We start from the raw sequence: 72,089 nt of genomic DNA on the forward strand, positions 1-72,089 counted from the left end.
ATCACCAGATCACCTGCCTTTATTTCAGTATCTATTTCTAGATTGGTTTGAAAACCTTTGACAAAAGCATCTGATTCCGGAAAAGCTGTGGGACAGATGACAGAGGAAAGGCCTCATTAAGGGCTGCTGAGAAACACCAGGCTGAGAGCTGGTGTAACTGCGCCGAAGGAGCAGTGCAGAGAAGATGGCAACGTCTGCAGAAGCTGCCAGACCCCCACGTGTTGCTGAGATTGCCAGAAATGGGGTTCTGAAGGGGGCTGAGCTGGAGATAAGTCAAAGTGGAAAACAGTGGATGTCTGTATGAATAGCAACTTTAAAAAAAATCCTGTAATTAAACCACCACTAACCTCAAGCTAAATTTTATACATCCAAAATAACTTACACTTTCATTTTGTCTGCTCATGGCTGCATTCATTCTTGCTATATAGTAGAAGAATTTTATATCTATATAAAAAGGATTTAACCTGGTGGAAAAACAACACATAGAAGCTTTTTTAGAGGCAAGTGTCCTTCTTCATCAGACACGAACTGAACATGAAATGGCCAACTAAATGCATAAAGTTCCATATGCATTATCACGTTACCTGTGATTAACAAGGTTAAGGCAAAATCAAGATCCATAGACAAATCAGAAAAAAAAAACAGAGAAATTAATGTTTTGAGAATAATGTCACCTAAGCCAGTGTGTAGCGTAGGAGAGCAGTGAAAGCATAAACAGAATATTAGATGTGCATTAAGCCACAAACCGAAATAGCTGTGAACAATGGCAACGTCTGGTTGCTCTTGGAACCTTAATGTAAGGAAACATCCTTTTAAAAGATTAGACAATAGCAGGTCTATAAATGACAATCCCGTAGGCAGGGAAGGATTAAGAACTTCCTATAGTTCCTAAAGTATCAACCTATATTGTAACCCTTCCACAAAAGCTGCCATAAGTGCTTTCTCTGACTTAGCCCACACAGAACAGGGAAAAGCATCAGAATTAGTTTGACTTTTCCTCTGCACACCAGCCACGCACACACTCAAAGCAGAGAGGAGAAGTAAAAGGAGAAGGAAACACAACTTGTTGAGGACCTTCTGCCTGCACACCTTTTCGTCCCCCCCCTCGCTTGCACTCCTGCTCCCTCCAGAATGCACAGACCTTGGCCAGCCCCGGGCCGGGCTGTGGCCATGTGCCACTTTCTACAGCAGCTCTTCCCAGTCCCTGCTGAGCGCTGGGGATGTGGGTGTAAGATACAAGCAAACACAACCTAGGCTGAGGCTTCAGTGTTCATTTATTACTTTTTTTTTTTTTTTCATTTTATTTTGAAGTGGAGGGTTTTGTTGGTTTTCTTTTGTTTGCTTGCGTGAGTAAGACGGTGTGTTCATTTAACTGGGCATGTATTTAGTTTGAAAACATTCTCAAAATACCTTCTAATGGCTCATGGACCACAGGCTGAGACGCATTCCTGTAGAGCAGACATCCTCAGAGCTTTCAAGCTAGAAGATCACTCTCAGCCCTTAGATTTTCTTGCAGACTGCCACACACTCTTCTCATCAAAATTCTAATTGAAGACTATGAACATTATTATTTAATACAGTTCCACAGACCACCTGCAGCAAACCTGCCAAGGCCTCATAGATTATCAGTGATCCATATAGCAGAGGCTGGGAACCACCAGTCCAGAGCTTTGGTGATTCCAGCCATTCGTCTCTAATGCTGTTTTAAGCCCATTCGTATACATCACTCGGCGAAAAGAGCCTGCACTTCAGGAAATATTTCAAGGAATCAAATGAATTTGAGTGAGCTTCACTGAGCTGAAGGGGCTGAGGAAGATGGATAGTACCACTGTGGCTGCTGCTAACATGCACCTCTAGGCATTCCACATGCCAGTTGTACTGGGGATCAACTGAAAAATGTGAAGAGGGACTCAAAAGATTCAAGCCCAGAACCTGTTTCAAGTGACATTTGTAGATTTGCAGTTGATCATAAATTCAATGGGATCTAAAGAAATCAAGACTAAAGAATTTGCAGCAAGTCCAAGTTCTTGAGATCCCCCTGTTGTTCCTTCTGACAACAATTCCTCATTCCAAGCCTGAGGCTTTGGGGAAAGTTTGGGGCAATTTTGGTCAAAAAGTTCCAGTGGAATAATGATATCATCTGTTTTAAAAATGATCCTCTGTCAGTTAGAACTAGTGTACTCTATGCTCACATCACAAGAGAGATAAAAGTATTAAAAACAAAAAAAGCTGCTAAATATTCCTCATATGCTTTTTAAAATATTGAGGATTCACCTTCCAGCTGATCACTGTTCCTATTTTTAAATATTTTTTCTGAAAACCAAGCAAATGTGCTGGTCCCCCCTGAGATCTGTGAGTTGCGTCTTGCCAAGCTTAGTCACACAAGGCACTCCTCTGAATCAACACGCTTGTTAATGTGAATAAATTGTTTTCAGCATAGTCCTGATAAAAACTAATGACAACAACAAACTACAATTAGTATTCAGGGTGGAATTAAATAGAGTGCCACCATTGATATCTGCATGTGCAGGTCTGGGCCGTAAATTATTTTAGGGCACAGTTCTGCCACCCTTCTTTTTCCTAGTAATTAATCTCCTGCTCTTCAAATAATCCCACCAGAACAGATTACACCAACCCTGGCGGGGTAGGACCTTGGCCAAGAGGCATCCATGGATTTTGGGGGACCTTCTACACAGCAAGGTGTTACCACAACTAAAACATAGAGACTCTTGCTGTTGTAACCTATGGGACTTCTCTAGTAGTACAGTGATATTTAGCATGTAGAGAGGCTCAGACACTCCTGAACCATATTTAATAGCCCCGACTCTGCGCAGCCACTCTGACCTGAGCTGCTCAACAGGTAAGTGACTGGGAAGAAGGATGGTCAGAGCTGGGCCCTCTCCTGTGAGGGACAAGAAGCATTTGGGCAAGATTCCCACTGGGATAAGTTTGCATAATTTTTCTAAGACTGGGAGCAAACACTAATGCAATTTTCTTCCTTCAGAACAGTTTTAAAGTCAAAGTCTGAGAGCATTTTCCACCTGGGAGACTGGGCTTTGCTCTTTAGTGTAGTTCCACTTACTCATCTGATGATTACTGATTACTCATGTGAGCAATGCATGTGGAGCTGAGGTTTTGTAGATGCAGGAATAAAATACAAAAGCAAATCCACTTGCTCGGAAGGGCAAGTTTCTAGATTTGATGACAAAATCAAACCTCTGCAGCAGACTCTCCCTCCCCCAGACAGTTTGTTGCTTAAAATCTTAAGCTAAAATATGATCTTAGTATGACCACAATTTTATTCTACAAAAATACCTAATCAAATTTGTGGCTTGTCTATTTGTATTACAAATCAGTAAAGGAACTGGCCTGTGAAACTCTCACACTTTCATTCCACACTATTCTAACTGTTACTTAATTTCATAGTTTAAAAATAAAATTACATAGATTAAAACCCTTTTGAATCTAAAAAGAATGCACATATTAAAGAACTTACTTCCTAAAACAAACAACCCACTTTAATAAGCAGCCTTCTGTTTTTTTATGATATAAAGGAAAAAATATGCTTCACAGACATCTGGTTTAACACGTCAGTGAGCTTCATGTACAAGTTCAAAATCTGGAGATATATAAATTTTTGTGTGGTTTGGAATATACAAAGTGCCAGTTTTTCATACATTAATGCACTGAAATACTCGATACAATGTTGTTGGGGAAGAAAAAAATAGTTGCCAGAAGAGTTTATTTAGGGAATGGTTACTGCTAATAAAAACTTTCCGCTAACGAGGATTTTTAAAATTGTTTTTTAATTTGCTTTTAATGACCTCTACTCCTCATACCTACCTCCTTGCTTCCACAACTGTTTGTACTGTCCCCAATAACACTCAGTGGAAAGCTGTCGTTCCTGGCTAAATCCTTACTTAGGTTGGATGCTATGCCTCCGTTAGACAAGGTCACAAGGTCACAATCGATTTTGGAGGCCACCTGGAGAGTCCAGGCCGTGAACTGACTCAAAAAATTTATATCAGAGCTGGAATGGCCCACCTCCCAGGGCTCGGCCTGTGCTAACACCCCAACCGCAGGATGGAGCCTGCCAGGCCCAGCTCAGAGAGAGGCCGGAGTTGTTGACCCCATTAGCTGACCTCTTCAAACTTCAGGAGAATTTTTCTGGCAGTTACCACGGTGACTGGGCACTCCAAGCTTATCCTTCTTACTGAAAAAAAAAAAAAGAAAAAAAAAAAAAGTTAAAACCTACCTTGCAGAGATGTCTATCAAGAATCAAATACATAAATGTTTTAATTGTTTGCTTCTCTCCTTGGGCTCCTCTGGCTCTGTTGCATCTACAGCAACCATCGAGAAAGCAGTTTGGCCAAAAACATTTTGACTTCTGAAAAAGTAACTTTCGGGGGATTTAACGAGTAGCATTTCTAGTATCTGCCTGCAATCTCGAATGACACACTAAGAGGTTTATAATGAAATAATATTTATTTTTCTTTCTGTCTGTGTCTCAAAATTATTACTGTTTTTTATCAATTTCAGAACAAACTGAAAAAAAGCTCAGGAAAGGATTCCAGGCTGCCTTCAGCTTTTTTCCTTCTAAAAACTGGTTGCGGGATGAAAACATTACATATGTGGCAATACATTGCCCGGTCTCTTAAGAAGAGACTGTGTAACCTATTTAATGTACCATGAAATATTATTTAAGAAGAGGAAAAAGAAAAAAAATTGTCAGACATCGTTACTGTTGGTTTTTTCAGGCAATTTGAATACTAATCATTTCACACATAAAACCTACCAGGTAAGCAAGGTCTCATGATGCTGACAGAAAGCTCTTGAAACACATCAAGGGATCGGAGAGCTCACTAAGTAAACAAGAAAACAAAGTGCACTCTTCATTTCTGAAACAATAAGAGGAAAACTGGTGCTTCTTGATTTCAGAGCAATCACACATTATATATGAAGCTATTATGTAAATTTTCCTTGTGCCTCTATACTTGAAATAGCATCTTGGAAAGGGAGCACAGAAGAGTACACTGCGTTATAGCTGGAAAAATCCTACTTAAGGGCTCCTGATGGCAAACTGTCAATCAGAATTCCCTGTTTGTTATGAACAGCTCATTTCTGGAGTATGGCTAAACAGAGGCTTAATGATTGAAAGTTTAACGTCATTTTGTCTCACACATGGTTTTGAAGTATCTACCGTTGTTTGAAGAGTTAAATATGAATATTCAAATTGAAATTGCTGCTCAGCCACTGCTCCAGGCTCCTTCTGGGCTCCTCCGCTGGCGGTGCTGAGGTGGCAGAGGGGACCGAGCTGCTGAGTTGTCTCTCACAGGGGGGAGATCCCGCAGATCCTGGAGCTGTAAAAATAAAGCAGGAGATTTGGGTGTGAAAAGCAAAAAGCACGTAACTGATCTTTTGTCCCAGATCTATCTTTCATTTCTGCTGAAAGGATGAGAAAAAGGCAGGCCGGTGTATGTGTGTTAACCAACATTTTAAAAGTGAACACAGGCATGATAAAGGACTCTTTCTCCTTTCAAAACTGGTTCAATTGCTTTGAAATATCATACGCCTCGATGTTAAATTGATACACAGACACATGATAATGTTATTTAGCAATTTTGAATTAAGCATGAAAACAATTTAAATTAAAAACACTTAAAGATTGTTTTCCTATTATTAGGGATGTGTTAGAAAAAAGCTAAGCCTCTCATTAAGAGATGAATTTTTTCATTTGTGTTTTTATTATGGCTATACAAGATGGTTTTATGTTTTCCCTTTCTTTTCTGCGTGAAATACTGTAAATTGAAACAATCAGGTGACTGATTAATAGGCGAGTGGGAATAAAATAAGTGTTTGTTGCATTTTATTCTATCTTTTGCATCCTTTTTGAACAACACTCTCTATAGAAGCATGTGCTTTTCAATTAGATAGCATGATTTATGAAGTCATGCTCAGGGCTATCCAGGTTGTTGACTCAGATTAGAGCCATGGTGCCAGCTCATTCCCTGGTGACAAACACTGACTGTCCTTCCCGCAGCCAGGCACCCCTGGCAGCTTTATGAAAAGACCTTGTGGTTGGCAGAGCACTGAGCAGGAAATGAGGTCCTCTCCGGTTTAGGAGAGAGATGACTGGAGTTACAGAAAGCTGTAAAGCAAAATCAGCATCTCCTGAGTCACAGACTTTAAGCTCCAGGGGATCCCTCAGTTCCCAGGGTGACCTGGCCCACCCGCGCTACATCGCTGTGCACCCTCTGGCCTCCCACTGACTTCCTGGGGGAGCACCCTGAAAACCATGAGAGCAGCATGAGAAGAAGGGAGCAATTTCACATGGGAGAGGGGAAGCAAGGGTACTACTGTCCCCCCATCCTCCCCACACACCCGTCCCAGTGCTCAGCACCCTCCCAGAAGGAATGCCTTTCTCCCCCATCCCTACCAGGGCATTTTTGGCATATCGCATGGTCGTTTTCTAACAATATTACAAAAAGGCTTCTTTCTCGGCCTATGGCTTGGGGATCTTTAGTGTGGCCTCCCCGCTTCTAGGAACTTCACGAATAAATCACTGGAAAGCAGGAAATCTTTATAGACACAGTGGGAAGCTGTGCTACGTTTACCTTTGGCATAGACAGACACGGACTGCAGAACTTCTTGCCTTGTAGGTACTACAGCAACCCAGACACCTGGACCTGAAACAGGGGAATTTGGACCCCTGTTTAAAGACCTCTGAGCCAGCAAGCAAGCTTCTGGAGAGGTTAGAAACTCTTGGTGAATTCATGATAAGGACTCCCTGATGCTCTCTGTGTAACACTTTCGGTCTGAATTCCCTCAATGCAACTGAAACAATAATATTTAGACCATTTGGGGCTGAGATTATTGCTCTAATAAATTGTTTTTTTTATTGGTTCATTGTGGCAAATAAGCCCCCGATTGATTTTTTTTTTTCCCTAATCAGCATGGAGAATGCATTCCGCTGTAATTAAATCCCGTGTAACTGGGCACTCTGTGTTCACTTGTCTCTTTGCTTGCAGTGGTATGAGATACAGTACATCAAACGCTATACTGTACAAGATAGGCACCCTGCCAGCCCAGGGAACGATTATGCTAGCTTGCCTTTATTGTGCTTACAAACGAGTATAGCTGGAGCATGTAAGGAGCTGCGTGCATCGCTTGGGAGGCATAGGAAAGTTAGCAAAGGAGGAAGATGGCCGGAGATCAGGTCTTTTCTCTCAAGGAAGGTTTGACCCCCCCTCCCTGAAAAGGCTGCGAGACACGGGTCTCCCCCCGGCCCGCCAAGTCCCCGCCGCGGCTCTTGTCCACGCCGCCCGTGGGCTCAGCCCCGCGCACCCCCCGCCGCCGGGGCTCCGGACGGGGCGCGCGGGGCAGCTGGTCCCTCGGCCGGCGGGAGCGCGGCCGGGCTGCCAGGCGGGCAGTTTTGAAGAGTCGATCTTCATAATACAAATCCCCCGGCTTCGCCTCCCCGCCAGCGGCGCGAGCCAGCTTTTTAATTGAATCCCGGGGATTTGGCCGCTGCCGAAAGCCCCGGTTCGGGCCCCAGCGTCGTGGGACCCCCCCGCCTCCCCAGGGAGCGGGGCCATCTCTCGTCTCCACAACCGGGTTAGGGGGGGACTTTTGGAGCCTGGTGAGCCCCTCGCCCCAAGCACCAGGGAGTCAGAGAGCGGCCGCGGGCTCTTTGCACCCCGCGCAGAGCGAGCGGGCTGGGGGCGTCGGGGGGGTCTGGGGCAGCTGGCAGGGCCGCGGCGAGCTCCGGGCTGCTCCTGCCCCTCGCCCGGACAGAGCTTTAGGGGGGGCGCTCAGGCCGGATCCTGCCCATTCTATACGTTAATGCTCTTTTCTCTCCGGCTGCGCAGCGCGGCTGCAGGGAAGCAGGCCAGCGGATAATTACCCCTCACTGCAATCCGCAGAGCCGGCCTAATCCGAAAGCTCAAGTGCCCGTAAGTAAAACTTCAGGAAAAGTTATTGAAACTGACAAATACAGGGTGACAAATAATCAATAAAAGCCCAGTCCCACATCCTTTATTGTTTCCAGGCACTAACAGCAAGTAATGAAACCTCGGCGTGGACAGGGGGAGGGAGCAGCAGGGACCGGGAGCTGGGCTGGCTCCTGGAAAGCCCCCAGTTAAAGCAGCAAGGGGAAGGACCGGCAACGTAAGGGGGCCTGTCCCGTCCCCATGTGAGAGAGGAAAATGCCCCTCTTCCCCAACCCCACCCTGCCGCCGGGGTGAGCCCGCGAGGCGGCGGGAGCTGCTGCCCAGAACAGCCCGGGCCCAGCTGCGGCCCGGCAGCCGCACGCAGCCTCTGTCCACGAACATATTTCATGCACCCCCACAAAACCTCCAAGTGCTGTTATCTGCTTCCTAAAACACATAAATATCCGGACACCAAACGCGCTGCTTCTAATTAGCATTTCGGCTCTGGATTTTCCACGCCGCAGTTTCTAAAGTTTCAGCGAAGGACGCTAGGCAAAATAAATCCGTGCTGTCGTTTCTCTCCCTTTCTGTCTCTCCGAATTAAGTTCTGATCTATCAGTTTAAACACTGGCCAGAAAGTTGATTCACTTTCTGTTAGGATTTCGGGTTAAACCGGGGGCTCCTCCAGTGTCTTTAAGCTTTTGAGCTGTGTAAATGAACTGCAGTGTCACATAATCGATAGGGAAAACTCAGCTGTCACGGATCCGAAAGCAGCCTCCTGCCACAGCAATAACGTGATTTGGCATTTCAAAGTTTGGAAACGTGCTGTCTGCGCGTCCGTGGCTCGGAGAGGAATTGCTGAGCAGAGGGACGAAGGCGATGCGCTGGGGAGGGCGGGCGGGGGGGGGGGGGGTGGTCGTCAGGGCCCCCCAGCCCCGGCGCCCCGCACCGCTGTACCCGTTGCCGCTCCTCCGCCGCTCCCTCCCTCCCCGACGCACGCTGCGAAAGTTGTTTCCCAACTTTGGCGTTTGGGGAGGGTTGACCCAGAACAAATCTCAGTGTCTCGGTGGCCTTTCCAAAGCGACCGTGCCCCCCCGCCCCGAGCCTGCGGGACGTGCCCATCTGGAGCACGCACCGTGAGAGCAACTGTGCCGCGTACAGCCACAGCGGCCATCAGTCACTAAAAGGCACACGCTTCAGTGGGCCGGGAATAAAACGAAGTCCTGGTGACGCCTGGTTAAACCACTGACCCTCTTGCGAGGGCTGGAAAAAGGGGGAAGGCGACCCCCTCCCGGCAAACCCAACTTTGGGGAGGGGGGCTTCGCGCGGGGCTCTGCAGGGCGATCCCCGCAGCTGCCGTGCCCCAGTCACCAGAGCTGGCAGCGCCGTGGCGTGGGGGGGCTCAGTTCAGCCGTTTCGGGGTGCTCCGAGGGGGGGTCGGCCAGGGCCTCAGCAGAGCCCCCCCTCCCCGGTCGTCCCCCTGGGCCGGGCGGGTGGGGATGCGGTGGCAGCAGCGGCCGCCCGCGTGGGCACAGATTTCCCACCGAAACGTTTCTTTTTATAGCGGCTTGGGTGGAAAAGTCAACCCGTGGGCAGAGCGTGCTCCGAGTTGTGGAGTAATCGCTGCCCTCGGTCCCCTGTCCCTCTGCACACCCCGATCCATCCGGACACACAGGCACACGCACAAGAGAATAACTTACGCAGCATGTTCAGATGCTTTCTGGAAGGGAAGGGTTTCAGCTTCAAATTAGGAAGCTCTCTCAGATGAACAATAAATTTCTCTTTGGTCAGGCTATGGTGTTTGATCGTATCTTTGTGTTTTTGTCCCCACCACAAAAGGACCCGTAGGCTGAATCAAGAAATAGGATTTCAGATCGTTTGATTTGACATAAGGAAACTGTTGCATTTGTAATATTATAACACTCTAAAGGGGAAAAATAAAACCTCTGTAGCTGAGACAAGGAGTGTGCTTAAGTACCACTACGTTTCAATCCCCATTTGGATATAAGTCTCCTCTGGCTTAGAGTAATATACTCTCCAACCTTGAGGCTATCCAAAAGGGGGGATTTAATGAGGCCGAGTTTATACGTTTATATAATTTAGAGGTTTCGCTGTAGCTGTAAAATGACAATTGGTACATGTGTAGTGGAAAAGAGATGAAATCCCATCCAGGGACCAAGTTGCTCATTTCTGAAGGAGCTGTCATTTCCAGCAGGGGGGACACAATGGGAAGGCCAGGAGCGATGGAGCTCTGATCTCCACCAAGGAGAGATAACCAACTGATTAAAATAGGCCTCTTGTTCCCTCGTTACTCGATCGTCGTGTGAACTTACCTTATTTACAATTATAGGCAATGAGTGAGTTGCCCAGATTGCAATACACCTATAGCTTTGGGTTTATCCCTGCCTTTGTTATCAAGACCATCTCTTGGACAGCTTTCTGGACCACTCATAACATGGGAGCACAGAAATGCTCTAAAGGATGGAGGGATTTGTACATTCAGAGCCATTGATGCAAGCGCAGCATGTACATCCCCCCTCTGGGACCCAAGCAAGGGGCCAGGCCTCGCGGAACTAGTCTGTCAAAATCTGGGTATTTACGGTACTCAAACATATGTAAGCACCACCAGAAAGCAAAGGGGCACTGCATTGTATAAAATAGCATTTTGTACTCAACATCTGGTATTTGCTCATTCTCCAGATGAAGCCAGGTACAGCGGCTCTTGGAAGACACCCTGCTTCTGGGTCACTCTGGAGGCCAGGCATGGCATCAGACAAGGATATACACTTCCACTGAGATTTAATGCACTTCGTTCTCCATTTTAAATGGTGCAGTGTTTGCCAGATTATTATCCCACTATTGCTTGTGCATTTGTCTCTTATGTCTAGTGTCTGTCATTACACAAAGCATTTTGAAGAGCTAATTTCAAAAGACAGAAAGTCTACACTTACTATAAAAGTCATTAAATTAGCATGACAAGCATAAAGTTCCTAGCTTATAATTTGGTTATAGATCTGAAATCTTCCCTGCTTTCTCTCTTCACTTGAAGGATGAAGGCTGTAGCAAGACACTGACTCGAAGTTAGGACAATTTTGCTGCAGAGTGCACGGTGGAGGAACAGGGAAGAGGTCCGGGCTCCATCACCACCTTTTTGGTAGTGCAGTGAGTGGCAAGAAAGATCCCTGATCTCCCCTCACGTCTCCCAGCAGCCAGAGAAAGGTGTGATCAGACGGCCTTCTACTACAACAGGTGGGAACAAAAAATAAATACATCTCGATGCATTTCTCATCGATTAGAATGTTGTTTGAATAGCACGAAGCACACTTGCCTTTTGTTTCCCACCAAATGCTAAGATGGGAAGTTGTGTTATAAAAGCAGCCATTGGCTGTTTGTACTAAAGCTGCAACGCGTCCCATTTATTTTAACCACTTCTTCATTTCGGGAGAAAGCTGGGGAAAGGAGAGGAAGGACTTCTCCCAGCCCCGTGTGTCTCTGCCCTGACCAGGGGGACCGCAGGAGCCCCGGGGGTGCCCCGGCAGTAAGGAGCGCTCGGCTCTGCCAGGCCGGGCATCCACTCCCTCACACTTTGTATTTCGACAACGAGAAATTTAGAGAAGAGACGGGGCATTCAAAACGCGGTGTTCACAGAAGAGGCTAAAAATCTGCCGTCAACTTTTTGTTTTGTTTTGTTTTGTTTTGTTTTGTTTTGTTTTGTTTTGTTTTGTTTTGTTTTGTTTTGTTTTGTTTTGTTTTGTTTTGTTTTGTTTTGTTTTTTGTTCCGCGAGGATCAGCAAGGTGCGTTTCTGTGGGATGATTTGTTTGCTTTTAACCAGGCACGCTGCGAATTGTGGCAGCTTTCCATTTACCTTTCCTTCTTGAAGCGTTTTAATTATAATCACTGACCTGTTGGTTATACCTACAGTATCAATGTCCTTTTTACATCGTTGCCTTCCCTTTCTCTGCATGTTTCTGCTATTTAACACTTGCTACCTTTGCCATTAGAGTCCTAGAGTGACCCCCATGGGTATCTTTGAAAGAAAGACCCTCTGCATTCCAGCACTGCCTCCTTACCCAAGTAATAGCAAAGGGACCATTCAGACACATGGACCACACTGAAGCATTAATTAGGCTGATGAAATCCATAGAAATGTATGGATTCAGCATAATCGAGTTTCTTCTGCTGACTATAGTTAAGGAATACGTGAGCAGCTGGGAGAATAGAAAGTACTGTTAGGGTGAAGTCATGCATGTAATTGAGTATATTTAACATAACCATTTTAATGATCGGTGATTAAAAGTGCATCTACTTAAATTGTATACCTCTGCAATTTGTCCATATCAACTTTAGAGCACATACAAAGAAAAGGTCGTCATATAAATTTATAAACAAGATCCCTTCCCGGCTACACATGACTCGAGCTGGAATGATAACACGGCAGCAGCGAGAGGGGAAAAGGCCTTTCGCGAGAAAACAGCTACGCCAGTGCGATATTAATTAATCACTGGTTTGGCCGCCTTTCTCTCCTGTGCAGTCACAGTATTAGAAGTGCATAATAAGTGAGTTTTCTTTTCATCCGTAATTATTTATAACAATTAGATCACTCGGGGAAAAAGAAAAAAAACCCTACGTTTCTTTCCCATATTAAAGGAGTACCTTTTTCTCTCGCTTGACAATATCGTGTGTGTGTACACATACATATGTTTAAACAAATTGTCTATTTTTTTTTTCCGCAGAAACATTGCCGGACACCCAACAAAGAAACGATGAATGTTTGAACTTCTCCCCGCGCTAAACTTCTGCATGGAGAGGTTAAGGACTGGAAACGCAGGTGGCGTTTGGGGGAGACGGAGGTGATGGGCCCGGCCGCGTCCCCTCGCCGGAGAGCCCCGCCGAATGGGAAATTAGCAGTCGAAATCTGCTAGTGGGGACTAGATCCCACAAAGCCCACGCGTTGGGAAGGCTGAGTGTCTCTCTCTCGCCTATTCAATCTGCCCAGGCTGGTTGCAGCGAATAAATAGAGTCATTGTAGAACCCATACACAAACCGACCCAACTCCCTCCCCCATCCCTTCTCGCCCTCCCCCCGTCCCTTTATGCTTAAGCGCACACAAATCTGCAACTGCTCTGCACTAAGAGGAGCCCAAACTTTTCTTCCCTTTACTGTACGACGCCTGTGGAAAACGTTTATTCACACATATGGAACATGTAATTATGGCAGAGAGACGGGGGTTCGCGCTGGGTAAGGGAAAACAGGACCCTGCCAGGGGCAGAACCCATCCTGCCCTCTCCCCGCCGAAGATAACGGTTCAAAGTAGCCAGATGCATTAAACAGCCACAAAAGGGGCGGGTGGCGGGGGGAGGCAGAAGGTTCACTTGAGTTTCTGATGGAAAACTTAAATCGTGCTGTCTTCCCCTCTCCCAGCATCGCTGCAAGGTGAAATCCATTTGGAGCGTCCCTGCCAAGCGGACCGCGGGCCGGCGGGGCGGGCGGCAGCTCCGCACCCAGGGAAGTTACTCGGTGCAAGAGAATTTGCAGCCTTGAAAGCATATTTTTCTTCCAGCTATGGTGGCACTTAAATGATAATGTAGGCAATGAAACTGGGGAGATTTATATCTTTTGGAAAGTAGGACGAGCCAGATGGTAATAGCGTCATTAACAAACAAACTTGGGATCTGCAAGTGAAGCTTGAAATTGGGAAAGAGATCTGGAGAACAAAAGGAGCTGCTGTTGAGGGGAAAAAAAAAGGAGTCCCTCTTCTGCCGGCCAAATCTAAGAGCACATTCTGGAGGGGCTGCTCCCGCCCAGCGCTAGATAATAAACGACGGCTTTTTCCTCCCCTGTTGTGACTGAGAAAGGACAGAGAAAACTTTTGCAATAGGCAAATGTGGCATTTATTTATGTGTAACCCTTTGTAGTCTCAAGTGTCCCGAATGGGCCTTTAATTCAAATCCCTAGTTTGATACGGAGGGATCTCTTCTCCCAAGTTTATTTTAGAGAAACAAAGCGCCGCTTGTGGAAGTTGAAGGGCCAAAAGTTCAGTAATTATTTTTTTTTAAATTCATAGTAACGAATGAATATTAAAGGTTAAACGTTGTTTGCGGAGAGAGTAGAGACATCTGCGGGATTTACTGCATACTTTCGTCTTGTCTCTCCCCCCTCCCCCCAAAAACCCCAAAATTCCCACTGTTTGCTACAAGGCACCGACACAGCAGCGGATGGAGGTCCCAGGGCAGAGTCGGGGTGCAGGAGGGCCGGCAGGGTGCAGGGAGAGGTCCCCCGCCGACTCTCCTGCCGTCCGACCCGGCTTCTCCCCTACCTCACCCCTTGGGTTTGCTCCCTAAACCCACCCCGGGGGTTTCCTGATGGCCGGAGGAAAGGTCTTCAGCACAAATTTACCCCTAAACACCAGAGACCCACCGGGTCCAGGGCCTCAGCAGGAGGGACGGGATGTTTGCATCCTAAATTTTAACGGTATCATCCAAAAGCAATAGAAATGTTTGGAGGTCTTTAGAAGATCCTCGTGTCTTCCTTCCAGAGTAAAGTTGATGGTTATTAGATGATTAATGATTTAAAATATGCCTGTTAACAGCCCCAAGTTGAGAGACGTGGACCCACGCTCTAAAGTAAAATTCTAACGTGATTTTTTTTAAATGTGCTGGAGATCTTTAAAAGCCCCGAGGACTTACCCTTAAGGCATTATTCAAAGAAAAAAAAACTGAGACTGGCGGTTCGTCACAGGCAATTGTAAAGGGTTTCAAAGGACCGATCAAACGAGTTGGAGAGTAATCTACATTAAAGTCCGGATGGCAGTGTTACAACATGCACCTGCAGGGTATTTGCTATCCGTGCCCCTTACAGAGCTACAAATCACCATTAAAGAAAGCTGCTTAAGCTTCCTCCTCGCTTCTAGAAAGACTTACTCGGGCTCCTTCACTTTGATATTTATACATCTTGTTATTGATAAGTGTGGGGCTGTTCAGAGCTCCCTTCCCCCTCCCGGACTGTCCCCGGGCAGTTTTGTACCTTCCCCCCCCGCAGCAGCCCACGGCTCCAGGGCGATGTTCAGGGAGCATGGCCCCACGAAAGACACGCGTGGCTACGGGTGTCCCCCTCCACTCCGCCGCGCACACCTGCGAGATGCCGGGAGCAGTTTAATTTTATATCTCTAGTTTTCCCCCCCTAACCCAGCCGGCGCGGCCCTCCCGGGCGGGCGCTGTCACCGGGGAGACCGGGGCAGCCTGGGCCGCATCGGCACGCTGGATGTCCCGGCGGATTTTCTCACAGTTGCGGGAGGCGCGGACATGGAAATGAGCTCGGGGTGGGGGGTGGGGGGGGGGGCTTGGGGAGAGGGGAGTGGCGGTCTCCAAGGCCGCCCCCGGCCCGGCCCGGCCCGCTGCATCCCAGGCATCCTGGAGATGTGTCTCCTGTTTTGGATTTTGGGGAAAGTCGCGGCAGTTTCATTCCTCGCTGCGCAGAGAGGCGGCGGGGGCGCGGTTAACCCTTGGCACTCCGCGGGGCCGCCGCTGCCAGCCGGGAGAGCCCCGGAGACCCCCGCTTCACTTGACGCTCCCACGGGCAGCACCCAGGGTGAGCGGTGCTCCCCCCGCCAGGTGATGGCAGCGGGGAAAAGTAGAGTTGTAAAACAAGCAAATAAGCCAGGAAAGGTATAACTAAAGAAAAAGAAAAAAAAAAAATCAAGCTTTTCCACCCACTCGAGGAGAAAAAGACTTAGAGGTCAACAGAGATTCATCAACCGTTTCCCACGGCCGTAGGCAGGGCTGGCAACCCCGAGGCACTGAACCTGGATTTCTGTTTCAGGGAATTTCAGTGCTCGGGTCTATGTTTTGAATACTTTCCTCGAGTGGGTTCTTTCAAACGAACAAAAAAACCCCTCCCAGTCGCAGGTGTGTGGCAAGTGCCCCCGGTTTTTGGGGCGGTGGTGCCCCGCCGATGGCAAAGCTGAGCGGCGTGGGGGGCGCCGGGCGCCCGAGGAGCCCCGAGATACAGCACCGGGAACCCACACATCTGCGATGTGGCAGCTCCTGCCCGGGGTAGCTGTGGGAGCACCCCGGGAGGGAGCAGAAAGAGGCTTCACCGCGCTTGCTGCAGCATATTATTTAGCTGGTTTATGTCTCTCTCTCTCTCCGTTTTTTTTTTTTTTTTTTTTAGGAGGGAATGAAAGAAAAAAAACACCACACAAAAAGAAGGGAAAATAGCCAGAATTTGATGTATCTGCCTCATTTCTTTACACCCCTGGTAGCGATCCTCTAAACCCCCGCTGGCGGGGCCCTCAGCGCCCACCAAAGCGGGCGTTGGTGGGGCTGAGGGCGAACGGCGGGACGAGGCAGGGGCTCGACAGCATTGCCAGCTCCCTTCGCTCCCTCCGCCGAAGTTTGCTAAATCAACTCCTCTCCGCGGAATTGCCCTCGGAGGGGCCGGCGATGCCGGAGGGCGGCCCCGACCGGCTGATCCCAGACAGGTCGCCTCAAGCGCAAGGGGAAAACCCGCGCAGAGCCAAAACCCCGGGGCGCTCGGTGAAGGAACGCGCAGCCCGGGGCCGGGGGATGAGGCCGGGAGAACGGATGCGCGCTGGAACGGGCGTCCCCCCCGCCAGAAGTAGCGGCAACTTCTCCCTCGAAGCCATCCCGGGCGGGGATCCCTGTCTCCGCAGCCGTGCACCCCCGGGACAGGCTCATTGCTGTTGCCACAGTGGAGCAGGGAGTGTTTGGGTCAGTTGGGCCGTACAATGGGAAGAGGACAAGCAGGATTCCTCCAGGGCAGCGGGTGGCACATGGGGGGCTCCTCCGGGGGCTCGTCCCGCCGCGCCCCCCAGCTCCGGAGCGGGCAGGCCCTGACAACTTCCCTGCCACATCACGGCGTGCGCAACTTGCAGTTGCCTCCAAACTGTTGCAAAACAAACCCCCGTCACGGTTACAGGGCTGGCAAAGGTGGCGAACCGCAGCGCCGAGGCCCCAAACCTCCCGCCCCCCCCGCGCTGGCTCTACCCTAACACCCCCCAGGCCGCAGCTGATGGGGGGGCCCGGGACGAGCAGTGAGTGAGCGCGCCTTGGGCCAAGCACTAATTTGGTGTGTAGGCTTAAGCCTGCCATCTGAAGGGCTGTATAGCAACGAGGCGAAAGGGGTGTATTTGCGACTGGAAGATTTAGGTTGTTGCTAGGATGTGAAGACAAAAAATCTTCAATAAGTCGGGGAGGGGGGAGGACGGGGCAGGGGGGAGGAAGGGGGGTTACAAGGTTTGTCACAGGGAAAAGTGCAGACATCTGCTGGAACTTCCATATCTAAGCTGTTCATTTACAGGAGCCAACTTCTGAAATCTCCACAATTAGATCTGCATTGTTCTTTCTCAACAACACTGCCTAGAAAGAAAAGGTCTTCTCTGTCGGGGCCAATCCAACGAAGCGTTTGACGTTATTAAATAATAAAGCGATTGTGATTTACATTGTTGTTCAGAAAAAGGGCCAATTATCCACTGTTATGTTGCCATAAAGATCATATTAACTCGAATTAGTAATCAAACAATATGCTAGCGTTAAAAGTATAGAGACGACAACGCGACTGGTCTTGTTGCATCCTCACTTTTCCTTGTAAAACCAGAAGCATAAATACACTTGAAAGAGGCGCAGAAACTTCATCCTTAACGGGGAAAAAAAAAAGTGAGAGAGGTACCGGCGTTTGTGATTAATGGTCCCCCGTGTTAATTGTTTTCAATTAACTCAAAGCCACCCAAATCTCATATTGATTTTTCTGTTTACAAATTAATTATTCTCCCGAATATCACGGGAAATGTTCCACAACGCTCTTCGAATCGAGGAGATTTTTTTGTTGATGTAAGGTTGGGTTTAGGATTGAGATTTTGGGGCGTGTTTTGTTTTGTTTTATTCAGAGCAATGTTTTTAAAAGGCGTTTGAGTTCAATCCAAAGTCGAGCCTCACCATCACCAAAATGCTAACGCAGCCGCATCCTTGCACTCCAGCAAATTTCCTCTGCCATAATCAAATAATTATTTTTATTAAAGCGGTTATTAGGTTTATAACTCATTTGCCACTTAAATTTGTGCAACCAACCAAGGCGATCTAAATAGGTTTGAGTTGCCCCTTGGGTCCAGGATGTAAGCGGTAAGAAGAAGGATTAATTATGGGTGTGTGCAGCAATAGGACACAAAGGCTATCAAATAGCGCGGGGGAAAGAAAGTGGGAAGCCCGGAGCGGGGAGCAGGGCGGTTCGCACCTCCTTGTCCCGGGCGGTGCCGGACACCCAGCCCGGGGGGAACCGGGCACCCCCCGGGACAGCCCTAACTTCCCTTCTTTTATTATTAAAACGCAACGGAGCGAAGGTTGGCGCTGGGAGATCTACAACTTGTTGGCAGTAAATAGGGCGCTGTCAGGTGATGATGCTCCGGCGTGTTTGAAACATCCCGAAAACAAAGTGCCAACGATCTATATTTTTCGTATAGGCGCATCCATACGATCTCGCCTCTACTGTGTATACAAGATCCGTTCTTTCGTACGCGGGATGACAAGTTCTGACCCCTGAAAATGTTCTCCAGACACCCACCACCATCTGACTGTTATTTCTAATGTCATTTATTGCCAACACGTTTTGTTATCAGCTGAGGGGGGGAAAGTTTACTCGGAGCTCAGGTAATAACTGGCTAGCTGTCAGCTTCTTCCGTTTAGCAGTATTCAGGCAGAGAACGGCTTTGCCAAAATGGTCCAGGAACTGATGCTATTTGTTACCACGATTAGGGAGAAAAAAAGAACTTTCACAGTAACATGGGTTTTTATAAGCAAACGCCGAGCAATTTTCCTCAGCGCAATGCATCAGCAAGTATATCCAAAAGAGCCTAATCTACTTCTTGCAGGATAGGTGCAAGAGGAATCAGCAAGGGCTGCTGTGGGATGCCATGAAAATCCCGGCTCATTGGCTTGGCCGCGATAGGACGAGGCACATTAAATGCGAGGCGGAGAGGGACAGAATCAATCAGCCCCCTTGGCTGAGGAGTGAACCCTCGCTCTGGAAATAAATTCGAATAAAACCTGAGTAACCAAGTGTAACCATGTAGCCTCCTCTGAGCAGTTCGCAGAGACGAAGAAAACTAAAAAAAAAAAAAAAAAAAAAACCCAACCAAACAAAAAACCCAACCAAACAAACAAAAAAAGCAAACAAACAAAAAGTGATGGAAATAAGGCAAGAAAGAAACCAATTTGGACCGAATTAATAAGAGAAAGAGTGCTAAGTTTTTGTCCATGTATAAGGATCATATATTAAGCCAAAAAGGAGACAGGTTATCTCTAAACAGGATTAATATGCGCTCATGTGTAGGATTAGACCATCTCATCCATTTAAAAACAGTGTCTCTCCTCCTCCCCACACCATTTGATTATGTATATGTATCTTTTAAAAAAAAAAAAAAGTTTCCCTGTTAGGAGCACTTGGAAAACGCGATTTATTAATCGAGAGCTTTTTTTTTTTTCCAATCAAATGCAACTGATGGCTCTGAACGAGCTGCCTTGTGAGGAAACGGGCCATTTTTTAAAACCTGTGATCAAAACAGACCTGTCTTCAGAGAGAGCACAGCAGATTTAAATGTTGGTCAAAAGGAGTCACAACTGTTCATTAAAAGCAAACCCTAACTAGTGCTAATGTATAGCCATTTTGTGAGCTCAGGACTGTGGAAAGAGGCGAAAAAAGTCTGAGAGTGTGAGCTGATGCCGTGCTGGCTGGCAGTGTGTGGTCTATTGTAGGGAATGTGCTTTTTCCACTGAACAGAGAGCCCCCCTCTTTTATTCCCCAGCTCTACTGCACCTGCACTGGATCAGGGAGCTACTGCCATTCACCACATCAACAGAGAAGACATCTCTGACAGCACTCAATTCATTACATTTCTTACTGCTTTTCAAACCAACACACACATAGGAAAAAAAAAAAAAAAAAGAAAAAAAAAAAAGAGTATTGCCAATCAGTGTCGGGGGGGCAGGGAGGAAATCTTACAATACTTTATATTCGCCGCTCATTTCGGATTTCATTAGTCAGAAAACTCACTCCTCAGCCAGTTATAACTTTTTCTTTCTTTCTTTGCTTAGGGGGCTGCTGGAAGTGGGAGCCGGGGCCAGTGCCATGTCCCTCCTGCGGCCGGGGGCGGCTTCGTGCCGGGGCCCCCGCAGCCCCCGGGAGCAGAGTGAGGGGCCGATGCCGGGTGTCCCCAGGAGAAAGAGCTACAAGTTTATTCATAATTCATGGCAGCAGAGCCGACTGCTCTCGGGAGACGGGGAAACGACTAAAGAGACCAAAGTGTCCTCAAGCATTTGAGGAGGGGCTGGCGGGGGGTGTCACCGGGGGTGCCCGGCCAGAGGCGGCGGGGGCGGCGGAGCAGCCCCGGGGCCGGCGGTCACCGCGGGGAGGGGACGCTCCGGTCACCCTAACCAGGGGAGAAAGTTGTTATCTGCAAAACTCCTCGCAAGAGACCCCAGGGGATTTAGGTTTAGTTTGGTTTCTTCATAAACCATTTTACAGAAGCACTTGCAAGCAAAAGAAATCGAGCCGAGGGCTTTAAATTCAGGTATTTGATCTCGCCGGATCCAGACAACTAATTAGAGTGGCCTCAGCGATTGAAACGGTGTTAATTCCCATTGTTCCAGCTCAGATCTCTTGGCCCTCCTCCGCTGGGCTGCTCTCCTTTTCAAAATCCAAAATCAAAATCTTACTATTTGAAACAAACAAACGAACAAAATCTGTATTCCCCCATCTTTCTGGCCCATTTTCCTCTATCGGGAGCAAAAGCAAACGCTCCTGGGGATTTTTTCTCAGACGCCGGCAAAGAATCACACCCGCTCAGTGGGATCTTAACAGAAATAAATCACAAGGAGCTCTTGCCTACCTGAAAAGTAGGAGGAAATCCGATTGTCTGTTTTCGGGTGTAATGTGTGTATCGATAAGAAAGACACTGCCGTCTCAGAAACGAACCCAATTAATCTGTGTGTTTCTTTACATCAACCCCAGTTCAGATGTGTGCTTTGGAAATATTGATTCATGTGACCGGCAAGTTGCAACTATCGTGTGTGCATAACACGGGGAAGACACGGAGCGAGCACCCACAGCAACGCAAACCCCACTCGCGGGAGAGCCAGATTGCTTTTTAAACTAAAACTAATAATTTCATAACTGATTCACATTCAATCTGGCGCCGGTGACGTCACGGGGCATTAGCATACGAGGAGGGATGAAGCCAGTGTGGCTGGAGTTGATAAGGTGCCTCCTGAGGAATTCGCTGCTTGTTTTAATACATTAATTATTTCTCTGTCTTCTGCAACTTTTGCAATTTGTAAGAGCTTAAAGGAACCATCATTCCAAGAAATACCAGAAGGACACGCTGGGGAGCTGCTCCCGTGGCACCCGCACCCCGGGCAGAAGCCGGGCAGCCGAGGACAGCGCAGGGACGAGCCCCGGCCCCGCTCCCGAGAGCCCCGGCCCCGCTAGCAGCCGGCCGACCCAGCCGCCCTGCCGAGTGTTGTGGGTTTTGCTTCTAATTCAGCTGGACCCAGCCCCGGGCGTCCTTACTCGCCCGAGTTAACTCCGCTCGCACGGCCGGGCCTCCCCGCCAGAGTGGAGGCATGTTGGCAGGATCAGGCCCGCAGGTGTCCCAAGGCACCCTCTGCAGAAGCCTTTTTCTCTGCAGCACCCAGTGGGATTCCCCCCATGCTCCCCACCCTCCCCCTCCGCCTCCGTTAATCACGACTTTCTGAAAAAAAAAAAAGCGCCCATATTACGTCATCAGCCCTAACTGCTGCGGAGACGATGGGGTCACCGAGGTCCCGGGGCGGGGGAGCCCGCAGGGGGCCGGGCCTTCCCTCCTGCTCCTCCGGGGCAGCGGCTCAGAGCGCAGCTCTCCGCCGCCTGCCCGGGAATGGGGGCACATCCCGGCCGGGGGGGCCGAGGCAGCCCTGTGCCTGGTGCTGGGCTCAGGAGAGAGAGACACGACTCGGGGAGCCGAGAGGGCAGAGACCAGCTCCGCGCCCCGGGGTTAGCAGGGCTCTCCCGCGGCTTGCCGGGGTCCCGCTGCTCCCAGAGCCTCTAGGAACCTGCGGCATCACCACTTTAGAGGCACCGAGCTCCGCCGGGCCCCGCAGGAACGGCCTGTCAGTCCCCCGCCCTGTGTGGTGCCCATCAGAGACTCCCCCCGCCCCGAGCTGCGGGCCCTCTCGGTCCCCTGAAGAAGTCGACGGCCTTGGGATAATCGCTGGGTGACTTGAGTCCGAAACGCACTTGGAAGGATGGAGAGGCTCTTTTATGGGCGAGGAAGTGGATGCAAACAAAACACACAGACACCCTAAAAGAATATTTTTAAAAATAATATTAAAAAGAAAAAAAAAAAGACATAAAAACACGCTGTAAAAGCTCTCGTCCACATGGCAGAGTTCTCGGGAGTCAGCAAGCCGCGCTGGTTCCCGCGGTCGGAGTCACCGGACAGAAACTCGGGGAGAAACTTTTCCGGCCCGGCCCAGCTCCCTGAGCGGCCGCCCCCGGCCGGGACCCCCGAGAACGGCCTCCCCCCGGGGCTGCTGCCGACAGGTCTTCAGCTGTGCAGGCGTCTCCTGCGGGAGAGCCGGGTCGGCGGGGACGGAGCTTCTCGGGCAGCAAGTGTCCGAGCCCGGCTCTCTACCAACCTTGCTAAATTATAATGAAAAATTACAGCTCTTTTCGGCGCGCCCCCTCCCCTGCACGCACAGGCGCACACGGACACAAACACGTACACACACACAGGGCTCAGCCATAGCAAATCCGCTGAGCGCTCCAGAAGCAAAGCTCAAAAGCCACTACGGCAAGGTTTGGGGCTTTCCTTTGTTCCCCCTCGCTCTGCCCGCCCGGCACCTGCCAGGGGAGGCAGCTCCGCCGAGCTCCGAAGCGCGGAGCGAAGCCGCCAGCCCGGCCGGGGTGCGGGCGCGTTGCCCGGGCAGTGCCGGATCGGGGTACGGAGCGATGCTGGCCCGGGGTACGGAGCGATGCTGGTCCCTGGTACGGAGAAATGCTCGCCCGTGGTACGGAGCTCTGTCTCCTGCTCCCTCACAGCGAAATGTGCAGCTCCGAGAATTTCCGTCCCTGTGTTCCTTTTCATCTCGCAAGTGAAAAAGCCCCCACACTCAGTCCAGCGCTGTACATCCTCGCCAAGCGAATTGATTCCTCAAGAGCAAAATAGTACCAAACCTTGCAATTCCCTGTGCCATCGTCATAAAAAAAAAAAAAACGGGTTTTAATTACCAAAACTAAAATAGCGGTGGTGCTAACTAGCAGGCGGTCAAACCGCAATCAAACTTCAATCTCTGAGCAGTTAGCTATAAACTGTCAGCAATTGAAAAGTAAACCTGGTGCACACAAAGGCTCTGTTTAATTTTCTTGTTGTAATGGCTCTAAATGAGGACCCCATCACTATGCAGTTAAGCGGTGTTGCTTGTCCCCCTGAGGCGCTGATCAGTTCTTTTTAATGTGAGAAAACTGGCAGCTCGAAGCCCGTCAATGGAGCTCCCACAACAAAAGTCCTGAAAAGCTGAATGAATTGGGTTTATAATTACTGCTTCCCTCTCCCCCCTTGCAGCTTATCTCTTATTCATTCAACATATATTATTGTCACCTAATCGCACACTCCCAACATTATTTTTTTTAGTATCTACTACTGCGGACATGTTTGTTGTAGAAATTAAACAAAATAATCCTCCCTTCTCTCGCCCCCCCAACACCAAAAATATTGAAACGACAGTGTCAACCGAAGCTGCCTGGCGTTAAAAACGCAAAGACACAGTTCTCCTGACATCTGAATGTTAACATATTGCATATATCCTCGGAAATCTCGAACGCACCGGAGCAGGCTTTAGATTTTAATATTTGAGTTAGATCAGGATTTAAATAACTGAAGTGTATCTAATCGCACCTATCAGTAATGAGCCTTTTTCTTTCAGTGGGATCTATATTATAGACTACTTAAATTGCCAAGCTATCTACCTCCTATTCGGAGACAGATATGCAGGTCTGCTGCCCGTTGGAGACGAGGAGGAATTATTCTGGAGAGAGAACACGCTGCTGCTGGCACCACCGCCACCCCAGCTGTCCCACATGGCACCAGTAGGCATCTCAAGGAATAAAAATATGTTTTCAGCAGAGAAATGTCCGACGGCAGCCGGCAGCCTGGGGCTGGAGCAGGGGCTGCGGGGCAGAGCGCCTCTCCCCAGGTCCCCCACTGCAAGAAGCTGTCGGTTGCGGAAATCAGTACAGCTATTACAACCAAATCTACTAACAGTCTAAATAATTAATTGAACCATTGCTCTTTGACCCTTGGAAAGTCCAGTAGGGACCCGTTTGTAGTAATAATACCCCCGAATGAGCCCTTGTCAAATATTCATTTAGTGGTTAATGTGAGCGATTTCCCCCTGGGACAGTCTGTAATACCAGCTTCCCAGCTTTGGCAAGAAACCCTGTTAATCTACCTCTCCAGTTCCGTAAAATATTTTAACACCCCAGTCCTTAAAAAGCCGTAAAAAAAAAAAAAATAAATCACAGGGGAAACTATAATCCTATCCTTGGGTTCATTCCGGCTTTGTGGAAGTTTAGCGAAACGTTACACTGAGCTCTTGGACGGAGCATCACCCTGGCTATAATGCACACAACAATTCACCAGCGGGAAAACACGGAGAACCCAGAAGGTCTTCAATAACCAAAATGAAAACACATCCGTGAGCACTGCTACACATTTCAGCCGCTATAAACGAAAGCCCAGGAAAATGGCTTAGGTGTTATTGAATGTGTTGAGTTTAAAAATAGCAGTGGACAAGTAACACTTTAAAAATAAAATCAGCTGTACGTGTAAAAGGCTTTGAGTTACCCTCGCTAAACGGATGGATGGATGGATGGACGGGTGGATGGGTGGATGGATGTAAGGAATCTGTCCAAGAGAGATCAGGTTTCAACTACATATATTCCACATCGTACTCCGAAATCCAAGCTCAAACAAATTCCCCATAAAAAAGTTGCTGAATTCACTAAGCCTGAATGTGTGGCTTAGTGCCTTTTGTTTAAAGGCATTAGCTCGCCTTCTCTATGCGAATTGTAAAAGGACCAACATTTCCAACTACCCCCCTCGAATATTTTAGTTAGCACTTCAAAAAGGGGCCAGGTTTTATTGCTGTTAATTGGTGAAGATTCGCTTTTAAAAAATGGAGTCGCGATATCGATTGGGCTTTTATTCCTGGTTCTCTTTTCCCAGCGAGGCGAGCGGGAGCGGGGATGTGGGCTCGTTACCACGTGAATAATCCCCTGATGCATTGCAAACGCTCACAGCTCTTAAAAAAATTAGAATATTTTACTCGTTGCATTAACGTAAAAGAAACAGAAAAGGCTGGGAATCTGCAAGAGTTGCTGTGTTGCCCAAGTACAACGACAGTGCAGAAATAAAAGGGACAAAGGGAGCTAAACTATAAAAACAGGCAGCGAGCAAAACTCTTCATCTCCTAGTCTGGCAATTTTAGTTTTCATCTGGACACCAGGCTTCAAGGATGGAGGCCAAAACTGAGCCTAGGAAATACCGCTACCAAATAAAAGCCGCAACCAGACAGGCGATTTTTTTCCTCTGCCTTCTTCCTCTCTTAGCTAACGTGAAATCCAGTGACCGACAAGTAATAATAGAGACAAAAGCTGAGCAACACTCCGTTCTGGGGTGCCCACTTTGTGCCTTGCCAACGCCAACCATCACATCCTTTCCTTACCATGCACAACACACCGCTAGCTGAAGGCATGACCAAGTTGCATTTACAGTGCCTCAAATTTCGTACCCGTTTTTTCTAATTACTATTATTGTTATTTGCATCTTCCTCACGCGTGTATCCCAAGGGAAACTGCAGCCGCGTTAACAGCACCAAATGAAGTTTGGGGCTTCAGGGGGAGGAACAGGGGCTGCGGCTGCAGTTGCCCAGCTCTGCTGCCCGCTGCTCCCGGCCCTGCCCGGGGCGACAGGCCCTATCGCGGCTGGAGCGCGGCCGCCGGCGCGCAGCAGCGCGGAGCCGCCTCCTCGGCAACTGCGGTCACAACTGTACAAAGTAGAACTCTACCTGGCACGGATGTCGGATCGCTCTCTCCTCCTATTTGACGGGCGCCACCGCTTCTCTTTGGGGCTTGTGACCGGCTGCAGCGAGTGTCCGAAACGGGGCTACACCGCGCTGGCAATTTAAGAAACAGGATTCAAGAAAGAGCAGTGATAAAGCGTGAAAGTCTCGGGCATTTGCTTGTTTGTTAGCGTTTTGTTGTTTCTTACCTTTGCCCAGCCAAACCTTCCCCGCCCCCAACTTTCACCTCCTCCTGCGCTGCCCAGAAGCCAGGAGAGGAAAGTTTGGAGGAAAGTCCCGAACAAAGGGAGCGGGGAGAGCTCAGCACCCGCCAGCGCCGCGGCTGCAGCCCCGGGCCGGCCGCGGTGCGGTTCCCAGCCAGGACCAGCCGGTCCCGCTCCTGCGTGCCCCAGAGGAAGACGGTACCGTTGGGAAAGAGAGAAATCAATTATCTGGATATGCAAACCAGGCGCCGCTCGCAGGGCCCTTGGCCGGGCTCCCGCTCCGCGCCCCGCCAGCCCCGGCTCGGCCCTGCCGGAGGCAACAAGTGGTCACAAGCAGCCGAGTCCGAACCCCCCATTGCCCCATCTCACCCGGCTTCCTTGGAAGGGAAGAGAATTGGGAAACGAGCGTCTCACTCCGCAGTCCCGTTCCCCCGAAGCTGGCATAGGCAGTTATTCCGTTAAAGCTATCGTACTTTTTCTATATATACATATATATACATACATATAAAAATATTCATGCCTTATATATGTTGCTGCATTATTTATCGTACTTAGTTTGCTACCATGATACCTTCTACTGCATGAATGATTAAAAAAACATTTTGCGTTATAAAAATAAATCCAAGAGTCAAGCGGAACTTCAGTGTCCATATGTCAAAAATTTATTTATCTCAAACTGTGCATAATGGAGTAAAAACTTAACTTGAATATGTACCTGTTATAAGGATGGTATTAGTTCAAATATATACATGGACTGTCGGCAGACTGATTTCAAATAATACAGAGCCGAATCTTTAAAATACAACTACGGAAAATGAGGAGGAAAAAAAAAAACAAACAAGATAAAAATAAAAACAAAACAAAAACTTAAAATATCATCACAATAAATTTACAGAAATATTACAAACCATAAGAAAATATTTCAAACACAGTAATTTATTTTTTTTCCTTTTCTTTTCTTTGAACAGGATGAATTCTGGAAACAAAAGTTATTATAAATTAACAAACGGCGTGTGAACCTGCATGGCAATTTTTGCTTTTTAACAACAAGTAAAAAAACAAACAAAAAAATTTAGTACAATCTAAACTTTTGCCCTTTTACAGCAAACCAAGTCCATGGTTCGCAAGTACTCACCCTACCATTTTTGTCTTTTGTACAATTCCTAAAACAATTTAAATGTCCAAATGCTGTAAAATAATTTCCTCTCCTCTCGCAGCTGCTATAAATTCAGCCTTCAAAGCCACAACGCTCCAAGTAGACTCTATTTTTAAAAAATAATTGGCAAATTCGCGAGTTAGGTTTTTTCCTCTCTCTATATTACCAATGGACATTCTGATTGCCATGTTTCTTTTGATAAATACTGTACAAAAGTTGCCTGCAAATATTAAAACATTTTCCTCTTTGCTCTTTGAGTCTAGCTCTAAATATTATTGGTAAAGACTTTTGCAAACTTTCTGCAAAGTTCCTACCGTTTTCACTAGAACTTTTTAAAAGTTTTGTGTAGTTGCTTCCCCTCCGAGATCTATACAAGTTCCTTGTCAGTTTAATTTCTGCCCCCTCACCCTATCCCTCCCCACCGCGAGTTTTCTCTGTACAAAAATAGTCCAAAAAAAAAAAAAGTCCAGAATTTCTAATAAAAGTGGTTTTTTTGTTGTTTGTTTTGTTTAGTTTTCCTTCCTCCCCTTCCCCCCCTCCCCCCCGGCCCCTTTGTCTTACATATGTGATAGAGGGAGTGTGCCATTAATGGCTGTGCCAGGAACAGGTGCACTCTGGTAGTGTTGGGACATATGAAGTCTGCTTGGGGCAGCTGGTTCTGGTACTTCAGCACCTGGTAGATACATGCTGATCATGTCCCGAAGGTCCCCAGCTTGGCAAGGAGCCCTTGAATGAGACGAGGAAGTGACTACGGGGGGACTGGAGCTGGATTCCGTCTTGACCACCGAGCCCATGGAGCCCAGGGCCATGCCCGGGGTCCCTTGCTGAGAGTAAGACATGCTGTAGGTAGGCGATCCGTTCATGTAAGTCTGCGAGCTGGTCATGGAGTTGTACTGCAGGGCGCTCACGTCGTAGCGGTGCATGGGCTGCATCTGCGCCGCGTTGTGCGCGTTCAAGCCCGGGTGCTGCGGGTAGCCGAGCTGCTCTTGCATCATCCCATAGCCGCCGTTGGTCCAGCCGTTCATGTGCGCGTAACTGTCCATCCTCTGGTTCACCCCAGCTCCCAAGGTGGCCCCAACCCCTACCCCAGTCGTCATGGTATTGGTGCCCGGTGCCAGTAAACCCCCTGGCAACGTGTACTTATCCTTCTTCATGAGGGTCTTGGTTTTCCTCCGGGGTCGGTATTTATAATCCGGGTGCTCCTTCATGTGCAGAGCTCTGAGCCGCTTAGCTTCGTCAATGAAGGGTCTCTTTTCCGCCTCGGATAAAAGTTTCCACTCCGCCCCGAGCCGTTTGCTGATCTCGGAATTGTGCATCTTCGGGTTCTCCTGGGCCATTTTCCGCCGCTGCCCGCGGGACCACACCATGAACGCGTTCATCGGGCGCTTGACCCGGTCCGGGCTGTTCTTCTGGTTGTTTGCGGCTGAGTTGGAATTGCCTGTGCCTCCCCCCGAAGTTTGCTGGGGGGCGGGAGGTTTCAGCTCGGTTTCCATCATGTTGTACATTCAAACTACTTTTGCCTGGAACCAGCCTTTAGCAGAGAAGCGAGGAGCAGCCGCAGCGAAGTCCCAAGCCGGACTTTTTTTTTTTTTTTTCCTAGGGAGGGGTAGGAAAGGGGGGAGGGGGACTCCCCAAAACCACACTTGGATCAAGATCAGGATCTTCCTCTTCGCTGATGGATTAATAATGCCAATAACTGCTATTATTACCGCCGGAGCCTTGATTTTAAAAAACTTCTTCCTCCTTTTTCCCTTTTCTCTGTCTGCCGCTCGCTCTCTCTCTCTCTCTCCACCTCAGTCTTAAAGAGCCAGCAAACTACTTTACCCCCTTTTGCAAACACACACACTCTCTCTCTCTGCCTTGACAACTCCTGATACTTTTTTGAACAAGTTAATAGACAACCATCCATGTGATGGGGGCTTGTCAGGGAATAAATGTGTTCGCCCCGGCCAATCAGCGCTCGGCGGCTCCGCCACTGAGGACAAGTCTCTACCCCTGGTTTTGCATGAAACGGGGCGGGGGCTCGGAGCCGCCGGGACGGCTCGGCGGGGGAGGCGGGCCCGGAGGCGGCACAGGCAGCCACTGGGAAGCCTTTGTATCTCCCCTTCCAGCAACAGGTCACACACGCCTTTTGGAGGAAGTGGGTAAACAGCATTGTTGCTACGTGTTGTTTTTTTTTTTTTTTAAAGTTGATGTTGGCTTGGGGCTGGGAGAAGCCGGGGGGGAGCGGAGCAAGAACGGCTTCCCCCCGATCCCCACCCCCTTTGCCAGTGTCCCTGGGGACGGAGGGGCCGCCCGCCTGCGCGGGGCCTCCGATGTGCAGACCGGCCACGTGCGTGGAGCCCCCAAGAACGGGGCGCCCCAGACGGGTCCTGCAGCCGCGCCTTTCCCGGGCCGCCCTTTGCCTGCCGCCGCCGGGAAGCTGAGCTCGCACCGCTCAGCCCAGGAAGAGGCTGTGCCCTTCTCCTGGCCATACACCGGGCCCTGCGCCCTTCCGGCCGCGCCATACAACGCCAAGCCCTTTCCTTCAGCCTTGGAGGAGGGGGGCTGTCCAGTGCAACAACGGGTCCCCCAAATGTCCTCCCAGCAGAACACAATGCGAGGCATGGACCCCCTCTGCAGGGCCCCGGGGAGCGCTCCGTCCCTCTGCTGCCCGCGGGCGCGATCAGGCCCAGCAGCGTAACGTTACTCCGTGCCCATTGTGCGGGCAGAGGCGGCGCTGGGTGGGCGCACAGCGCGGGGGGAGCGCGGCCCGGCGCTACAAATAGGTAGTTTTGTTTCTCTTGTTGTCACTACACGGGCCGCACAAAGCCCCGGCTAAGTTTACTTCCACTCTCTTATTGGGATCTTTGTTGCTAAAACGCACTTGACGACAAAGGAAGGAGGGGAGAGAGGACGCGGAGCGGGAGGTGGGGGGAGCCGCTCGCCGGCCCCGCTCCACGCGCGCCCCCCGCCCCGGGCGCCCCATCCGCGGTGCCCCGCGCCGCTCCGCGCCTCCCCTACCCCGACGGGGCTGCTCCGCCTTTCGGTCCGATCCTTCTCAGAGCGTTAAGCCGGAGGGGGTGAGGGGCAGCGGGGGACCCCAGTGCGGGGGCCAGGGCTCGGAGCGGGTGGGGGCCGCGGCAGCACCCGGGGCCCCTGCGGGCTCAGCCGCGGCGCTGCGGCGCCCCCTACCGGCTCGGCCGCGCCCCGGGCGGGGAGGAGCCGCCGGGAGAGGGACGGGGAGCCGGGGCGGGGGGGGTGGGAAGGGACCGGGCCATTACACACAATGTAAATAACAATAATAATACTAGAAAACCGCCAGGGAACAAGGATGCATCTTTTTTCGCGTGTGGATTATGCAAATAAGTCCTATCGGGTTTAATGTGTTTAATTCGAAAATGTATATATAACCCGTAGATAAGTGATAGGTTAAACTGTCGAAAAATAGGTGCAAATTACGAGATGTGGCATATAAACGTGTTCTGATCGTCCAGACACTCATGAGGGCACGGCGGCTGTTTACTTTCTTATTGTTCTCCCTTTAGGCTGCAGTTGATAACATTACTAAAAGAAAATCTTGCCATAATTAAGTTTGGAAAGAAAAAAAAGGGGGGGGGGGGCGTGGGTGGCGGTGGTGTTTGTTCATCGTAATAAACTGGTAGCTGAGGGCTGGTGGTGCACAGGTTATTTTAGTGTTATATTAGCTCTGGCTGTGGCTGCAGGAGCTGCGTGGGGTGTCGTGCCCGGGGGCTCCACGCAGGACAAGGGTGGCGTGGGCTACCCTGTGCATGCTGGAGGCCTTTCAGGTCCTGGCCCTACCCTAATTGCATTTATCATAGGAATAAAGCATAGGAAATGCCTAACAATTGTGTTATCCGGAGTATTTATAGCTCTATTTTAATTAACTGTTTTAATTATCGATACAATAAACTACCTGCCATATATACATAATAATGCACTACAGAAAATTAGGTGAGGGCGATGGCTCTTTTCACTCATTTTCTGCCTTTTCTCTGGTTATGGAGGTGTGCTTGGTTGGGAGTATGTACACACACAGACAGGAGCAGAGACAGACCGCGATACTGGCTATAAAAATAAAGATTAAACGGTCCTTGAGTTTTCTGTATTAATGACAGTAACACCAGCACTCTCTGGAAGAATATAGCCACGTTGGAAGGGAGGCCCGCGGAGGGATGGTTTAATCTGAGTGGATTTAAAAAATCGTTGCCTTTGGTATAATTTATGGAAATGAAAAGTGCTTACATTAAACAAATAGTCTGCAAATGTTCTCAGTGATGGGCTCTGCGGCACATGCACCCTTATTTCCAGGAAATAAGAGTGTCTTAAAAAGAAAATGAATGTTAACGACTTGGATTTCATGTATTTATTGTTCTAATACTCGCCGATTTCTCTAGAAGCCCTAAGGATACAACCTGTCGTGTTAACTGTATCGGAAAGAATATACACATTTTCATATTATTTTTTTTTCCCCTAAATCTACTAGTAACCAATCTAAAGTAAACTACTAAGCAGTCTTGTGGAGATGGGGGACTGCAGCTCAATTTTTTGTCCTTAGCTGCAAATAGAGGTTTAACTTGCAGTAATTAGGTGAGAACTAGCCAAGCATCTTACTATTATGATGCTTGTTAAAAACGCTTCTTTTCTGCATCTGCATTTGAGTGTGTTCCCCTCCACTCTTAATCTTCTTATGGAAATGAAGGCGAACGGCAGGGAACCTGCAGAGACTTAGAGAATGTCCTTGTTAACTGGAATTTCTCAGCATTGCTAATTAGCAGAGTTTGACGACCACCAGTATTGGGGAAAGCTCTGTTTAGCCACTCACAAACCCTTCCGAGGAAGAGCAGACTAATTTTATTTTGTAATTAAAATCTGAAAAGGGCCCTATTTGACAGTTAGGGCTATGAGAGTTTTATCTCCCTGTGAAATAATTACTGCCTTGATAACTCAATTTTCTGCAAAATGTCAACTGTGAGCTCCAAAAGTTTTAATTTCATTACGCTAAAAAAAAAAAATAAATAAAATAAAGAGAGAGAGAGAAGATGAAAATTTACAGAGAATTTTCTTCTTTCCCCTCTGATGCCGTAACAGCCCAGCGCTCAGAAGCCGAAGTTGACCAGGGAAGTTTCATCGTACTAACTATACCCCAGTCTCTAAGGAATTTCAGATATCACATGATGAGTTTGAGGTAATGTTCCGACGAAACGTTGGGGAGATATACCTTAGAATGCCCTAGAATAAAAAAAAAGACATTTCGAGGACCCAGAGGAGGAATCAGGGTCACGGAGGGTCCAATGGAGCAGGAGGAGCCCCCTGCCCGACCCACCTTTGCCAGCCTCCTGCGCGCTCTCCAAGTGGGTAAATTGCGAGGTTTCCTCTACGAAACAAATATCTCACACAGCGACGGACAGAGACCCAGCGACAACCTCCGGGCACGGGAAACAAACAAACAAAAAGCTCCAAATAAACTTGAAAAGTTTGGCGGGGCCAAGTGTGGGTGAGGGCGGCGGAGCAGCCGGGGCTCACGCCGCTGCCCCTGCCCGGGCCACCCTCTCTGCGAGGTCCGAGGGCGGCTGTTAGGGGAATCTAGGGGGAACTGAGGGGCTGGAGCAAGTGTAATCCACTCTGCTTACGTTTTGGATATTTTTTATTATTATTTAAAACGGTTTAATCTCCTTTTTGTCCCTGCCTGTCCAGCAAGTAGCCCGATTGTCGCTCTCAGAAGTGGCATTACACGTACAAACCAACGAGGGGAGCGAGTCACAACCGCTCCCGCCAAACCCCATTTCGCCCAATAATTTCACTCAAGGGCTCTAAGGACCCTTGAAAGCCGGGGAATGCAGCGGGAGAGCCGCGTCTCTCCCGGCCTCTCCTTTCATCCTCCTTCTCCCTAATGAAACCGCAGGGTGAGCACACGTGCGGCCGGGCAGGCAGCGCGGGGCCCGGGGACGCCGGGGACGCGGCCGCAGATTCCCCACACCGCCGGTCTCTGCCCTGGCCCGGTACCGCCGTGTCCCCCAAGCGACCCCGCTGCCGCCCTGCGACCCCCGCAAGCATGAGAGCGCTGGGGGGTTCGGGCGTTAAAAAACAAAAGGCGTGGAGGTTAAAAAACCCCAAAACAAAACCAAACAGCTCCACCTTTCTCCAGTGCTACGAGAGACAAAATTAAAAAAACCCCATATCTGAGATCATGGGACGAGTTTAACGTACACGATAAACAGCAGAATAGCCGACTCGCACACAGCACCTCTCAGAGTCGCTTTCAAAAGGCTTCTCGGTAAATGGAGAAGCCGATTGTCCAAACAGGGTTCCAGGACTCTTCATAAATAGCCAACAGCCTACTCAAACTCTCCGCGATTATTTCCCTGCATCTAAAATAACACTCCCAGAACCTCCTTCCCAGAGGATAGTATAATTGAAGACCGTACTTTTTCTTACGCGACCTCAGAAATAAATCAGAAAAGAAGCACCAGTGGCGAGGATAAACTCAGGAATTACTGCACAGCATAACGGGGTGAAATTACAGTTGAATGTAGGCCCTTTAGCGGGAAGGCAGCCCCCTTGAGCAGGATCCTTTTTGGCAGCCTATTTAAAGTTATCTTTCCTTCCTAGTTTTATAAGAACAAATGAGTTTTCTTTTCCCATTGTAGTTGAATGAACTCATGTATATTAAACACAAAACCCCTCCTGAAGAACGCTAACTGCTTTGCTTAAACCCACAAAGGCACAAAAATCCAGAATTGAAGGTTTCCAATTCCTGTATGAGTCCCCTTAACTCTCTCGGGTTCATAGGAGAGAGGGATTTGGGACATTTTCTGAAAGTCTTTATGCCTGGAAGGGGCTATCTCAAATAGAGATGTATTGTCTTTCGCTAAAGTTGAGGTTTCTATTTTATTTCCCTCTTTCGTCTTCACCATCTTTGTGTTGACTTAAGAAAATAATGGTGTAAAAAAGTGTCTGTTCATGGGATCACACGTGTCGCTCAAATCAAATGAAGTCCTCTTTGGCCCCAGCGCAGTTTTGATGGAATTATTCTGTCTTCTCCATTGAATTCACACCGTTTCCCAAAGAAGCTCCGGCAGTTTCAATGGGAACGCCTGAGGCACAGCTTGGGGTACTTCGAGGCTGCTGGTCTCCTCAGCGCACCTCAAACCCTCAAACCCGGGCATCCCGAGGCAGGGTTTGAAAAGTACATTAAAAAAAAAAAAAAAAAGGCGCCCTTTCCAGTGATTCTCAGATCACTGACACGATCGCCCATAATGGAGACAAGACGGTGACTTTTATCTCGCTATTCCTCATAGTCCTTAATTTGGAGCTCATTGACAGGACAGACGGTAATGACACTTTCAGAACTGTTATGGTCTGGAGTGACAATCTCTCCATCTCACCCATGGTTTATTGACACCATGGGCTCATTGTGTCAACTTAGGCTTATGATTTCAGAATTCACTCTCGACGGGCTCGTTGGGGGGATTTTAATTCAAATTATAGACTAGCCGTCCATATTGTGAATTTATATTTAGACGGCCCTTAATCGGAGCAGAGAGACGGCGCTATAAATAATAACAACAACAACAGCAACACTTTCCATGTGCCTATTCAGTGTCCTCCATCCAAAAACCTGAAAGAGTTTTTGCCGGAGGAAGGCCGGGCTCATTGCGGGGCTTAGGCCATGGGTGCGACCCGCGGGACTGGAGAAACATTTTAGGCACATCAAGACCTGGAGTTGGGTTGAGGGTGTGGGGGTGTATTGGGGAGGTGTCACAACCCTTTTCCTGTGGCAACCACGGGCGAATGAGGCTTTTCCAAACACCCCGCTTGTCCCCGCGGAAACCTGCCCGGCGCGGGGCGAAAGGCCGGCGGGGTGCCCACCCGGCTGAGCAGGGACATTGCTGGGGAGAGGAGGTGTCAGGGCAGCGTGTGCCAGGGAGAGGCTGAGGGAGAAGAAAGAAAAGGTGAAGTGGGAAAAGCTGACCCTGAATTTGGCATTTGAGGTTGCAAGTCTTCCCTTCCACCGCTCGAGAGAGAGCTGTAGGAGACGCCGGCATCCAAAAAACCTCCTTCCAAAGGATGCAAATTAACTAAAAATGCACTTTTCGTCCAAGTGGAGGTGAAAGAGAACGAGCACAGAGCTAACTCCCCCCTTGCTGTCAGCTGTATGCCAAGCCTGGGGCCCGATCCCTGATTTACAACACTTGCTCCCTTGAGTAACGTCCGCAGAACAGAATCCAGCAGCTGAGTTATGGACCGAGCCCAGGAAAACCGCATTTTGGTTAAAGCAATCACTAGGGACCCTTGAATTTATGTGCCAACTTCTGCCCTTAGGAGGGGAGAGTTTACGACCCCTTTACAGTCCCCCTCACAACCGCTGTTTCCAAAGGGACCACTAACAGTCCCTTCTCCTGGAACCGGGTTAATCATTCACCTTTCAGCAGGAGTCACTAATTTTTTTGTAAAGTGCCTCCTGACGTTAAATCGTGTGTACCAACCGCTCTGTATTTTTTCCGTTTCCTGTGGTAATTGACAGATCTATACAGATGTATATTTTCGCTTAATTTCAGAGTTATATATACCCAACATATGCTAACTAAAGAAACAGTAAAGGAAATCTGGGAATTCCGTTGTGCAGGAAATCTGTGCACGGCTCTTGCTATTATTTATAGAAAATGCTATGCCATTATTTTGGGCGCTCTGACTACAGAACTGCCTTTTTAGGAGTCTCAAGCGGAGATCAAACTGAGAAGATGGAGAAAATATACTCAGCCCGACAAACAATAATATTTTCTAAAAATCTATTTGCATATAATTTCTGAAGTGAAAAGTTTATTGTGAGACCAACAGCCATAGGATTCATTTAATAGAAAAACTGCGGCACTATGACTTTCATCCAGGCTGTCAACAGGAGATACAAAATAACCCCAATTTAGCAGAAATAATTTGGTTTCCATTAGTGTTTCTCTTCGCACGCAAAACGCATAAACCGTGCTGGGCATTACCGTACCTCGCAAATACCGCCGTTAAATGCCCTACACAGAGCTATGCAGATGGCTACAAAATAAGTAGCTAATTCATCTAAAAAGTTTGTGATAGTGCAGCACTTCACATATTTTGCCTAGTCGTTTTATATCGCCCAAGTTTCTTTTAAATCTGTCATCGCCACTGAGAGGAAGAAAAAAACCACTCCAGGCATTCACTTAAGATAACGTTTCTCCCTTTTCCAGGAATTAGGGGAGGGGTGTTTTTTTTTTTTTTTTTTTTCGGGGGGAGGTGAGACGACTTTATTGCTTCGGATTTAAACACATGCCATTTTATAAAATTTTTCATTAATGAAAAGCAAACGTTCCACGCTGCTCACAAGCAACACCTGTCAATGCTGACTTATTTAAGACAACTTGTAAGGAAAGAACAAGCTTCTGAAAGGCTGGCGTTTGCTGACAGTACAGGAACACAGAAGCTGGGAACGAGGAAAGATTAATCCTTATTTTTGTGTCTAATGCTGCCAATAAAGACTTTAGAGGATGCCCCGTTGCCCGGCGAGCAGAGCCCGAGCTGGCGGCGTGATCCCAGTTTAGATGTGGGAGAGCAACCTGCAGCGACATTTCTACAGGACCCAGACTTTCGGAAAGATCCCTTTAGAAACAAATCGGTGTATTTTTTTTTAAATGTTTCTATATCCACAGAGCAAACAACACAAGCTGGAGGCAGCTTCCCCTCCCGTCATTTCCAAGCTGGGCTATCGGCTCACCCTGCCTGTTTCTACTTCACCGTGCTCACTTTAAACACCCCCAGAGACTACAAACCAGTTCCAGGCGCCGGCTTCTCGCCTTCCCTTCAATCACTTCCACCCGCTCCCGTTCCCGCCACGGAGCGCGCTCTGCCGCGGAACTTTTCCGCGGGCAGCGGGGAGCCCCCGGCGCGGCCGACAGGGGGCGCCGTCTCCCGCCCGGCGCGGCCGCGGATGAGGGGGAGACCCGGAGCTGAGCGGGGTCGAGTACAGATCTTTAGTCTTCGTGGATAAAAAGAGATTAAAGGCTAATTTTTTTTTTTTTTTTTGGTATCAATTTTAACCAACTACGAAAATGTAGAGCTTTCATCCTTTGATGTTTCCCAGAAAGAAACTGTTATATCGGTTGTGAAATTACATCGTTTCAGAACCAGCGAACCAGCCGTGGAGTGGTAAAGTAATTTAATTAAAAATAATAATAATATGAGGACCCGAGCTTCCGCAGAGGCACTTAAAAGCTGATACATGGCCCTCTGTCTTCCCTCTCCCTACCGCTCCCTGTGTTTCCCGACTGCTGTTTGGTGGGAATAATTAAAAATAAAATAAACCCACGCTAGCTGGGGGCTCGCATCCCTCGTTGGCAGCGCGCTGTCCTCACCCTTCCTCTACACGACCGGCCCCTGCCGCACAGCCCTGCTCTGGAGAGTCAGAATGCCTCACAAAAGCAAATCGCTAAAATCATAAATCAAATGTTAGTCTTTTACCATATTAAGCATAAATAAAATTGTAACCGGCTACCCACTTTCCCCCTACTACAAAAAACTCTTCACCTGTATTTAAATAGCACGTCTTTAATTACAGCAGTTGGGGATGTATGAGGCTGAAATGAAATTAGCAGTCATTACCAGTCCTTTAACTCTGTGGTGCTTTTGATCAGCACTAAATTAGCTTTCCAGTCCTAACAAAGGCTCTATAGCAAGCAGTGGGCTGTAAATAAGACAGCTCGACCTGCCCTCAACACCTTTTCTCTTGTCAATCACAGCTCTATCATTCAGCCCAAGATTAACCTTTATCTACCAAATTCTTACCAAAAAAAAAGAGAGGGGAAAAAGAGGGGGAAAATCCAACCTTAACTTTGCTAGCTGTAACTAAAAAGAGCTTCCGTTTAAATGGTATTATAATGAGCCAAAACGTCAAAATCGATCTTTTCCCAACCCAAATTGCCATGCATCAGACAGCAACGTTAGACCAAGGCAGCTAAATGTATTGATTTATTCTCAACTTCCCCGGCCCCCCCGCCCAGCCAGAGCCCTGCCCGGGTACGCGCTGCGTCTCCCCTCCAGTGTAAAACCTCTTGCAGCGTGCGGGTCCCGGGGAGCCCCGCCGGGGCTGTACCCCGCCCCCGTTTTCCCGGGAGAGAGCTGCAGACCCGCGGCGCAGGCGGGGAGCGCCGCCGCCTCACCGGCAGTAGGGTGAGGGCTGCGCACCGCACCGCCGACAGGGGGCGGCAGAGAGCAGCTGCCGCAGGCGCCGCGCCAACGCCGCGCAGCCTGCGCGCCCAGGTAACCCCCGCCCGGGCCGCCGCACCGCGCCCCGCGCACGGCCCCGACCGCCCCTGCGGAGCAGCCCAGCCGGAGGCACCTCCCGGCAAAGGAAATCGGCAGCGCATCGCTATAAGAGCCGCGATGGCGCAATGCCGGCCGCCCAGCGGGTTGTGAACTACGCAGCCGGGAACGGCCCCCGGTCCGCGGCTCACTCCATGGGGGAGCGCCAAAATAGCGGTCCCGTCTGAAACACCCGGGGAGAGAAGGCGCGAGTGTTCCGGCTCCTCTCTAGCCCAGTGGGTCCCCTCGGGCCATGTGCTCCAGGGGAGAGGAGCAGGAAGGGCAGAGGCAGAGCGTCTGCACAGCGGTTCGGTCGCGATCAGCTACCGCGCAATTTCAGGCGATCCCAAACCCGCACCCGAGTCCCCGGGGTTAACGCTTTGGAGCTCGGAGCGGCGGGTCGTAGGTGGGAGCTACATTTCCAGATCATTTTAAAGGTCACGGGGGAGGAGGGAGGAAAAAACTGTGAATGTCAAAGTTGTGCTGCAGCTACTTACATGTCGGTGCCAGCGCAGGGTGGTGGCTGGTTAGCAGTTTGATTGGCAGCTTAAAGCAAAAGTCCGCGCGGACTCCTGAGCCCCGTTCGGTCCCGGGGTCTGAGCACTTTTCACCGGACAGAGGCAGTTGAAGGAAGCTCACACGTCCCCTTCTCTTCTCCTCTCCTCCTCCATCCAGGACAGAGAATGAATCCATTTCGGTTTTTCTTCCTCCGGCTCTCCTTCCGTTTGCCTACACATCCTCCAAGTCCTAGCCCTAGCTTTTAACTGCAGTCCCTGGAACAAGAGGGGAAAAAATCGTTTATGGCTTAAAAAATCCAAATGGCTGATTTTGTGTGTGTGTGTTATAAGAATGCACCCACAACAACAAAAAAGTCACTTCTCTGTCCCCCACCGTACAGCAGAAGAATAATAAAAAAGCTTTATATTTTTGCAGTGGGTATTCAAAGATAATTTGATGCCATTGTTTCTGCTACAGATGGTTCTTTTTAATACAATAACACTGCTCTTTGTGCATACTACACACAATAAAAATCGAAAGCGTTCTCCTGAATAACCATTTTGTTCTCGCTTGTATACAGGCCAACAAAAGCTGCCGTGAGGTAATGGGTTCTGTTTATTGAAGCCATAGAATAGAGGTTTGATAAAGATTTTTGTATATAGGGGAAAAAAAATTAAAATAAAGACCTCGCAAGGTCGAGCTGATCTCTGCGTATTTTTTACCACCGAAATATTTTACCAATATATTTCTTTGAGTTGCAGCTGCAGGGATCATTCCTCCCCTCCCCCCCCGCCCCGCGCCCCATCCTTAATCAGCCCAAACATCTGTTTCTTTGAATTTGGGGAGATCTGTAGTCGTAGACAGACCTAAAAAATCTAGACTTTAATAGCGAGCGGGACAAACCAGCTCAGAGGCGAAGGCAGCGGGCAGTGGAGAGGAGAGGCTGCGGAGCCCCGGCTGAGCGGTGTACGCGCGTATCTTTGTGTGTGGTGTGTGTGGTGTTTTGCAGCCTGCTGTCCACGCACACACAAAGGCGCAAAAACTGGTGCTAACGGCCGCTGGGATTAGCCCACGGGTTTTTTTTTTTGCTGGCGTGCGGACACGCGGTGTGTCCGTGCGCCCCAGCACCCTCTGCAGCGCGCAGCTCCCGCGCAGCGCGGCTGGGGCGCAGGGCCGCCGCCCGCAAAGTTCCTTAGTGACCCCCAGAGACAGCCTTGCGCATCAGGGTGCGGATCTGCCCCTCCGCAGCGCCGGAGCCGCAGCCTGCGGAGCGCACCGGGCAGCAGCGACGGGGAGTTAGCGGGTACCTCCGTGCGCCGGGCTCCAGCGGAGTTCCTTGCTAACTTTCTGCTAAGTAATGAATAAATTAGCACCACTGAAGGGGAAAATAAATATTCGAGGGAAACGTCAAGACCCACAGCTATTTTTATCCAGGAAATTGTTTCACAGGTCCAGAATTTTGCGCCAGAATGTCCCTCCATTACCTAGTTTTGGATCTGGTTACGACTGTAGCAACTCGAAGAGAGCCCCAAAGCAAAAGAAAGTGCTTAGACAATACGGCTCTGCGGGAAAGTTGTTAGTCAGTGACTGTGTTTGTCTACCTTTCTATAGGAATTAATGCCACAGTTCTCTGTGCCTCTGTAGCCTGGACTGACAGTAATCCACCTCTGTGACTTCTGCCCTTTGTGTTTTCACAAAACTCGGCTCACTTGTAGCACGACAACAGCACGGAATAATTACTTTAACCTTCAAACATTCTTTAATTAGCTTTTTCAGCAAACTAAAAGATGCTCAAATGAGCCCTTTGACAAAAACTGACCTGCGCTTTCAAATTCTACTTTCACTTTTGGGACTAAGACGTTATTGGTTCACAACTCGTCTGAAGTCATCTAATAAGGGATTATTTAGGAACTATTACCCACACGCCAATTAAAGCCTCTCCGATGAAATTCGGGAGACAAAGATAAGCATCAAAACGGAAAATTAAACTATTTGCACATGGCTTGTTTTTCAACAACCCATTTTCCGTCTCAGGATAAACATCTTCGCGCCAGCTCTCTCCGCCGGAGCGGGGAGGGTGCGGGAAGGGTGCGGGGAGCCTTTTTCGGGAGGCGGCTGTGTCCCCGCTGGCCGCGACGGTCCCGGCCAGCTCCTCCGCACAGGGCAGGGGGGCCGTGCTTCCAGGGGACGGGGGGAGCTCTTCTTTCCAGGCTTAACGCCAAGAAAAGGCTTGCAGGGCGGGTTGGCGGAGCTCACCTCCACGCATACAGTTCTCCAGCAACCTCCTGTCATTTTGCCTTTACATGAAAGAGGCGGGGGGGGGGGGGGGATATGGGAGAAAGGAAAGTGGCATGAAAGATTCAAAAGTGTCAAAGTTCAGGAAATCGTGCAAGAATTTTCCTAAACTGGTAGACATTAAAAAAAAAAAAAAAAAGAAAAAAGTATCTCTTCTCCTGAAGAGGTATTTCATTTCTCAAAGCAGTGACCGAAATGGATTAGTAGGAAATGCGCATATTGCTACCTACAGTGTTTTTTGGGGGTTAAATGGGAACTACACTCTGAACAGTTTAATACCGACTAATCATGAAAAGATAAAGATGATTTTTTCTTTTTTCCTCCAGATAAAGCATCCCGATGGCTCAGGAATTTTACGTCGTTCTTAACCGCTGCACACAAATCTTGGAGAGAGTTTCCAGGCAAAATACAGCAGCATCCTACGGCAGGCTGACAAAGAGATTCCAAGAATGCCACGCATCTAGGAGGGAAGTACGCATCCCTCTCTTTAGCCTGAAGCACGAAATTGGCTTAAAGCTCATTTTGCAGATAACCAGAAACGAAATCATCAGTGCGTGGACTGGGTGCCTGCAACTTTCTAACGGTCTGCAGCAATTCCTGAGACTTTCCGGAGGGGTGGGGGAGAGGGGGGGGAGAGGAAGAAAACAACAACCAAAAAAGAAAAAGAAAACAAACAAACAAGAAAGAGTGAACCACAAGTTACAAGGCTCTAAAAAACTCCTCGCATCTCAACAAGTATTTTTCGCCCTGGTGTGCGGAGGGCTTGGCTCCCACACGGGCATCGGTTCCCTCAAGTCTCTGTGCCGAGACCGATCCCACGAGGTCGGAAAATGAATGTCCTAGATTTTGTCTTCCACAATTATTTTTAGACTCATAAAAAACCCACCTGCACACAGGTGCATATATTAAATGACGGGTCGCTCACATTTCGTGAAATACACTTATAGCTCTGTGTTGCATATCCAAACAGAAAAGACCAGTAAGGTGTTTCCCGGACAAGCTGTCCCGTAGAGGGGCCGAATGTAGATGTCTGACCCACGGCTGTGACCAGAAAACTAATAATTTCTGAATTTCGGGGTTCCTACCCAGGACAAACCATTGACCCTACTTTAAAGGAAAGAGGAAGAGCCAGGTTGCTGCTGGCACTTCTCACCCCCAGCCAACGTTCCTGCACTTGCTGCACCGCACTGGCTCTGGCCACTGCTCAGCCACAGCCCCTGCCTGGCTCCGGCCGCACCGACCCGCTCTCCCCCGCCGCACCGAAGTTAATCTTCCCCGTCGGAATTAAGGTCAACACGAAACGGGACAAGCCCTTGTTTCGCATTCTGGCTCCATGACAAGAGGGTTAAAGTTTAATATCAGCGGGCTGCCCCGAGTCAACACCGGCCCACGGCTGCCGCCGGCTACGTGGGACAGAAGCCGGGCGGGGGCAGGCGGGGCAGCCGCGCCGCAGAGCCCCGGAGAGCCCGGTCGGATCAGCCCGGCTGGGGCGAGCGGTTCCCGCAGCTCCCCCCGGCCAGCACCGAGCCCTCTGCCCCAGGCAGCGGGGAGAAGCTGCGGCACCGTCCCTTGCGGGGGGCCGGGGACCCGCAGGGGAGATCTCCCACTGCCCCCCGCTTCCTCTGGGGCTTTTTCCCAGGGGTAAAGGGCTTCCTAAATGAACATTTCCAGAAGTTCTCATCCTCTCGTTTTCATTTAAATAATGTTCAGGCTTGTCTAACCAAAAAGCTACGCGTGAGAATTGTGGTGTGCACGCATGGAAATGCAGTCCTCGGAAAGGCTAGACAAGCTTCCCACCACCTCATAGCCTTAGAAGAACGTTTGTGAAACACCGATAGAAGGTTTTGTTGTTGTTGTTGTTGTCCCCCTCCTCCGGGATATGATGGTAAAAAAAACAGTTACTTAAAAGGAAACAACCTGTAGTTGACAAGAGTGGCTTTTGAGAAGCTGCAGGTTTGCATAGCGGGCAGGCCCCTCGTTGTATAGAAATGTATGTAAGAACTTCACATGTGCCTCCTGAAGTTGGAGATTTTTCAATTGTTTAGTTATTTTCACGATTGCTATGAGACACCGGAGACCTGTTTATTTATTATCTCAACATTTACTACAATGTTTTTGCTGTCAATTGCTAGCGGTAGCTGCAGTGTCAAATATGTCTTTACTGAAAGATAGCTACATGGTATAGGATTTATGTCTCCTGGGAGGAAGAGCAGAAACTATAGCACTAGTAATATTCTGTAAGAATTTTGTCGAACTATCTCTGGCACCTGACACCTTAATATATTCAGTTCTTTAGATGGCAACTTTCTTTGAAACTGGACTTTCTTTACATACTAAAGATGAATCTATGACAAAAGTGAAACTTGTTTGCAATAATAATAAATTCCTGCATGCTATGTCTGTGTTACAAATACATATTAATTTTGAAAATGTTTTGTCAAATAACAGCAGTAATTAAAACCAATAGACATTGTGCATACATGTGCACACAGTATATATATGTATATATATATTGTGTGTGTGTGTATACACACTTTACACTGTATGTCTCATACCCATGCATGTGATATACTCTGTACATAGTATACAAGGTAGTGCCTGGTACATACACAGCATATGATATTGCATATTTACAGGAGTCAGAGACTCCCTTCTTACACATTTCCTCGCAAGCACATGGATTTTGCATATGTGCTTACATCTTAAATGATGCAAGAAACATGATTTTGAATGCTAAATTCTGAACATATTGCCATGGAGTAAGGTGAAAATACACAACCTATGTGCAGGCCATTTCTTAAAACTTACATTTTCATTACATGCTTACCGTTGCTGTTAACAGACTGGAACTCAAAGGAAGAGCACCAGTCTCTGCAGAAAGCTCCCCATGAAGTCCAGAGAGTATTCTGCCTGGTACTTTCTTCATTATCATTGATTTAAGATATAGGCTGAATTTGGGGAGGTTAATTTTTTTTTCCTCTATGGTTTTCATATAGTTCGAATTATTCTACCATTACCACTTCATCGCAGTAACATCTGTTGATCCCTATAACCTGAAGTGACTTAATAAGTTCAGTTTGTTTGGAAACACCCAGATTTAGATGGATCCTCACAATATTTGCTTCCTAGTATTCTCATTTTTTTTTTCCAATGCCTGTTTCCACTCCAGCCATTATAGAACTCAAGATAACAATCAGGTCCATAGTGGGCCACAACACATTGCACTCAACACTTCTTCCTCCAAACAATATAGACCCTAAGCAGGAATCCCTCTGCATCATTTGAAACCCTTCACCAGTATTAGAGAGCAGCAATTCCAAGGTTCCTGATAGGTCAAGAAAACCAGGTTATTTGAAAGAACATTAATAAATGAGAATATGCAGATATGAGGGATAGCTATTTGCAGCAGGAAAAGGGTAAAACCCTCATACTGTAGCTGGCACTGAATTAAAAACTATACAACAGATTAGATATCAACCACTTCTATCAAATCCAAGGCCCAGGAACCTAGGGGGAGGGAAATATGCAAGAGCAGACGCTTAGAAGGTAAAACACCCCAATTAACCTCATTATCTGTTACAAAACTGTACTATTAATATTCTGGGTTTTTCAAATTACTGTTGTTGTTGTTGTTGAAGAGAATCTGTTGACTATAGCATGTGTTTTGCTGTAGTCTCCCAAATCAGCATTGCCCTTCTTAAGGTCAGGGGAATGTATCTTAAAACATGCATATATTTAAAAAATATGTATTGTTATTTTAATAGGCACTGTGGATAGTTTAATTTGTATCTGTATTAAATTAAACATATGGTGAACAGGGTATAATAGATTTTCTATAATTTAGCTGCCAATGTGGCAACAGAAGCCAGTTACTCTCACCAGTAGACTTGTCAGTGGTTTGTTTACTAGCTTATTTGAATTAAAATAAAGCTTCGCTTCTGCTGACTGCACATCATTATCTATGAGACCATAATCCTGCTAGCAAATCCTATATCTTCCAGAACTGGCTCTTTTGTTTGGGATTACTGAGAGCTTAGCCTATAACAAAGAGGAATAAGGCATCCCTCTCATCCTCGTAATTAAGTGTGGGGAGTAATTTAGAAACAAACCCAGAAAGATGTACAATTTGGAGTTCTGCTTCTATACAGGATTGGGGAACAGAAGAGGCCAAACACTGATTATGTTAGCACAATGTTTAAACTATTAAACTACTGTACAACAGGAATCTAGCTTTTAAAAAGAAACAACAACTATCAATAAAGTATTAAGTTGCTTTACACTAGCGACATTTTTTACTTATCTAAAGGTATGTTGGAAAATTTGGGTGGAGCTTAAAGACTGAAGACTATTTGAAATCTCAGTTTTTCTACATGCACACATTACATACATGGCACTCTTGTAACATATCTAGTTTGAAATTAAAGAGCATAATTTGATATATGTAACTTGATTTGTATTTTAAAGTATCCCTTAACCTATTTATTATATTTGAAGAAGAATATTCTCTAGGAATATGAATATCTCTGGCAGCTGAACATGCTTGTTTAAGTGCTCTATTTTAATACCACCAATATTTGTATTTTCCTTTGGGAAAAAAAGTAGTTTGAAGTTGTTACCGCTTAAAAACCACTTTAGAAATGACCATAGCATTTGGGGAGAGAATAAAAAATATTTTAACATAGATATTCTGTGGTCAGTCAAATACATCAGCAATCTTTTGACCATGTTGCTCTAGCTGTATTCATATAATGTAATTCTCTTTTTGCTTGAAACAAGAGTTATGTTATATACCAGTTGTAGAAATTTATAACTAGGTCACAAAAAATAGAAGTCTTGGGAGTATACAGATACTGAGTATCTATTTGCAGAGGGCTAATAAGGACAAGGGTTGATTTATAAAAGTCTTCGACATTAATTGTCACAGATGGGAATTCTGAGGACCTCTGTGAAACCAAACAAGGCCCTAGTGAATTATAAAGCAGGTCCTTAGACTTTAAAAACATTTAGGCAAAGTGACAGTTCAGAACATCTGTTAGCCTTCTGTCTGAGCATAAACTGGATGTCATGGAGTGCACAGCTGTAGGCATTTTCTGCCTCTTTTTGACAACATCTGTCACAGCATTACAGTAATATAGGTAATTATCAGCACCTCATATAAACTGTTTGCTATTTTAATTTCTGAATAAGTAAAATTAGAATTATATCCTTTTGCAAATTAAAAAAAAGTCCAGAAGGGAAGAATATACATTCCCTTTTAAAGATGAATGATCTGATCATCTTAGGAGAGCTGAAATTAAAAAAAAAAAATCTCCGCTACAAATAAGGTCCTTAGGATAACATAAAAGACTTAGGTGAGGACAAGTTTAAATATTCTCCCTTTCTCTCTCTGTGTCTCAAAAAATAAAAGACATCTGAGTCTCATCTGTCATAAGCAAAGAAGATCAGTAGCAAGAAAAGATAGGAAACCGTTAATCATCTATGGTTTTTTCCATGCACAAGCAGCTGTCAAATGATGTGTGCTTTACCACAGTAACAAAGCCAAGGGCTCATCAGTACCAAGCAATTTTACTGTCAGCTGGTCAGCCTTCTTCTCAACATCTGCAGTAAGAAAAAGAGATCACCTTGTAGTGATGCACAGAGGCTCAATCTCAGCAGCTGATGATGAAGTGAGCAGGGTAATAACCTGCAGGACTCTCAGAAATAAATGCATGTTTCAGGGGTGTCCCAACAAATGAACAGAAAGGGGTACATAGGAAGATATACCCCAAGAGATACCTTCAAGTCAACTTTTCAGGACCATATTTGGTCCTTTCACACATCAAGAGATAGAAACCATTGCCCAGTCCTGAAGATCATCAACCTGATTGTGGACAGCACAGAGATTTCAAAAAGTGCTCAGGTATTTTGGGTTCCCAAACTCTGGAGGGCTCAGGCAGCACACTTGAAAAGAGTGTGGTTTGTAGAAGGCAGTTGCTTATCATTTGTGGTAATCAGGCTTCTGTGAGATGTTGCTAGCTGAAAACCAAAATCATCAGCCACCTTTGGTAACAGTGGCCCACCTGGTGGCTGTCTTAATGAGAGTGATTTTATCAGTGCCCTACACCATCTTTTAAAGCACAGGATAAAGAACAGTAGAGCAACAAAGCAATGCTGTCAAACAGCAGCTCTGGAGACCATGACAGTCTGAACTTGCAACTATGAGCCCAGTGACTGAGAACAAAAATGTGCAATGAATTTTACAACATTACATGGAAGCGATCATATCCAGCTCGTACTTATTTTGCTTTCACCACAAAAAGAATAGCACCTCTGCTAGAAGTTAATGTTCCAACATGGAAAACCTGAAAAAAGTGCCGTTTGCTTTTTTTTATAAAGAGGAGGCATATGGAACAAAGTGGTCACTAACATGCTATTTTTAGTGCCTGAACTACAGTCCAGAAGATAATACCCAATTACTTGATATAGTGCTCTATACACTGTCTGAACAACAATAGTGGACTGAGAAGCAAGAGAAAGCACCAGAATATGGTTTTGAAGTCATTCAGATTTCATGTATTTTATTTTCTTCTAAAAATAAAGGCTTTGAAAAGAGATGCAGTGTTGTCCAGGTTGAAGGAGGGGGGCCAGAGAAGAGTTGAAAGGGAGATGAGAGCAGATGGTGGTTGAGAAAGAAGAGAGACCTTGACTACAGAAAAAGATAGGGCACAGATTGCCAGAAATCTAGAGAAAAGAAAGAGAAAATGCATCTGGGGTGCACAGTCAGAGAAAGGTACGCACATAGCTGTAAGCCTGCTGTATTTGTACCTGTAAGGAAGACCACATTCAGGACAATCTACACCAATACAGGGAGCCAATACAGGATTTTACTAATTCTGCTGTCTCCCCTAGTTTCCACTCTGCTGGACTGTGAATTGTGGTGGCTGAACTGTGGAAGTGTATTTTTTTTGATAGCCTCTACTAGCAACGCAGTCATTTTACTGAGGCCACAGAGGACAACTCTGCACCAGTACTGTTTGAGACTGAACCAGCAATTTTGGAAGGGGCTATGCAGAAACCTTACTGTCTTGCTTGCTTATTTTCCCCTTCTCTGTTTCTTAGTGCCTCTTCACCATTTATTACACGCTCCCTTCTCTTTTCTCCTCACACGTGGTCAAAATTAGCTGAAATTGTGGACCTGCTACAGGTAGTCTGAGGTCCAACACTCTAGCAAAGACAATTCAGTGACAAGGACTGTTTGTTCTGTGGCCCCAAGGCACTTGTGAGATGTTTGTAGGTTGGGACTATTTCTTTCAAGAGCTCCAGCCCTCCACCAAGCAATTACCGCTCTCGCTTTTCTTGTCTACTGCAACTCTGCATCCAGGTGGATGCTAAGCAGATTTTACCAAATTACGAGCTACAGGATAAATATTTTCCTCCTATTTTTGGTTTCAGTGCTAAGATTCTTAAGCATTTATTTTAACACTTGAAAACAAAACTATCTTGCATATTCCCATCATCCTACTACCTAAACTCATTGTTCAAATACCAAAGAGTATGTGAGCTATTGGAGATCACATAATAAATGCCTACACATTTCCCTGTACTAGTAATATTTGGTATTGAAACAGGCTGTTTTGTAAAGAGCTCTGAGATACCTAGGCCATAAAAAGTGTGATATAAACCGAAATGTTATTCAGTTCAATAGATGTCTGATAAGAAAAGAACCCTAAAATTTGAACAGTTCCTCCTCCCCTTAATCAGCCCAAACAATGGTACCCCAGTCTCGGTGCTCCTGCACGCAGCAATATCTGCCTTTTAAAGAGAGGAATAGGAACGTGCTGCTAAGAGAGAGCGCTCATTGGTAGAACATTGTTAGGTGTTTTATAATTGATAGTTTTCAGCATCAGCACAAAGGTAAGGGCTTTAGCCTTGAATACTACCCACTAACAATATACCCACATACAGAAAACTAGTGCTAAATGTATTTATTAAAATAAATGCTCTAAAATAGTCTGCTTTTCATACAAAGTAATTATCTTACACAATGTGCAAAAGGTACTTTTGTAATCAATGGTATACAACCAGCTTCAGATGCAACCACACACACACTCCATTACACACAGTGAAGCTCATCAGATTGCATGGGACTGAATCATTTTATTATGTTCTGTAGCTTAATTCTTCAATTCCTGTAGCTTCAACTGGAATTCATCCAGATCAGCCCTGTTTTCTAAGATGAAATCAAAATACTTCAAGGCCATATCCACCAAATAATACAATCTGTAAACATAGAAGAAGGTGTTTCATACTTTTTAGAGGCTTATAGTTCCTGTTCTAATAGAGCCAAGGCAAGAGGAATGATTTTTTTTTTTTTTTGGCACTTCTAGCCTATTAATTACCGAAGGACAAGAGAAATATGTTGTGGGCATGAGTGAACTTTGTAGCAGTCAAAATAGACAGTAGCGGCCAGCTGGAGAATTTTAAATGCTCTACATTTTCACAAGTCCTGCCTAAGAAGCTAATCACTAACAAGCTAATGCATTATTTTTTTTTATATGCTCTATAGACCAGTACAGTCAAGAAATAAAAGACAGAATGAAGAGCAGACAAAAAAAATCTACAGTAACAGGTCATGATTCTTCCACCGAACTAGACAAAAATAATGTACCTAGTAGAATTCCGTGAGTAATCATAAGGGTAAAATGTTTTAATTACTAAAAACGGTTAGTTTCGTTTGGTTATCTGCAGAATCCTATCATCTCTTTTAATTAATTCATTTGCAAGTATTTGGATGACCATCAATTTATTCATAAAAATGTTTGAGGGTTGCAGGCTATGCAAATTCTGTTGCTAATTAGTTAATGGCTACATTCACCCTGTCAGTGGCTGATGATCAAATACTTGTGCTTATAATTCTTACACCTACAAGTATTTTTTCATACAACACACCAGAATGTTTCTGTACTTGCATAGAGTGGACAGCACTGATCTTGAGTGGCTTTTTCCCCTCAGGATCAGTGCTTCCATAGTGAGTTCAGTGGGGATCTATCTTATCTTTTCTTCTCCACAGTAGACATTTAAGGATAATAAAATAGTTAGCAAAGAGGTATGTTTCATGCTATATTCAATAAACCGATGATAGTCAACAGTACAGTCCAGACCCACAAAGGCACTGGGAAACCAGAGAGCCACCAGCTCCTCAATACATTCATGCATGTGGGCCTACTTCACTCAAGTATCTGACTCATTTTTTATACGTTACACTTTGCTGGGACAGGACACAAAACAGAGTTAAATGACCAAAGATCTCTGGATAAGATTGAAATGATGCTGGTCGATCGTCAAATGACAACAATATGACTTCTCTACCTTTAATTTTATCCATCATTTGTGATGCATGTGCACCATGTGGGGCTCGTTGGGCCTCACTGCTGTTGGGTGTACAGGGACAGCATCCAGGACACATTTTACCGTCCAGAGAAGCAAAAAGGAACTGTGCTGTTAGTTTTATTTTTTAAGTAATTGAGATTCCCTTAAAAATCTATTGTAGCACTACTCATGTAGTGACCAAAGCTAAACTAGGAAACAAGAATTCTACAGAACACTAATTTAGCCTCAGTATTATAAGATCCTAGGCTCCTATCCAGCCTAATGTTTATAAATCACTTAGGTGAAAAAATCACTTAGGTGAACTCAAGCACAGTGGTAACTGCTGGACTGGAGCCTTGGTAAGCCAATTTGTATTGTTAGTACTGTTCCTCCAGTGCCAAATGATTAAAATTTGTCTTTTTATGTCCTTTTTCTCCATTTACTCATGCTAATAATCTAATCTCACATACTAAATATCATAATATCATTTAGGATGTTCCACTTACAGAAAATAAGTCATAATCCAAGTGAAAAGTCCTTTGCAACATACATTTCATCCGCATCCTACTGCCAGTAAAATGTTCCATTTCAGAGGTCCTAGCATGATTTTATTTCCCTTACACTCTTTCCCTCCCTCTCTGCCTTCATTATATTTCCATTACCACTCTGGAAAAAGATGTGCTTCGGTGGATGATAACTGAGACTATACTGTTTAACAGATGAAGTAGCTATTCTACATTTCAGAATGACTAAATTAAGTCCTACTAAAAAAAGTAACAGTTTTACATTTCTTTTAACCAGGACACTTGTTGCAAATTAACTCACACTATTTTTCTCTAAGGAAAGAACATTTGTTTGATTCTGGACATTCCATATCCTTAAAAAGCCAGATTGCAAACACAATGATACATGCACACACATAGCAGATTGGAAAAGGTCCACCACTTAGATGGTCAAAGCACACAAACCCTCATTTGAGGTAAATTACTCCTCCTTCCCACTATAAAATATCACAAAATGGGAGTGTTCTATTGGGGAAAGTGAGTAACAATTTATTTCCAATATATATAAACCAGGTTAGTGGATTCAGGAGTATAACCAGTTTTTTCGAGTATCTTCCACAGACTTCAGAAAAAGCTAAGAACTTCAGGGGTTTTAGCATAGGTGATTGCAGATTCACATAGGATGCTTACTAGGCCTGAATACTTGAAGTCGTTTGAATGGTTACACTACAGCTGTGTTGAGCTCTGTATTCTCCTCCAGCAGTAAAAGTCAGTGGAAGTCTAGAAAAGAGTGTCAGGACAGAGTGAGCATACAGTGCTGTTTCCCTGACATATTCAACCAGTGCCCAGCTACTTGAAGTTCAGGAACTATTCTGAGTCTAAGATAGTTCAGGGTTTTCAAGGAAAGGAAGGGACAAGTAACAGGGATGAGGAACAGCTGGTAACTTTTCACTCAGATTAGCAGCAAATTCCAAGCACGAGGAGCTGCACGCTCACATGCATGTTGTCATGACTGTAGGAGTCATATGGCCACTATGTCATTGTGTCTGTACGTCTGCCATACCAGCCAGTGGAAGTTTGCATGGAAACCTGGTGAGATGGAAAAAGCAGTCTATGAGTGCTTCTCTACAGCTCTCTGACCAGAAAAAGCAAGAAACACCTGGCCACAGCCTGGCAAGAAGGGTATGACATGACCATTCCTCCACAGATGGTCTTTAGTCCTTCCTTACAAGTAAATGGAAACAGCTCAGCTACCCTGCTCTCTGCTTTTGCTCCAAGAGAGTAGTTTCTGACCTACTGATTTTTTTTTTTTTTTCAATTATTATTATTTTTTTAGGAGGAATTTATTTGGAAGATTAGCTCCACAGGGTCCACTTACTCACTACACAAAAACGGCAAGAAAATTTAGTTCATTTGCCATTGGAAAGCAATGGTTTGTCTGCCTGTAATAAACAACAATATAGAAATATGCAAGGGAATATTCAGTGTTTGCCTGAAATTATGTTGCAGGTAACCATGCCATCGAGCTATCTCTTCCTTCCTGTTTTTTCTATCAAAAGTTTAAACAGAGGAACCATAAAATTTATTTCAGTTGTTAAAGAGAACGGTTTCCACTAGACTTGACAGAGAACCTAATGTTCCCATCAGTGGACTAAATAGCCTTAACTCCAAGAATATCACTGGAAGCTCTTTGCTTAGGGCACAGGGTACGGCAGGAACTGCTGTGCGAACCCTCAGATCCTTGTTCCAAATTACCCACAGCTTGCTGAGCCTTTGGGTGTATCATGTTATCCATCTTCCGTTCATCATCTGTTCAAACCTTTGGGAACAGAGGAAGAGAAAGGCTTTTGCTTCTGGGTAACTGAGTGTCTGGATTGTATTTCACTTTTATTTGTGGCTGGTCATTCATTTCTTCATTTGCATTTTGAGATGAGAAGATGTTGTGGGATTTATACTCTATCAGTAAATAAGTATTTTATAAAGCATAAATAGACATTCGACATTGAAAAAAAAACCCAAACCACTTGTATGTGATTGGAATAGCAAATGCACTTATTGATACAGCAACATTTTCTGAAGTCTTTCCCTAGCAAGAACTTTGTCTTTTTCCTCTTGCTATTATGTTCCAGGCTGTGCGCTAGTCTTCCTACTGCCAACATCTGCTGGAACATTCAAGATTCTGAAACAAGACAATCTGTCCATTGAAAACAACAGTAGGACAGGGTTGTGTTTGGTTTTGTTTTTTTTTTTTCTTGTTTTACATTTTTTGAATACAAAGTGAGCCATGTCTGCCTTGAGACATTTGGACAGTATAAGTCAAATGAAGCAAAGAGGTGAACTCAAATTCAGAGCATTAGTTAAAGTTAAATAAATCCCTGTGAGATTACTTTTATTCAGAATAAACTGGCTTTACTTTGTATCCCTGTCCCATTGAGTTAGTTGCTTTTTCTAATAAATCTCACTTTTGTTAAATTTATTGCTGTGCAGATCATGTCATGGAGATATTGCCCCCAAAGGAGAATTCTCTTCTCTCTGTGAATACCTCCTAGAGGATAAGAAGTGCACGGAGCACACCCTCCCCTTGCTGGTCTCGTTTGTTCTGACAGGTACGGAAAACTGTGTGTCTACTTTGGTCTTGCTCTGAACCAGTCAGATAAAACTATTTCTCACTCAGATACGTGCTTACATGGCATTTACCATCAAGCTATTAAGTCTACAGAGCAGTAGAGTGTATCACATGTGCAGACCAGCGCTGCAGTAACACATCCTATGGTTCAGAGCTTCCCTGACTGTACCTGACACAATGCCCTGATTTTTTTACTAGCAGAATATAAGGACCCTGTAAGGGAAAGGAATGAAGTTATAAAGGTGCTTTCTTGCACTATGCTGTTTACCAACAAATTTGTTTGCTTTTACTCGCTACTGTTGCTCACTTAATGAAAGTTTTGCCTAGAAGTATTTTGCAGTAATAATTTAGCAGATACTCCACTGGTGTAAACTACAGAAAGCCAGAGAAGTTGGCACTGTGAAGATTCATTCCCTTTCTGCACAAGGATTGGGGACAGTGCAAGGAACACACTGAAACCCCCGCTATCCCTCCTCCAGTACCAGCGGGAATTAAAATACATGAAAAGAGTTGAGTAAGTCACTATACTCCAGTAATAGCTCCTTGCCAAAGAAGTTTGGAGTCCTACAGCCTTGCAGAACTGAAGGGCAGCTTTACTGTTCCTGTCATCTTTTCTCAGTCCCATGTCAAGTCAGAAGCCAACCAACGGTCCATATAGCCAAGGGATCGGGTTTGGTGCTGCATTGTTTTTTCTAGTCTACCTTTTCCCAGAGTTCTATGTTCAAATCAGTAAAAATGATACTGTTAATGCCAGATTTCTTTTTGAGAGAGTCAGATGTTGCTAAGATTTCATTTTTTATGAAGTCTGTCTTTTCTGAGTTTATCAAAACCAACATGAAAAATTATTCATGCTTAATGTGTGAAATTTGAAACAGGCTTCTGTCTTTCTCATAAAGCTCTGGAGTAAGTTAGCATATTGTTTCATTAAACAGGTTTGTTTTCCTTAGCTCAGAAACACAAGCAGAAATTTAATGAGATAGGCTCCGTATTTATTTACGACCTTTGATGCAAACATAATGTATGTTAGAGCATAATTAGATAAAATATTTCTACACAGTGTGGCTCTCCAATAATTTTAAAGAAACTTTGCTACCTACAATATATTCCAAACTTCTGCCACTTCTATTTATTTATATTATCCTTGTTATTAAAATAAATTACCCTTTCATTTGAAATAGTGAGTGCTATTGACCGAGATCTTTAGAAATTTTCACGTAACGACAGGCTAATCCTTGGGAAGATTGCCTTCTCTATGGTCTCCCTTTTTTTCTTCTCATGGCAGTTTTCCATGAGGTGTGAGATTATTAATTCCCAACATTTTCCTAGCATTTCAAGGGATTTTCTTCTAAATTATCCTGTGCTCAGACAATTGAGCAACACAGACATGAAGACTAAGAACTTCCATCTGAATTTTTGGGATAGCCTATATTTGCTATAGCATTCAGAGGACAGATCTAAGGCTGTCAGTAACTGATACTGCTGAGGGAACATTTACACTAGTTTTCTCCACAGTCATGCTTAAACAGTGTTGCATTGCAGTGCAATGGGGAGGCAATTAAGGCATGCGTAACTAACAGTAGACCATTACTGTACTCAACTGAAGACGGTAGAAAGCATTATTCACAAACATATTTTCACTAAACAATCCTGAATTGGATTATTCACCTAGTGCAGTTGAAGATCAATGCTTCTCACTGCAGTCACATAGCCTTCTCTGTAAGAGAGATGGAGATGGTACCTCCATCGTAATTCCAGGCACAGTTCAGCACTGTAACAGGTTTCTCAGACTAAAAGCACTACAGAATGCTGAGCTCAAACCTGTGTTGAAAAATGCTCTGTATTAAACTAAGAACATTTTGCAGTCACTTCATAGCTGCAGAGCTACCTTAAATGTATTTCACAGTGTCTTTAAGCAGAAATAATGTGGTTTACTTTTTTAATATAACACTCCAAAGTATTTCCAAGAACAACTCATCTCTTGTAGACACATGCACAGTTTACTAAGGAAAGAAGTAAGCAACATGTATAAACTATAAATCATAAAACTCTAGGTGAAATTGTGTTTGTGTGTGGGGGGCTTACAACCAACTGGATTACATTATCTGTCCATGTTACAGAACCCCACCATTCATATTACAACTGCTGTTTATCACTGATGTACAAACCAGTTACTTTGCCCCCGACAGGAACTGGGCACCTCAATGAAATAACTAGTGAAGCTGTCCAATAGTGGAGGGCCATCAAACTGGATTTCCTCCTGAAAAGCACATTGCAGTGCAATGAGCCTTCTGCACGGAGCCTTGAGGGAGGTGGAGACGAGGGCTGCTCCCTGAGCACACTGCAAGGCTCTTCTTGGGAGCGAGCGAGCCTCAGAAGCAGGAGACTGGTTTTCAACTCACACAAATGAAACTAGGAAGGCATTGGACTCACCCAGGGAAAGAGGTCACGTCTGGAGAGGTCTGCCTTTATTCATTTTCAAACTAGTGCTCTGTGAAAAGGAGGACAGCTAAAACATTTATTTGCTAATACAGTGGCTCTTACTTCACTTTCACATCACCCTCAAGGCATACAAATAGAAGACAGGGTCCCTGATGAAGTATCTTCATTAGCTTGGTGCATTTGCTGTGTGAATGCAAACTGCTGTCAGGATCAACTTGCACCTGGATCCTCATAGAACTACTGTACCTTGCTGCATCTACTGCAAACCAAGGAGCCTGAGGTCCATAGAGAGATGAGCAATTTGCAACAAGTTTTGCAAATCTCACCAGACAGCACATATTTAGCTAACTAGTTAATTGCTTCCACCTGTAATTCCTTTCTGTTTCAGTCAGCAACACGTACTGCTTTTGAGTTTGCTGGGAAATAAAACGCTATTCCTTTCTTCATCAGCTCTATGCTGCTTCTAACTCACTAACTTTTCAGTCTATACAGCCAATTCACATGACCACAAGCACTCCTGTGAGTGAGAATTAAGTTCCATATATAGGGACTACTCCAATTCATGTACGTCTCTAAGTACGAGCTAAGAGCCTGTCAGAGGGAGATGAGCATATACAAAAGTGCCTCAGTAGTTTCTTGCTGTGTTCAGATTCCCCAGCTTTGAGTTACAGTCATATCTTTCAGAATACTTTAATTTGGCTATATTTGGTTTAATTATAGTAAAATAATAAAGTGAGCAGTTACTAAACCACATCACATTCACTGCAATGCGATATGTTGGTCTGGTGAATTACAGGAATGTGTGGTGAGTATCAGCTAAATCTTGGAAAAATCATAAGCTTTTTACCACATATTGTGCCTTTTACACAAGAGTCTCGATTTATTTAAAAAAAACAATGTCTGCTTCTTAAAATCATGACAAACTTCAGTACCAAGAGGTGCCACGTGTTCACAATGACATGGTAAATCATGCTGAAAGTAGGGATCTCTCAGCCATCCTGAATTTCTAACTGGTAATTTGTATCGAGACTTGACCTACACACATCCCAGTGTGAGCATACAACACACTTGCCACCTGAGTCGAGGAAGAGCAAGGGAAAGCATTGGCCCTGATGGGAAATAAATTGGCCCCTGCAGGCTGCAGGCACAAGAAACCTGGCAGATCCGGAGTCTCACTTTTCCCATAGCCCGTTCTTTCCGCACAGGAAAGAAAAGGGACCGGCAGTGACAGGGGAATAACAGCCTCTCTGCTAGAATACATTCAGCCACCGCTGCCAGCAGAGGAAAACGTTCCTAGTTTTCTGTTTGTGATTACACTGTTTTGTCATCGCTGTCAGGATGTGCCTATGCAATATGCGCCTCTCTGATGTCTCGTGCCTGTGTGTTTCATTTTTAGCTGAGTGGGATGTACAGTAATTAGCCACTCATTCTCCTTGTCTATTCTCTGCATTTTGTTTCGTTTCCTTCACTTAGAGGATTTTGGCAAGCCTTCCGCCTTACTGGCAGCCCTCTCCTTTCTCCCCCATCTGAGCCTCTTCTGTCAATTTTCTTCTCGCTGCCTGGGAGATGACAGTTTATATATTTGTACGCATATTTGTACACACAAGTGAATATGCTAATATGCTCCAAATATGGACTGTGCAATCAAATTATCATGAGTTCTGTGGAATGCTTTTCTGAATTATTTCCTCTAAAAATGTAGCATTCCAACTGCAAACAATTTACAGCCAACAATTTATTGTTTGAATCAAACATATGTGGTGAAGTTGAGGCTTTTTAAATTCAAGATGGAAAATTTTTGTTCCTGGGCTTTTTTTTTTTTGTTTGTTCTTTTTCTTCTTTTCATTATGAATTGTTGCCTTTGGGTGGATTTTTGCTTTGAGAGTGCAAGTTGCTCTCATTGACATTACTGGGACTTACATGAGAATAAAGAGTGGAAAATGAATAGCTTTCAGGGGCTTCAGGTTGATGGAACAATTTCCTCTCTTCTCAGTTAATGCTGTACAGCACTCCATGAGTTTTTATCTCATAACTGAAGTTTTACAGCTTTAGGGACCAATTCAAAAATCCTCTTTTGATTTCTTTTTCTTTGCAGGAGTCATTGGCAAATTAGCAAAAATAAAGGACACAGAAAAGGGTCTACAAACAGCTAAGAACAACTATTTCATTTTTTAATTGGTGTTTTGGCTTTTTGAATAATTTGTAGCTTTCTCAGATATATCTATATTTTCACATTTATTATATGGAGCTTTAAAATGTTGCTTGTGCTAAATGAAGAAATAACTCTTTTGGTACTGCAGTAAAATTCATAATGTAATATTTCAAAGATGTCTGAAAAATCCAGACCAGATAAAGATTTCCCTTCCATTCTTAAAAAATAATTAAAGTGAGGTGTGGAAATTAAGCAAGGGTCTTCTCCTAGATTCCTTTTCTCAAAATTATTGGTTTGGAAATACACTTTAATACTATAACCTATTTTTTGTTGTTTTACATTCATGTGGCTGCAAGTTCAGTTGAATCAATTCAGCTGGTTCAGACGAAAACCAATATATAAAAATACATTTGAGTATGTATAAGAATATATATATGGATATATAATAACGTGTACTATTTACTGACTTTGCTCAAACCAGATCTCGGACCACTAAGGTGTTGAAATGTCATCTGGTAGTGGCTTGCCTGTGTCTTAAGAATAAAGCAAATGCGTATTAATTTGCAAAATATCAAACCTATGTTTCCTTGCTGTCCTGACATAGTCTCAAATTCAGATACAAAGAGGAAATAAAAATTGAAGAAGCTGTCTCAGAAACTGAGAGTTAGAAACCTTTGTAGCCATGTTATCCCAATTCCCACCCAAGAAAGGTGTCAGACATCAGCAGAAATCCTCCTGCCCTTGAGAGAGCCGGAGCGAGGACCCCATCCTGTACCCCTGCAACACGTGGGGTCCAGTGAGCAGAACCCAACTGCAGGCGACTGGTGTCTGCCTGGAAAGCAGTAATGGCACAAGATGCAACAGAGCTGCAAGTATGGAGATCTCATTACAAATCAAACCCCACCAAACTAGCATGAAAATGTGAAGTAATAACACACACCTATCATGGCTAAAATTTAGTTTGAGGAAGTTTAAGAAAACAGTAATTGATCTCCGCAAACTCTCTTTGTAGCAAGCCACTAGAGAGATACTACAACTTGTCACCTCAGCTGTAGATTACAGTGGAAGATTTTCACTCCTGCAAACTCAGCAGAACTGTACATTTGTACAACAGCTGTAAGTGTACAGTACAACATACACACATGGCAATCATGCAACAGCACTGTGCTGATCATTCCACTCTGGGACACGTGTCAAGCTAACGAGAAGTACTATATGCATCATTTTCTGTAGCTTGACATCATTTATTCTTTAAGATGCAGACGAGGCTGTCTGGATACTCCAGCATCTTGAACTGTTGCTCCTTAGGGCCCTGTGAAGCATCTCTTACATTTTGCACTAATCTCTTCTTTTCCCTAGTACTATACATTTTAAAGAGATGCCATATGGTACTTAGACAGACAAATCATATTGTGTTTTGCCCTTTCTTTCTAATTCTGTTGGCTTTGCATTTATCAAGTTGCATTCCCAGTTGATGAACAACGTCCTTAACCTCTTGAGTGGTCCTGGACGTCCACTAGACATAGACCAACATGACACTCTTGCTGACTTCTAATATATACTGGATGTCAACAATGTCACTGTCATTCATTTCAGCGGTTGATTTGCATCTAAGCGTACTATCAGGGACTCTATTGTAGCACCTAAGAGTAAACTGAAAATACAGCACAGCTGCCACTAAGGTACAAAAGAGCGTTTCCTTCACTGGCATCCAGTTCTCAGACAGACAGCAATCAGAAGTCATGGTGTTAAATGGCTAAGACTACATAAGTAGAATTGAACTCTGGAATAAAGTGTGCTTTTAATTGATGATACCATATTTGCATTTTTCTTTCAAACAAGTAATCGCTACTTCTGTAAGCCTTTTTTTATTGTATAAGGAAAGGAGCCACACTGGTTTTGTGAGAGTTAAATTTCCTTTCCATATGACTAATTTATGTATCACAAACATGAGGAATCAGTGCCACTAGGTAGCACAGCAGGTAGCATTAGGATATAGAGAGGCATTTCTTTTATTGGGAATTTCACATATGATCGTAGATGCTTTATGGCCTCTTGTCGCGTCACATGGAGTACAAAATTAAAGGAAAAGGTTGAATTCACAGTATTATTTTTCTTTCCTCAATGTAGAAAACCACACCATCATATATCTTGAGAATGAAAATGGTGTTACTATCCTGTCCACTTAATACTTAGCTTCGCAAAATACCATATAAAAGTATGACACCCACTTGTGCCTGTGTATGTTTATCTATAGAAACAAGACAGAATAATACATACACAAGCGTCACCTGCATAGCAAATTAATGGTAAATGCTCATCTGTAGAAGCGACTGGATACAAAAGCAATTGCAAGTGTTTAAGCAGTACGAACATGGAGGTGAAGTTAAAACACCTTTGAAAATCTGACCCACACTATCAGCAGTAATAAGTAAATCCTCCCTCTAAAGATAAAAGAGAAGGTACCCTCATTATTAAGTCAGACCTTCACACCATGAAGACCCAAACACAGAGGGGTTATCAAAATGCCCTCAGAATAATAAAATCAAGGATTGACAGACCAAGAGACAAAGTTTTAAAGTGGAGGCCCCCCGACAAGGCTCTCCTTTACTCTTAGAGTCTGGCTGGTCTGATTACCACATCTGAATGCTAGCAGAGATACAATGCTGGATATTCATCAGTGGAAACTGCAGTCCTAACAAGAACATTATTGGAATTATGTCAATTAACACCAGCTGAGGACATGTCCTGCAATTTTTAAATACAGCAAAACCATAAAGAGATTTATAAAGCTAAAAAGTGGGATTCCAAACTGTGGATGGCTCAAGCTGGATGTTTGTAAGGATGCCTGTAACCCACGGGCCACATGTTGCCAACCCTCCGCACATTCAAAGTCCTAAGTAGGACAGAGTAGCTGAAGTGCCTCAGCGATCTTGCAGTCTTAGACCCATGTGAATCCTGTGCCAGTAGGTCAGGGTAGAGGTGAGGAACAAGGAGCAGTGCTAGTCATATGACAGCATTCCTTTGAAATTTAAGACCAATTTTCTCTCCTTCCTTTAAATACATTTCCAGCATCCCTCATTGCAGAAGTGACCAGAAGTCCCCCAGCACAGGACCCACAGCCCACATGTTTTTCCTGTGTTACAAGCTATACTGGTGAGTGTAGGCTGGGTTGTGACTTTAGAAGTGCCACAAGGTTTCAGTGGCACTGATGGCTGGATGGATGTGAAGCCAGAAGGATCCATTTCAAAAGCAAGTGTAACTGTGTTTCTTTATGTGCTACAGCAACTGGAGGCCAGTATTTAAAAATGTGATTACTTTGAACACATATCATTATAGCAATACACTGTTCACAAGTATGATGAATGCAAACTAACATTTGCAGCCTTACTTTGCTTTTTAGAGTTACAATTATCTTCACTTTCCCCTGAGAAAATATTAGCTTTCTTCAGGTTTATTAGGGAGTGTTATCAGTCCCGTCACAGTAGCTCGTGACCTAAAATGTAGCGAATTGTTTACACTTGATTACTTCACATTTGATATCTAGCATGGACATTTTCAAAGGTAGCCAAATTTTCCATGTTTCATATTTAGACATTCGACTTTATATATATAATAAGTTATACACAACTTGAAATGAGACCACTTATTCACATGTCTAAATGTAGACTTAAGTGTCCTGCATCTGAGAGTCACGGTCTTTACTGCATGTACTGAAATGGATCTAAAATAATTTGTTCATGATACATACAGACACCCCAAAATGCTTTTTGGTGCTAACAGAGGTGTTTTGGATTTCACCTGGCATCATCTGGTATTCAGGCAATACTCAGAATGTCTTCTAAAAAATTTTATAACTCTCCATGTTCACTTGCTTTTGGTACCTTTTTTTTCTTTAAATCCACTAAATAAATATAATCAAACCACCATTAAAATAATAATTTGAAGACAAACTAACAAACATTTAATGCCAGGAGTTTTTGATTACTCAGTGCTGATCCAGTTCATAACAAATAAAAACTGGGCCAGGAGATTCCCAGACACAAACATTCCACAGTATTTCTATATTTACGTGTTGATCTCAATTTTAGGAAGCTGCACTTCTTAAGTTTTTCCTTGCTTACCATGGAGTACAGTTCAAGCTCTGTTAAATCTATAAAAATCAATATAGAGTATATGTATTATGTGACAGTTCCATCTAGAAGTATCTGGTATAGAATATGGGCCAGATACAATAGAGCAGCCAAGCACATGTAATTTACCCAACAAATCTAAAGCACTCCCACATTGATTTTTGCAGTTTTGTAGCCCCTAGTCACAGAGCGGAGAAAAAATGGCTTACTCATAGAGTGTGCTAGTACTTGGGGCTACATCATGTTTATCTTAGAGCCTCTGATTTGGATTGTCTTTTTGTTACCTTTGTTGATGGATTTTTTAGGTCACATAATCTGATGCTCCATTCTAAAATGTCTATTTATATGGCAAGAAAATAAAAAGGATTTCTAAACTCTTCTGATTTGTTGGTTACTTTTCCAAAACTTACAGTGTATAGATATAGATACATCTTAACAGTTCCTAAATGCAATTGTCTCCAGTATGAATAGAATAAGCTTTCAACAATGTATAGTGTACAACACACGATAGCTATTATAAAGGGATACAAGAACATATTTGGAATACAATTACAATTTAAAAGGACATTCTGGAAATTTCATCCATAGGTATTTGTGTAGCATAAAATATCCATATATATATATATATATATATATATGGATATGTACTATAATTATAGATTTCAAATGCTTTCAAATCCTAAAAGGATAATACCTACATATTTATCTATATCTCTTCATGCTTATTCAGAAATAATAAATGGCAGATTAATCAACATATATTAAATAATATTATATTCATCAATATCTGCTGTATTAACCAATATATTTTTTTAATATAAGTTCAGTCACAGATTCTATCAGCATTTGCACCCAGGTGGCAGGCTATAATATACGTCCAGATTAAAAACTTGAAACCCCATCTTAATAAAAAAAAACAAACTAGAAGATTTAAGCATGCTGCATGTCTAGAGCTTTTTTCCTGTTTTATTTACTCATAAGTATCATTAATACCAAAGATCGCCAACCTTTGGTGCCATATATGTCACTCTCTCTCTTCAAGTCTTTAGTAGTTGCATGCTTATCTATTTCAGTCAAATGTATTTCTTATCGAAAAAAAATAGTGAGCAACCTGACAATACAGTGTTATCGAATTTTTTCAGCTGAGACCCACATGTCATTCAGCATTCAGACATGCTTGTGCTTGATTGATGGATGGGTTTGTGACAAACAAAACTAGGATCAAGAGCTTTGCACCTTTTCCCCCATCAGGAACCAGAGTAAAGCACAACTCTGTAACAATGGTGGGATTAGGGATGCATTAGCTCTCCATCGACCAAAACCATCCATTCCCATCAATACTTTGCACTTAATAACCTGAAGCTATGATAAGAAAACAAAAGAAGGAGAAAGGGACAGGAGAAAACAAATCAATAGAAGGGAATGTCTGAAAGATGCACTGTCCAAATGAAGAAAAATTTTTGCTGAATTGCTAGGATAATGCCCCTTGACAAGAGAACAATGTACTGTCAAGGTTTATCAGTGAGGAGGCCAATTGGCACAATGTTAAGCACAGGTTTGGCATTCGAGTGGTGGCACTTACTGTAGACGTAAAATACATAATGCCAACATTCAGATAATAACTACTCATGTTTGGTTTGTATTAGTGATTTGGATACCCATAAGAAACACTATTACATTTCTAGGTGTCCTGAAACAGATGCTACGAACACAAGGACTGATGTGTCCCCCTGAAATGTACATGATAAGTACTGGGCTGATGTTTTTAACCAGAAGCTTCTGTTAAAAATAATATTAGTTTCTACTTGCAATTATATATTTTCTCTCTTTATTATTAATTAATATCTTATCTGCTCTTACAAACTGACCTGAAAGACCAGGAATGGTCTTAAGCTTTAAAAGGTCAATAGATTTCATGTAGCTTCTTGCCTTGTTTGAAACTCTGAAATCTAGGGAGGAGTACTAAGTCCGGAAGTAAAACGAAACCCATTCATTAACCTCTCCTCTTCTTCAGGATTAAATTAAGAGAAAATACATTTCTTAAAACATCTGCAGCTTTACTCAAGAAGACAGTAAAGTATCAGTTAAGAAACAGCTTATCAACTACATCTTAATACACAAACTGCAGCCTCTTTTTGCAAGTCTCGATGCTTGAGCTTGCTGCTGCGGTGGATGAAACTAGGAAATAAGTTCCTGTGATGCTGTGCTTCCAGCGCTGAAGGAGGAGAGATCTAATGATTTTCTTCTTTCAAGATCCAGAAAGAAAGGTCAACTTCAGCACACAACCCTCAGTGCACAATCCCCCTGCTTTGGCCTGGGGCCAGCACTGGGTGCTGAATTCCCTGCCTTGTGCAAAGTGACTGCGTTTATCAAAGAAATCTTTGAATGTCATTTTGTTCTTCCCTCTAATATGTCACAGTTTTATTTTATATTGTCTGTTTATTCTGCTTAAACACTGTTAGACTGGAAGTCAACAAAGAGCACGTGGTCAGGAAAGCAGGAATGTTGTTGATCAACGCTGCTGACACTCACTGTTTTATTCAGAGGAATCGTTTTCAGGTACATCTCTGATATACAAGAAAAAGTTCCGATATACAACATCCTAAACAATGTTACTTAACCTCTAATTTAATGAAAAGTAAAAGAAGATATTTTGAAATGTTTCCTCTTTAACAAGTTTTTCACATCCACTGACAATTATAAGACTCCACTCCCTATAACAATATACATATGTTTTAATACCTCCATATTAGTCAGCTAATCATCACAGTGTGTGCTAGAAAGGACTGAAAAGACAGTTTGACAGTAAAAGCCCAGCACTACAAAACAGGCAACAGGTGCTGTGCTGCTGGCTCTGGCACACTCCTCCCTTGTCATGTTCAGAAAGTCGTGAAATCTCAGCATCCCTCCTTCCTTGTATGTAAATGATGATTATAATTTACAACTTCAATTCAGCCTATTCACTTGCTGTGATCACAGGATGTTCTACAAAGTAGAACCAATAATGAATTAAAGGAAGTGACACAAGAAACAAGGATGTTCCTAGAAGTCAATACACTCTTTACAAGTTCCTTGATGACTACATGAAGTTACTGAAAGGATATGGAATTAAGTAAAAAGCATTACAGTAGCTTCTGCAGGAGCTGAAATGCATTCTCACAAAGTGAGATAAGAATGGCAGGCAGAGGAATGTTTTCAAGACATGCTAGAGGGTACTCTGAGTAAAGAACACTAGGAATGACTATGAAAGAAAATAGCTAACAGTGTTTTTTCAATTCAGTATATAGAACAGAAGTAGAGTCAAAGGCAGCAAAACATGTACATAAGTAAAGGACGGAAAAAAAATTATAAAACGTGTGTGAACTACAAAAATCATAAGAAACCAGCAACTTCTCAGACAGAAAGCCTTAATTTCTTTTTACTGCTGCTCTTATAATTTTAGAGTTATGTTGCATTGTCTTGTAAAAAAGAAAATGGTGTCCCTGTCCTGTCTGCAGTTGTTCTCCATGGACTAATCACCACAAAAACTCCATTATTTTGGTTTGATAATACTGTCACTGTCAATGCACACTATCAAAAAGCCCATAATGTACTTGATGAACAGCTTAAATTTCAACATGTCTTACTTGCCCTGGTTCTGATAACTTAACCAATGTCACAGAAATGCATCTCTCATTTGCTTAAAACCTTAGTGACTTTGTTATAGGGTCTGTCTACATGGAGCTAACGCAAGCCCTCAGGTTCTGCCAAAACTGCACACCCTGTTAACGTAGGGAGCAGGTAAGTGATCCAGTCCTCATAACGTACATTTGATAGTGAAAAAATATTTCATTACTATTACATAAAATAAGACTCATTCTGATCACAGCTCATTAGTAGAAAAATGAAGCGTTAAGGGAACCTTATATCTAATTTAATTACAATTCTGATCTGTCTAAATGTATCACTCTGTTAATAAAATTTTCAAAAACTTGTTTGCACTATTTCTACTGAAACGATCCAAATATCTGGAGTCTCTCACACACAGTCTTAAGGATAACTGCCAATAACTCAAATAAATCAAAAGAAATGTTCTCAAACCCAGTAACTTTCCATTCCACAAATAAACAAAATAAATCTGGCAAGCCCACATCATATAATTCACACACAATAAAGAAGTTTTAAGTGCAAATCTCAAAGCTATTTTAACTACAGAGCAGCCTGAGCACTTCCATAATGAATGAATTATTTATTTCATACCAGAAATAATAACGATCTGGTCGAGGTATCATCAGTTCCAATCAGTCAGTTATTTCCTAACTAATTTCAGGAAGAGAATGAACGAACAAGACTGAATGATACAGACCCCAATTCTGCAGCGTGCTGGATGGCATGCAAGGGGGAATGAGAAAGCCGCGTGTGTTCCAGGAGGTCAGCAGAGGCAAACAGACATTTTGGCACAGCACGGTGCTTCTATCCAGACCTTACACTAGCGACCAGGTGGAGGTGAGGAGCACAAGTTGTCAGATGCTGTATTAGTTTATTCCTTTTCTTCCTATTATCTCTCAAGGTTGAAAGAATTGTGGAGCAGAGAATAATTCCTACAGTGCTAGCTGAAGATTTTAATCCAAAGTTACTTCTAGCACAGGGGTAGGACTTCCAGTCAATTTAGTAACTGCTGTTCTTGCACGATTTTAAATCTAGATCTATGGACCAATTTTTCTTCAAAATGTAACTGACTGGGCTAAGCCAAGCTTTCTGGTTCCCAGTGGTTCCAAAACTTTTTTCTTTGTGTTTTAATTTATTTGGATCCATATTCTGTAAGGACTAAGTGGAAGATATTTCTAAATCCATGCTTTGTCTCTTTTCTTAAAATGCTCATATAATATTTCTCAATCATAGCGTCGTTTCTTGCTAAATCTAGCTATCAGACCAGGTTTGCAAGACACTTGATAAGTAATTGCTATAAAGGCTTTCTAATTCTAATGATCTCTGGTCAAACTGTTGAATTATCAGAAAACAAAAACCCGAAGATTTGCTTGATTCTTTTTCCCCACTGAATGATCAGTAACCCTTTTAAAAACAACAATCTTGCGTCAACACTGCACAATGAGTTGCATTCTTATGAATTCAGTGAGAGAGAACGGTGTTTTGTGACGCTTTAGCCTCAAGAAATATAAGGTCAGGTATTGAATACAATGCTTAAAATAAGTGTTGGTGTCACTAATATAAACAGCTGACCTTGATCAATGGCCCACTAGATACCTTCCCAATTCTATTTACGAGGCTTTAGCTTCTGAATGACTTCAGCTTGCAGGTAAGCTTCATAACATGCTGAGTATTTACCAAAAATTCATTTTTTTTCCAGCTATGTATCCCCTTGCATTTATCAATACAAGAAAATTGTATGAAGTCATAATCAGCGACTCATGTCTTAATTGCATAGATATGCATGGGTAATTCCTCTTTGTTCAACTATTTCCAAACTTCCCAAGAAATAATTCTAGGGCAGTTGGCAAGCCAATATATTTATGTTGGAACATTCCGTGTGCACTTTGTAAGGCTGATGATTAAAATTTATTCCTTGTGATCTAAAGACAGAGTCCAAAATAACATTTGGATGGTCAGAAGAAGGTTCATCGGGTTATGAAGTATTTGCTAGCTAGATCTTCAAGCCTTCATTTTAGAATCAATTCTTTTTCTTTGGTGGAACTAAATGCATATGCTCCAGAGGGTTTGCCCAACTTCTGAAGGACATGTGCCTATAATAGGCCTTTCTCATCTCTGTCTTGTTAACAAGTATATAAATAAGAGAAGGCTTCAGTAATTGGCTCAGAGTTACTAATGAATTAATTAACTTCAGTCTATTTTACCTAACCTTTAATAATAAGAATCTTTTTTTTTGGTCTAGCAATAGGTCTGACAGGCTGAAAAAACAGACATGCAGCAAAGCTCTTGAAAATTAATGAGAAACGAGGAAAGAATCAATGTACATTCTGCTTGCAGAGAACTGACACAAAAAAGACACAATAAACCATGAACAAACACAGTCAGTTTAAAAAATAGGTTAGAAAAAGTGGGCAAATTCAATTATAGAAGTAATTAGAAGATATAGGGCAAGGCTGCCTTTTGGGACTGTGCCAGAAAACATGAATTAATAAGAGTGAATAGAAAGAGCCCATGTAGTAATTAAGAGGCAATCACCTATGGCAATGAATACCTGAAAACAGGCTGCAAACTATTAATTCAGTGATCAAAAATATTTTTAGATGATTAATATGGCAAATTTGTTTTAAAAGACTAATTTCTGGAAAGATATCAAGACAATAGCACATTATTTGTTCCTCTGGCATTTATATAGCTAATTAAATTTTATAATTTGCAACAACATTAAGCATTATCTGAAAACAGTAAAAGCAATATTTTTTCCATTAATTCTTTATTATAGTGTCTTCAAAATCAATAAGTTAAGACTACCTCAACTTTTCTAAAGAAAATTGAAGTGCCCAGAGCCAATTGTTTCATTCAAATTATTTTTGTTGTTGTTTATTAAAAAGACATCATGCATGAATTTTACATAATAATTTTCAACTACTTTAAATTATTTCAGTACCTGTTTTAATTATAAGTCAGAGGATTATAATCAAAATTATTTGATACTCAAATAAGCCATCACAGATGCTAATGCACGGCCAAGAGAGATTTTTCTGCATTAGAGCATGCCCTTCTCCTTCAGATACAAAAAATGAACAAGTTACAGTGAAGGTGTGCAACATTAGATGGCAAAAATAATGATCTCCTAAAAATTTGCTAACAAAATCTCTTGAAGTTATTTATCGTTTCAGTAAATCAGGTAAGGGTTAATTTATTGTTTCCAAGCTGCTTCCTAGGTCATTACAAAAGCCAACACAAAACATGCACAACCTGCAACAATTTGTTGTCAGTAGTGATAACTTACAAAGAAATGGGCCTCCCCTGCAGAGCCAGCCTAGGTGGACAGGTTATGTGTGAGAAGAAAAACAAACCACAGAAGCAGCTTTACAGTACTAGTAACTTCACTATAGCTATGTTAAACAACACCGATTAATTTCTATAAATTCAACATTTTTCACTACCATTTCTGAGGTTTCTAAGCAAATCCCAGAAGCTTCCAAATAATGACCAAGAAACAAAGATAGATGAGAAGTTTCTATACTAATACTGAACATGAAAGATTATTGAATTCTATTTGTACTGCTGCAGAAAGGAAGAATCAGCTTGAGTGTTTTTGGCAACTAATGCGTGCCTTGAAGCATCGAGATTTATGTATTTTTTTTTGCCTTTCTAGCGTAATTTTAAATAGTATTTATGCTCCCAATTCAGAAATATTATCAGAACTATAAGCAATATAAAAAATGCATAGCTACTAGAGATAAACAAAATTGTCTACACTAAATTAAACACTCAGATTTCATGGTTCAAAAGTCTGCCTTGATCTCAAAGTTCTTTTGCCCTTACTTTCTCCATAGGAAGGATTGTGGTTTGTGGAATAGCAAAAGGACTAAAAGGAAAAGGAGATGATAACCTCCAAAACTAAAATGGTGAGAGGAAATGAATTGAAACAACTGAAGGAATGCAATATTAAACAAACAAACAAACGAACAAGAAAGAAAGCAGGCAAATATTACTCAAAAATAAATGCAAATTTATGTCATAACTAACTTGCTCATCTGCATCAGTATATTGGGGATTTAGGGAGATGGTGTTCCCTCAATACATACTAAATGCTTCCTGTTTCGGAAAAACTTAGAAAAGTCAAATCTGCTTTGAAAAATACACATCTTAAAACGATGGGTAAAAAAAGCTAGTGAACTCACACTGGCTTTGTGAATGCTTCCAAATGAAACACAGTTTGAGACATGGCTGCTACACCTTTAACTCCAGGCAGCCTCCATGGTTCCCTAATGGGTTGTTTTCTGCCACAGTGCCCAGGCAGAAAATAAAAGTGAATGTGCCATATCTGGACTACGTCAGCAGTTTACAATGTTGCTGGTAAGAGCAATCCCTAAATAATGAAATACATGCTGAAGTGCAGAGATGTTCTTTTAAAAGAAGAGACAAATTATCTACAGTCTAGTATAAGACAGGGGTACCTGGTGGTTTGATTATAACGCTGATTCTGTACATCTCTGCCAAGCTAGACAACGCTACTCTCTGGGGACCAGACCATCAACCCCTGGTCACAGTTGTGTAAATATGTCATGAGAAGAGACTTTAGACAGGATTTGGAGATTTCTGTCCTCTGCACCAATGCATCAACAGGAGTCATAACATGGTAGCGGCTGCTTTCCATATACTCATCCACTCAGACTTAAGTACCCACTTTCATCTTCTTGGCTGGCCAGTCTCCCTGTGCTACTTTCTAATTAATGGAGATGGAGAGGGTCCTTTGGAGTCCAGCTCAGAGGAGGATCTGAGTTTAGGTGCTCTTCATTGCTCAAATAGAGACACTTTTCCTCTCCGTTGATTACAGAGAAAGTTTACAGGATCTAATGAGACACAACTGGACAAATTAAGTGCCTTGTGAATACTTGTATGTGCCCAGTTTCTTAAGCGTTAGCACCCTGTTTGTCCCTCTAACTTTCTGATGTTGTACCTCAGTGAGACACTCATTTTAGCACTTTTGTCCCATTCTCACTTTCACCATGGAAGTCCACCATCTCCTCACTTGTGCTAGCATATCTGCTTCTGTTATGATGCTGCAAAAGAAGCTTTTGAACTAGTCAAGATCTAGAGATCTATCAACCTGCCCCAGCACTGGTTATATCTTTTCCAGTTTGCTGGGTCCTAGACGTATTCCTTGAACCCATTCTGTCCTGGTGACCATCCTTGCCACGTGTCTTTCAGCCTTTTCTGGTTTTACTCTGTTCTTTCTGAGTTGAGGAGACTGGTACTGCATAAGACTATTCAAGATTCAGGTGTACTATGGATTTATATAGTGTTGTAATGATGGCTTTTATTTTGTTCCCCATTCTTAAAATTTTGTTCCTGACATGACAGTTTTGCAGAACTATCCATTTAACTTCAAGATCTCGTTTCTGAGAAGCAATGGTAAGTTTCCAGCCCATCACTTTATATGTAGAGTTATTTTTCCTGTGTGCATTTGTCTGCACTGTATTTCATGTTGTTATTTTTGCCCATTATTGCTAGAGTTGTAAGATTTTTCTCAGTACACCATAGCTGGTCCTTCTCTTAACTTTCCCAAGTAACTTAATCCCATCAGCAAATTTTGTTTCCTCACTGTTGACCCTTTTATTTTTCAGATCACTTATGAATATGTTGAATGGCACAGATCTCTATGGGATTTCAAGTGATGACCTACCTCCACTGTGA

At 44.5% G+C, this 72,089-nt stretch overlaps 1 protein-coding gene and 1 long non-coding RNA gene across 2 annotated transcripts; one reads left to right on the forward strand and one right to left on the reverse strand.

Moving 5' to 3' along the window:
• Positions 1-26,899: 26,899 nt before the first annotated feature.
• Positions 26,900-30,530, reverse strand: SOX2 (SRY-box transcription factor 2). The gene has a single exon (XM_065072951.1). The coding sequence runs from the start codon at positions 28,919-28,921 to the stop codon at positions 27,974-27,976; it is 948 nt and encodes a 315-aa protein (XP_064929023.1). The 5' UTR covers positions 28,922-30,530; the 3' UTR covers positions 26,900-27,973.
• Positions 30,531-38,263: 7,733 nt separating this feature from the next.
• On the forward strand, positions 38,264-45,973 carry LOC135580182 (uncharacterized). The gene is made up of 2 exons (XR_010474464.1): positions 38,264-38,702; positions 41,864-45,973. It is a non-coding gene; the product is annotated as an uncharacterized LOC135580182 (long non-coding RNA).
• The last annotated feature ends 26,116 nt before the right edge of the window (positions 45,974-72,089 follow it).

This window comes from Columba livia, chromosome 9 (assembly GCF_036013475.1).
Source record: "Columba livia isolate bColLiv1 breed racing homer chromosome 9, bColLiv1.pat.W.v2, whole genome shotgun sequence".
Lineage (NCBI taxonomy): Eukaryota > Metazoa > Chordata > Aves > Columbiformes > Columbidae > Columba > Columba livia.

Excerpts from the sequence above, each read along its gene's own strand:
- SOX2 (XM_065072951.1), bottom strand. The coding sequence starts at position 28,921 with ATGTACAACATGATGGAAACCGAGCTGAAACCTCCCGCCCCCCAGCAA.